The sequence below is a fragment of the Salvelinus fontinalis genome, chromosome 37 (genome assembly GCF_029448725.1).
Source record: "Salvelinus fontinalis isolate EN_2023a chromosome 37, ASM2944872v1, whole genome shotgun sequence".
Classification (NCBI taxonomy): Eukaryota; Metazoa; Chordata; class Actinopteri; order Salmoniformes; family Salmonidae; genus Salvelinus; species Salvelinus fontinalis.
This window is the reverse complement of record NC_074701.1, coordinates 26,842,073-26,914,161: the sequence shown is the minus strand read 5'-3', so window position 1 is coordinate 26,914,161 and position 72,089 is coordinate 26,842,073.

The window sequence follows — 72,089 nt, the reverse complement described above, 5'->3', positions numbered from 1 at the left end:
GTAACTATTATGTTGTTCATCCATCCTCAGAGTTCTCCTATCACAGTCATTAAACCCTGTAACTATTTTAAAGTCACCATTGGCCTCATGGTGAAATCCATGAGCTATTTTGTTCCTCTCCGGCAACTGAGTTGGGAAGGACGCCTGTATCTTTGTAGTGACTAGGTATATTGATACACCATCCAAAGTGTAATTAATAAGTTCACCTGTTCACTAATTTCACCATGCTCAAAAGGATATTTAATGTGAGTCATTCAAATGTGTTAACCCTTGCAAGACTGCTGGCCCAGAGCATGTGCAGACCAGATAGCTGATGTGTTTTCGGGCATTTCTCTCTTGCTCAGGCCATTATCCCCACCTGCTTCAAGATAAAACTATCATCCCCGTGCCCAAGAAACGGAAAGTAACTGAACTGAATTACTGCCGACCGGTAGCACTCACTTCCTTCATCGTGAAGTCAAAGACCACATCACCTCCTCCCTCCCCGATACACTATCCAATTCACCTTCCACCTGAAAGATCCACAGACAAGGCAATCGCACACTGCCGTCACCCACCTAGACAAAAGGAATGCATATGTTAGGATGCTGTTAATTGACTACAGTTCGGCCTTCAGTACCATAGCGCCTTATAAGCTCACCACAATGCTCACGGCCCTGGGACTGAACTGCTCCCTATGCAACTGGGTCTTGGACTTCCTGATGGGCCACCCCCAGGTGGTGAAGGTAGGCAACATCCCCTCCTTCACACTGGTCCTCAACACGGGGGCCCCACAAGGGTGTGTCCTCAGTCCCCACCTGTACTCCCTGTATACCCACAACTGCGCAGCATTACACAGTTCCAAATCCATCATCAAGTTCACTGACGACATGACAGTAGTAGGTCTGGTTACCAACAACGATGAGATTGCCTACCTCCTCTCTGTAGGCTCTCTACTGGCATGGTGCCAGGCAAACAACCTCTCCCTCAACTTCAGCAAAACAATGGAGCTGATTGTGGACTTCAAGAGGAACCAGGCTCAGCACGCCCCCATCCTCATCAACGAGGCCACTGTGGAGACAAATCAAAACGTCAAGTTCTTTGGTGTACACATCTCCGAGTAGCTGAACTGATCAAACCACACAGACACCGTAGTGAAGAAGGCACAACAGGGACTCTTCAACCTAATGATGACAATCGAGAGTTTGCTGTCGGGCTGTATTACAGAGGGTGGTATGCTCAGCAGAACAAACAATTGGGTGCACATTGCATGCACTCCAGGACACCTACAACACCAGGTGTTGCAGGAAGGCCAAGAAAATCATCAGAGACCTCAGCCACCCAAGCCACGGCCTGTTCTCTCCGCTTCAATCACTCAGACGCAGGCAGAATAGGAGCATCATGACAAAAACTGACAGACTGGCCAATAGCTTCTAGCCTCAGACCATCAGGTTGCTGAGTAGCCACCACTAGTCCGCTACCTGCTCCCCCCCCCTGAAGTCAACAATCAACTCCTTCGTTTTGCTGATGTTGAGGGAGAGGTTGTTGTGACACCCAAATGCCAGTTCACTTACCTCCTCTATATAGGCTGACTCGTCGTTGTTGGTTATCAGGCCTACAACTGTGGTGTCATCAGCAAACTTGATGATGGAGTTGGTGTCGTGCAAAGCCACGCAGACATGGGTAAACATGTTAAGCGGAGCAGCACAGGGGAACCCAAGAGCAGACTCAGACGTGGAAACAGATGAATGAAACAAGGTATTTATTGTAACACAGGGAAATATGGAGTGCAGATCCGGGGAAGCTTGGATGAGTTGTAGGAGACCAGATGTGGAGGCTGAAGTTGGAGTGTGCTGGGTTGGGACAGGCAAATTGGCATGGGTCTAGTGTGCTTGGCACGCTGGCCTTGATGTGGGCCATGACCAGCCTCTTGACACACTTCATAATGACAGAGGTGAGCGCAATGGGGCGATGGTGGTCTTCTTAAAGCAGGTGGGGACTACAGCTTAAGACAGGGACAGGTTGAAGATGTCCCTTTCTGAGGGTATTGTCGGATGGGGCCACAGTGTCTCCCGACCCTTCCTGTCTCAGCCTCCAGTATTTATGCTGCAATAGTTTATGTGTCGGGGGCTAGGGTCAGTCTGTTATATCTGGAGTATTTCTCCTGTCTTATCCGGTTGCCTGTGTGAATTTAAGTATGCTCTCTCTCTCTCTCTCTCTCTCTCTCTCTCTCTACTCTTGCTGTCCCTAGTCCACCTGGTCGTGCTGCTGCTCCAGTTTCAAATGTTCTGCCTATGGCTATGGAACCCTGACCTGTTCACCGGACATGCTACCTTAACTCTCTAGAGACAGCAGGAGTGGTAGAGATTCTCTGAATGATCGGCTATGAAAAGCCAACGGATATTTACTCCTGAGGTGCTGACCTGTTGCACCCTCTACAACCACTGTAATTATTATTATTTGACCCTGCTGGTCATCTATGAACATTTGAACATCTTGGCCTTGTTCTGTTACAATCTCCATACGGCACAGCCAGAAGAGGACTGGCCACCCCTCATAGCCTGGTTCCTCTCTAGGTTTCTTCCTAGGTTCCGGCCTTTCTAGGGAGTTTTTCCTAGCCACCGTGCTTCTACACCTGCATTGCTTGCTGTTTGGGGTTTTAGGCTGGGTTTCTGTACAGTACTTTGTGACATCAGCTCATGTAAGAAGGGCTTCATAAATAAATATGATTGATGTCCGAGAAGATGCCCGCCAGCTGGTCAGTACACACTCCGAGGACGTGGCCAGGGATTCCATCTTGGCCGGTGGCTTTGTGAGTATTCACTCTTTTAGAGTTTTCCTCACGTCAACCTCGGAGAGCGAAAGCACCTGGTTGTCCGGAGCAGCAAGAGTCTTCCGGATGGCATGGTAATATTTGGGGCGGCAGGTAGCCTAGTGGTTAGATCGTTGGACTAATAACCACAAGGTTGCAAGATTGAATCCCTGAGCTGACAAGGTAAAAATCTGTTGCTCTGCCCCTGAACAAGGCAGTTAACCAACTGTTCCTAGGCTGTCATTGTAAATTTGTTCTTAACTGACCTGCCTAGTTAAATACTGTTTTATTATTTTTTTATCTGCCTCTTAGCGGGCATATATTGTCTTAAGCTCGTCTGGGAGGGAGGATAATGTGGGTGCTGGATTTGCCTTGATAGTCTGTAGTCCTTGCCACATGCGACGTGAGTCTGAGTTGTCGAACATCAATTCAAGTTTGAGTCTGTATTGTCTTCTTGCATTCCTAATGGACATTGAATGCTGCAGAACGGGCTCTCAGCATTGTACAGATATGTCCGTTCTAGGGTTTTTGGTTTGTGTATTTCCAGATTGTTATTGTGGGTACAACATCATCAACACATTTCCTAATGAAACCTCTGACTGAAGATGTATGTTCTTCAATGTTGATGGATGAGTCCTGGGTGGATGAATCTTTGAACATATTCTAATCAGTGTTCTCAAAACAATCCTGCAGCATTGAGTCTGCCTCCTCTGTCCAGCGCCTCACTATTCGCTGTGTTGGGGGTTCCCTCTTGAGCTGCTGCTTGTAGGCGGGGAGTAGAAACAATGATCTGATTGGCCGGAGAGGGGGCGGGGGTGTATACATGGTCAAGCACGTGGGATCCTCTTGTGGGGCAGGATATGTGTTGGGGATATTTTGGAAAAATGTGTTTTAAACAGGCTTGGTTAAAGTCACCCGTGACATTAAAGACTGCTTTGGGGTGAGTGGATTCTTGCTGGTTAATAATCTTTCCACAGTTTGCAGAGTGTCGCCTTGGTGTTTGCTTGTGGCGTTATGTACACAGCTGTGATAATAGCACACATGAATTCCCCCAGCATATAGTGGGGTCTGCATTTTAGCATCAGAAACTTCAGGTCGGGTGAACAGGAGCTTGTGATGTTTTCAACTTTGGTACACCAGGAATTGTTTATGAGGAAACATAACCCCTCTCCCCCAACCCAAAATATGGAGAAGCCATATACTCTAATATTCTAGTTGAATATTAGAATCAAGTGAATTATCCGTAAGCCACGCTTCAGTAAAAACAAAGACACAGCATTCCCTGATATCCCTTTGTGATTGAGTTCACAAAGTTTATTTTCCAGTGATTGGACAATAGCCATCAGGATACTAGGAAGAGGAGGCCGTGCATCTCATCCTTTCAGCCTAGTTTGGAGTCCTCCTTTCCTATGTCTTCTTCGTCGCTGGCGTTGCCTTCGTTCATCTCGGCCAGGAGCTACAGGTAGGCCCGCTGTGCGGGTAACAAAGTAGCTGATGTAAGATTCCAGATCTGGGAGGCTGAGAGAGAAGTGTGTAGCTTCCGATTCATGATCCAGAAGTGTTTATCGGCAGTAGGAAATTATTGCACGAATATTCTGAGCAAACTAATTAATAATGAACGCAAAAATAGTTGACAGGAACCGACAAGAAGCGTGCCCTCCTCATCGCCGCCATCTTATGTTTTTGCACAGTATGACATAAGCTTAAAAATAATTTGTGAAGACTTTATGTACAGTACCTTGCAAAAGTATTCATCCCCTTTGGCGTTTTTCCTATTTTGTTACATTACAACCTGTAATTTAAACATATTTTTATTTGGATTCCATGTAATGGACATACACAAAATAGTCCAAATTGATGAAGTGAAATGAAAAAAAATACAAAAAAATAAATAAAAAAATGTAAAAGTGGTGCATGCATATGTATTCACCCCCTTTGCTATGAAGCCCCTAAATAAGATCTGGTGCAATCAGTTACCTTCAGAAGTCACATAATTAGTTAAATAAAATTCAATGTGTGCAATCTAAGTGTCACATGATCTGTCACATGATCTCAGTATATATACACCTGTTCTGAAAGGCCCCAGAGTCTGCAACACCACTAAGCAAGAGGCACCACTAAGCAATTGGCACCATGAATACCAAGGAGCTCTACAAACAGGTCAGGGACAAAGTTGTGGAGAAGTTCAGAGGTTTGGTTTATAAAAAAATATCAGAGAATTTGAACATCCCACGGAGCACCATTAAATCCATTATTAAAATGTTTTAAGAATATGGCACCACAACAAACTTGCCAGAGAGGGCCGCCCAGCAAAACTCACAGACCAGGCAAGGAGGGCATTAATCAGAGAGGCAAAAAAGACACCAAAGATAACCCTGAAGGAGCTGCAAAGCTCCACAGCGGAGATTGGAGTATCTGTCCATAGGACCACTTTAAGCCGTGCACTCCACAGAGCTTTGCTTTACAGAAGAGTGTCCAGAAAAAAGACATCATAAAAATAAATAAATGAGCAAACACATTTGGTGTTCGCCAAAAGGCATGTGGGAGACACCCCAAACACCCCAAATAGGTACTCTGGTCAGATGAGACAAAAATGTAGCTTTTTGGCCATCAAGGAAAACATTACGTCTTGCGCAAACCCAACACCTCTAATCACCCTGAGAACACCATCCCCACAGTGAAGCATGGTGGTGGCAGCATCATGCTGTGGGATGTTTTTTATCGTCAGGGACTGGGAAACTGGTCAGAATTTAAGGAATGATGGATGGAGCTAAATACAGGGAAATTCTTGAGGGAAACCTGTTTCAGTCTTCCAGAGATTTGCGACTGGGACAGAGGTTCACTTTCTAGCAGTACAATGATCCTAAGCATACTGCTAAAGCAACACTCGAGTGGTTAAGGGGAAACATTTAAATGTCTTGGAATGGCCCAGTCAAAGCCCAGACCTCAGTCCAATTGAGAATCTGTGGTATGACTTAAAGATTGCTGTACACCAGTGAAACCCATCCAACTTGAAGGAGCTGGAGCAGTTTTGCCTTGAAGAATGGGCCAAAAATCCCAGTGGCTAGATGTGCCAAGCTTATAGAAACATACCCCAAGAGACTTGCAGCTGTAATTGCTGCAAAAGGTGGCTCTTCAAAGTATTGACTAGTTATGCACACTCAAGTTGTTTTCTGTTTTTTTTTGTCTTATTTCTTGTTTGTTTCACAATAAAACATATTTAGCATCTTCAAAGTGGTAGGCATGTTGTGTAAATCAATCGATACCACCCCCCCCCAAAAAAATCATTTTTAGTTCCAGGTTGTAATGCAGCAAAATTGGAAAAATGCCAAGGGGGTGAATACTTTCGCAAGCCACTGTATGTTACATGAAATAAGTTTGTGGGACTCCTTTATACAGCAGCGGTACTTCAATTTGAAATAATAAATGCTTATCTGGTTGCACATTTATTCATTATTTCCTATGTTTTTATTTTCAGACAATGAGGTAGTATTTTTGTATTCACTATAGGCAAAAAATAAGAACTTTAATATCAGTTGAATGGCATGTCATTTTTAAAAGCATTACTATCATATTAAGTACTGTACGTACAGTATATGGTCAGTGAAAACTCTAAGTTTATACTTGTGCAAAGTCTGCTATTTCCAGAGGGGAATGACAGCCTAAAACAAAGATGAACCTGTCTATTTTTAGCTTTATTTGAAGGTCTTTTCCTCCCTTCATCTGTACTTCACCTTTGTCCTCTTCTTTTCATTTGAATTCCTTCAGGATAATAAGTGCTGCGAACTTCAGTGGTATGAACATTTTATAAATCAGGCCCTATGTGCACCATAGCTGTCATGGATCCCTAGACGTGGTTGTTTAAGGTGTATTAAAAACCCAGATGATATATTCCTGCGCCTGTCTCCTGATCCTTTATACCAACGTGACAGAATAATCAACCATTAAGGGAGACAGCAGGAACGGCCCATCCAACGACGCTGCGACAGGTCCGTACGGCGCCGCCGCAACTTCAGCAGTATTAGATGTGTATTAAAAACCCAGACGTATTCTTGCGCCTGTCTCCAAATCCTTTATACCAGCGTGACAATAGCAAGCCTATCAGAATGAGGGTGAATCACTGTTACCTTTCTGTGTTTTCTGCAATGCCTGACAATGTAAATCTGCTATGCTAAAGTAATCACAATGACATTTTTTGCCTATGTCTTGATGCCTTTGTCGATAACATAAAATAAAGTAATGAGAGACATGGACTCTGTGCACAGTACAGTATTTGCAGCACTACGATGTCCTCAGTCAATACGATTCTACGGAAACTTCACAAGGTCAGCAACAAGGCCCAGGGAAGCAAACCAACTATGTATCTCAGTCTATTGATTTGTGTCTATCCTGTTGTAATGGGGGCAATTTAGTCACAAGACCAGGAGAATTCCAGCTGAAATGGAAGCTATAAACAGTCACAAAAAAGTTTAAAAAAAACATACTTTCCATTGAATACCTCATATTGTACTGTAACACTTAAGCTGTTCTCCTTTACTTAACAAATCTTCACCTGGACACAATTCAACTAGATGTAATTTCTATAGGGGCAGAGTAGCTAAGTAGCTTGGATGAACAAGGTGCCCAGAGTAAACTGCCTGCTACTCAGGCCCAGAAGCTAAGATATGCATATTATTATATTATATTATATTTGGATAGAAAACACACTGAAGTTTCTAAAACTGTTTGAATGATTTCTGTGAGTAACAGAACTCATATGGCAGGCAAAAAACTGAGAAAAAATCAAACCAGGAAGTGGGAAATCTGAGGTTTGTAGTTTTTCAACTCTTTGTCTATCCAAGATAGAGTGGAAATTTGGTCCGATTGCACTTCCCAAGGCTTCCACTACATATCAACAGTCTTTAGAACCTTGTTTCAGGCTTCTACTGTAAAGGAGGAGAAAATAAGAGCTGATTGAGTAAGGGGTCTGCCAGAAGGCCATGAGCTCATTCAGGCGCGCTCCCATGAGAGGTAGCTGCGTTCCATTGCATTTCTAAAGACAAAGGAATTCTCCGGTTGAAACATTATTGAAGATTTATGTTAAAAACATCCTAAAGATTGATTCTATACATGGTTTGACATTTTTCTACAAACTGTAATGGAATTTGACTTTTCGGCTGGCCTGTGCGTCGTGAATTTGGATTTGTGAACTGAAGGCGCGAACAAAAAGGAGGTATTTGGACAAATTATGGACTTTATCGAACAAAACAAATATTTCTTGTGGAACTGGGATTCTGGGAGTGCATTCTGATGATCATCAAAGGTAAGTGAATATATATAATGCTATTTTTTACTTCTGTTGACTCCACAGCATGGCGGGTACCTGTATGGCTTGTTTTTGTGTCTGAGCGCCGTACTCAGATTATCGCATGGTGTGCTTTTTCCGTAAAGTTTTTTTGAAATCTGACACAGCGGTTGCATTAAGGAGAAGTTTATCTAAAGTTCCATGTATAACAATTGTATCTTTTATCAATGTTTATGAGTATTTCTGTAAATTGATGTGGCTCTCTGCAAAATCACCGGATGTTTTGGAGGCAAAACATTACTGAACATAAGGCGCCAATGTAAACTAAGATTTTTGGATATAAATATGAACTTTATTGAACAAAACATACATGTATTGTGTAACATGAAGTCCTATGAGCGTCATCTGATGAAGATCATCAAAGGTTAGTGATTAATTTTATCTCTATTTCTGCTTTTTGTGACTCCTCTCTTTGGCTGGAAAAATGGCTGTGTTTTTCTGTGACTAGGTACTGAACTAACATAATCAGATGGTGTGCTTTCGTCGTAAAGCCTTTTTGAAATCGGACACTGTGGTGGGATTAACAACAATTTTATCTTTAATGGTTATAGACTTGTATATTTGAGGAATTTTAATTATGAGATTTCTGTTTTTTGAATTTGGCGCCCTGCACTTTCCCTGGCTGTTGTCATATCGATCCCATTAACGGGATCTCAGCCGTAAGAAGCAAAGTATTCAAATGTATTTTAGTTGATGCCATAAAATTATAAGCAATGTGAAAGCAAATGTTAGGCTATGAGTTATAGTTGACTAAAGTTGTGTTCCTCTGTAGCTCAATTTGTAGAGCATGGTGCTTGCACAGTCAGGGTTGTAGATTTGATTCATGGGCCACCCATACGTAAAATGTATTCACGCATGACTGTAAATCACTTTGGATAAATTCTGCTAAATGGCATTATATACAGTGCGTTAGGAAAGTATACAGACCCCTTGACTTTTTCAACATTTTGTTACGTTACAGCCTTTTTCTAAAAATAAATTAAACATCTTCGTCCTTATCAATCTACACACAATACTCCATAATGACAAAGTGAAAACAGGTTGTTTGATTAAAAAACAATATTTACATAAGTATTCAGACCCTTTGCTATGAGACTCGAAATTGAGCTCAGATGCATCCAATTTCCATTGATCATCCTTGAGATGTTTCTACAACTTGAATGGAGTCCACCTGTGGTACATTCAATTGATTGGACATGATCTGGAAAGGCACACACCTGTCTATATAAGGTCCCACAGTTGACAGTGCATGTCAGAGCAAAAACCAAGCCATGAGGTCGAAAGGAATTGTCCGTAGAACTCCGAGACAGGATTGCATCGAGGCACAGATCTAGGGAAGGGTACAAAAAAGATTTGCAGCATTGAATGTCCCCATTAACACAGTGGCCTCCATCATTCTTAAATGGAAGAAGTTTGGAACCCCCAAGACTCTTCCTAGAGCTGGCTGTCCGGCCAAACTGAGCAATCGGGAGAGAAGGGCCTTGGTCAGGGAGGTGACGAACAACCCGATGGTCACTCTGACAGAGCTTGAGAGTTCCTCTGTGGATATGGAACAACTTTCCAGAAGAACAACCGTCTCTGCAGCACTACACCAATCAGGCCTTTATGGTAGAGTGGCCAGAGAGAAGCCACTTCTCAGTAAAAGCCCCATGACAGCCCGCTGGAGTTTGCCAAAAGGCACATAAAGACTCCCAGACCATGAGAATCAAGATTCTCTTGTCTTATGAAACTAAGTTTGGCCTGAATGCCAAGCGTCACGTCTGGAGGAAACCTGGCATCATGCTTTACCGTAGGGATGGTGGTGGCATCATGCTGTGGGGAGGTTTTTCAGCGGCAGGGACATCGAGATTAGTCAGGATCGAGGGAAAGATGAACGGAGCAAAGTACAGAGATCCCTGATGAAAATCTGCTCCAGAGCGCTCAGCACCTCAGACTGGGGCGAAGGTTTACCTTCCAACAAGACAACGACCCTAAGCACAAGCCAAGATAACGCAGGAGTGGCTTTAGGACAGGTCTATGAATATCCATGAGTGGCCCAGACAGATCCTTGAACCCGATCGGTCATCTCTGGAGAGACCTGAAAATTGCTCTGCAACAATGTTTCACATCCAACCTGACAGAGCTTGAGAGGATCTGCAGGGAAGAATGGGAGAAACTCCCCAAATAAAGGTGTTGCAAGCTTGTAGCATCATATCCAAGAAGACTCAAAGCTGTAGTCACTGCCATAGGTGTTTCAACAAAGTACTGAGGAAAGGGTCTGAATACTTATGTAAATGTGATCTTTCAGTTTCTTTTTTAAAGAAATTTGTTAAAGTTTCTTAAGACCTGTTTTTGTTTTGTCATTATGGGGTATTGTGTGTAGATTGAGTGATAAAAAAATATATACAGTGGGGAGAACAAGTATTTGAAACACTGCCGATTTTGCAGGTTTTCCTACTTACAAAGCATGTAGAGGTCTGTAATTTTTTATCATAGGTACACTTCAACTGTAAGAGACGGAATCTAAAACAAAAATCCAGAAAATCACATTATGATTTTTAAATAATTAATTTGCATTATATTGCATGACATAAGTATTTGATCACCTACCAACCAGTAAGAATTCCGGCTCTCACAGACCTGTTAGTTTTTCTTTAAGAAGCCCTCCTGTTCTCCACTCATTACCTGTATTAACTGCACCTGTTTGAACTCGTTACCTGTATAAAAGACACCTGTCCACACACTCATTCAAACAGACTCCAAAATCTCCACAATGGCCAATACCAGAGAGCTGTGTAAGGACATCAGGGATAAAATTGTAGACCTGCACAAGGCTGGGATGGGCTACAGGACAATAAGCAAGCAGCTTGGTGAGAAGGCAACAACTGTTGGCACAATTATTAGAAAATGGAAGAAGTTCAAGATGACGGTCAATCACCCTCAGTCTGGGGCGCCATGCAAGATCTCACCTTATGGGGCATCAATGATCATGAGGAAGGTGAAGAACTACACGGCAGGACCTGGTCAATGACCTGAAGAGAGCTGGGACCACAGTCTCAAAGAAAACCATTAGTAACACAGTACGCCGTCATGGATTAAAATCCTGCAGCGCACGCAAGGTCCCCCTGCTCAAGCCAGCGCATGTCCAGGCCCGTCTGAAGTTTGCCGATGACCATCTGGATGATCCAGAGGAGGAATGGGAGAAGGTCATGTGGTCTGATGAGACAAAAATAGAGCTTTTTTGGTCTAAACTCCACTCGCCGTGTTTGGAAGAAGAAGAAGGATGAGTATAACCCCACCATCCCAACCATCCCACCATCCCAACTGTGAAGCATGGAGGTGGAAACATCATTCTTTGGGGATGCTTTTCTGCAAAGGGGACAGGACGACTGCACCGTATTGAGGGGAAGATGGATGGGGCCGTGTATCGTGAGATCTTGGCCAACAACCTCCTGTTTCATTTGCTGTATTGGACTTTTGAATTTCGCGCTCTGCCTTTTCAGTGGAATGTGGGAGGAGTTCCGCTGACGGAACAGAGCAGTACAGGTTAAAAGTTGCGAGCTTGCACCGCGGGACTTAGAGGTACCCAGTGTCACGGCTTCATTGCTCCAGACCACCGCAAGGGGGAGGTAGAGCACTCATTATGCATTTGGATCCCAGGGTTTTTATATGACCAATCACATCGAGTGGTTCTATTGACGAATTTGACGCGAGCCACCTGTCCCTGGTGACTTTCTTCAGCAAAGATGGCTGACAAAACATCATGGTGGAAGATGTTAGTAAATGTAGAGACAAACGATTGCGCATATTTTTTTCTCATAAAGTTAATTTACAAAAATCACTATTTAGCAAGTTAGCTGTCTATCTAACATTAGCCAGCTAGCTAGCTAGTGTTATGACATAAGTATGAATTTGTAATTTGTGTGGTTTAATGGTTTAGGGACTCCTGAGGAAACCAGCAAACCAGGCTGTTGTCTTGTGAAACAGTGGATGTAAAGAATCTAGCTAGCTAAAGCATTTACTGCAAATTGAATGTAAAATTGTGTTAGCTTGCCTTGCTTATATTTACCATGTAATACTGCTGAAGTAACATAGCTAACTAACTATTTATTTGCTTATTGTGTAGTGGAGGATAAAAAAACTGTATGCCTATGGATGTGAGGCTTGTGGTGTGAGCTACCGTATGTAGCCGATCTGTGTATGGACCCTAAAACTTTTGGTTAGAATAGAATCTATCGGGGCCTCCCGGTGGCGCAGTGGTCTAGGGCACTGCATCGCAGTGCTAACTGCGCCACCAGAGTCTCTGGGTTCGCCCCCAGGCTCTGTCGCAGCCGGCCGCAACCGGGAGGTCCGTGGGGCGACGCACAATTGGGCTAGCGTTAGGGGGGTTTGGCCGGTAGGGATTTCCTTGTCTCATCGCGCTCCAGCGACTCCTGTGGCGGGCTGGGAGCAGTGCGCGCTAACCAAGGGGGCCAGGTGCAAGGTGTTTCCTCCGGCACATTGGTGCGGCTGGCTTCCGGGTTGGAGGCGCGCTGTGTTAAAGAAGCAGTACGGCTTGGTTGGGTTGTGCTTCGGAGGACGCATGGCTTTCGACCTTCGTCTCTCCCGAGCCCGTACGGGAGTTGTAGCGATGAGACAAGATAGTAATTACTAGCGATTGGATACCACGAAAATTGGGGGGAAAAGGGGATAAAAAAAAATTAAATAAAAAAAAAGAATAGAATCTATCTATGAACCTCATCTATCATAGTTGTTGTATCGACTTCAACTCTGAATGGCATTAACCTTTACTTAACACCCATCCCGGATCCGGGAGCATCCTCATCAGTAAAAGCTGACTAGCATAGCCTAGCATAGCGCCACAAGTAAATAATAGCATATAAATATCATGAAATCACAAGTCCAATACAGCAAATGAAAGATAAACCTCTTGTGAATCCAGCCATCATTTCCGATTTTTAAAATGTTTTACAGCGAAAACACAATATGTATTTCTATTAGCTAACCACAATAGCCAAAAACTCAACCGCACATTTTCACCATGTTTCTACCGCATAGGTAGCTATCACAAAACCGACCAAATAAAGATATAATTAGTCACTAACCAAGAAACATCTTCATCAGATGACAGTCTTATAACATGTTATACAATAAATGTATGTTTTGTTCGAAAATGTGCATATTTGAGGTATAAATCATAGTTTTACATTGCAGCTACCATCAAAAATATCACCAAAGCAGCCAGAATAATTACAGAGAGCAACGTGAAATACCTAAATACTCATCATTAAACATTTATGAAAAATACATGGTGTACAGCAAATGAAAGATAAACATCTTGTGAATCCAGCCATCATTTCTGATTTTTTAAGTGTTTTACAGCGAAAACACAATATAGCATTATATTAGCTTACCACAATAGCCAAACACACAACCGCATTTATTCACCACATAGATAGCATTCGCAAAAACCAGCAAAAGATATACAATTAATCACTAACCTTGACCAACTTCATCAGATGACAGTTTTATAACATCAGGTTATACAATACACTTATGTTTTGTTCGAAAATGTGCATATTTAGAGCTGCAAACCGTGGTTATACATTGTGAATATGTAGCATCGATTCACCAGAATGTCCGGAGCTATTTTGGACACTCACCTAATCTGACCAAAGAACTCATCATAAACTTTACTAAAAAAGACTTGTTGTATGGCAAATGAAAGATACACTGGTTCTTAATGCAACGGCCGTGTTAGATTTAAAAAAATAACTTTACCATAACAAACAGCTTGCGTTATTGAGAGACATCGCCCGCCAAAACGGCGGAGAATAGAAATAACATTTTCCACAGAAATACAAAATAACATCATAAATTGTTCTTACTTTTGCTAATCTTCCATCAGAATCTTGTACAAGGAGTCCTATTTCCAGAATAAATCATTGTTTGGTTTTAGAATGTGCTTTTCTCCTGTCAAATTTGTGCCACAATGCTAGCCAATGTTGATGACGTTCCCAGTTTCTCTCGACGCAAAGAACGGAAAACTCCAAAAGTCCCAATAAACGTTGAATAATCTGATAAAACTCGGTTGAAAAAACATACTTTCCGACGTTATTATCACATGTATCAAATAAAATCAGAGCCGGAGATATTAGCCGTGTATACCAAAAGCTTATCAGAAGACAATATGAGGCTGCTTCGCACGCCTAGGTAGAGAAAGGAAATTCCTGACCTGCCACTCCAAAAGCTCTTGTTCGACCTCAGATCAAGCTAGACACCCCATTCCACCTTCCACCTTCCACTGCCTGTTGACATCTAGTGGAAGGCATATGAAGTGCATGCATATCGATAAATATTAGGCAATTGAATAGGCAGGCCCTGAAACAGAGCCTCGTTTCAGATTTTTCACTCCCTGTCTGGAAGTTTGCTGCAAAATGAGTTCTGTTTTACTCACAGATATAATTCAAACAGTTTTAGAAACTTGAGAGTGTTTTCTATCCAATAGTAATAATAATATGCATATTGTATGATCTAGAATAGAGTACGAGGCCGTTTAAATTGGGCACGATTTTTTCCAAAGTGAAAATAGCTCTCCCCTATTGACAAGAAGTTTTAATGAAGCCTATGTATTGAGTAGAATATAATAACTTTATTGTGCCAAGGATGCAAGTCCTATACATGTACTGTAGTTATTACCATGCATAAGATCACCACATTGTAGCCTGTACATTGAATATGTTCATTGATCATGTACTCTTCCTTGGAAAATAAAGGTGCGGTTAAGGTATGAATCTGTGAAACATTATTTTTCAGTCATATCCAATACCAGGTGTATCAAACTCCATTATTTGAATGATGCTGTGTCTGCAAGTATGTATTAGAATTATACACCTCAACAGTGTTTTCCACTCCTGCTCCTGTGACATCAATGATTACACATTACAAAACTATGCAACATTTATATATACAGAAATACACCTCTGTATATCTAACTCCCTTCATCTGCATTACTCTGAGGACACAGGATAGATGTAGATACTAGATATAATGTAGATAGATGTAGATATAATGAGATACTTAATTTCAAACAGTGGGGAATGTGAAATGTTTTATTGAAAGTTCATTATCCAGTTGTTATAAATACATAATACATGCATTATACATATTATAATTGTAATATTATATTATAAATTCAGTTCAATCTGTACTTCAATGCACATATGGTGTGTATTATAAAGAAAGAGGAGGTGGGGAAAGAGGAGCAGGGAAGACAGCATATGATTAATGAATTACAGTGCTACCCTAATATTCTCTCAGTTCATCACAATTACATAGTGTCTCTAGCGGTGCCTCCTAACCAGCCTTGGGCTCCCAGTCAGCCCGAAGGTTATCTTAAGAGCGGGTGAGGTGGCGATGACGGGACTGGCTTCCTCTCTCACATCAAAACATACCTGCAGACGAGAGACAGATGGAGGTGAAATGCAAAACTGACCTTGGATCATTAACTCTGGGATGACTACATCTCTATCTGTATTTCAATGTAAAGCATCTCTTTAATAATACTTCCTGTACAATATAAGTATAATGTCCCTTATAACAAATCATGATAACATTGGATGGATAGATATATGTGCATGTGTAGCATGTGACAATAGCAGGATCACAGCAAGGATAGCGTCACACATGAATACATAAATACCACTTGAAGCTTGATGATGACTTGATCATTTGAATCAGCTGTGTAGTGCTAAGGCAAAAACAAAAATGTGCACCCCTTTGAGTCCCCAGGACCAGGACTGAGAACCGCTGCTCTTCATTGGGACCTCTTAATCTGCAGACAGGCTTTCACAGCTCTCTGTATCTGATGACAGGAAACCTACACAAAAGTACCTGCTCTATTCAGAATAGACCACTCACTCACTTTGACAGCTGGGCCTGCTATCCTTTCACCCTCCTCCACAAAATACAAATGTTTTCTATTATCAAGAGTGGCACTGGGGCTAAAACAATATCCTATATAGTGTGGGAGGACTGCACCTACAAAGGCTGGAGACTCATAACTAATCGAAGAGCATGCATGTATACGTCCTGACCAAAAGATGAGGAGTCAGTGGTAGGGTTCACTTGACGTTGCACCACAGCAAGATTCTCAGTAGACAGGGGGCATGGGATGTCAGGAAAAATTACCCCATTGTCAGTGTTTCCAGATGCTCAGAAGAAACAAATCTGTTTTAGTGATGATCAATTTGGCAGCAACAGGGGCTTGATAGTCCAGTGAAAATGGCTGACTGTTTATGTGGTGTAAATCTTAAAATTAGCAGCTGACATCTTAAGTTTTTTTAAATTAATGCAATTAATGCATGAGACGGGTTCCATGTACAACAAGACAGAAAGAGTGGAAGAGGGAAAAAGAACACAGAACACTTTAATTACCTCTGGTTATGGACACTTTTGCCAGCAATAAAGCTTCCACGGCCTGTTCCTCGGACAGTGAACATACATCTGGCAATATCTACATTTTCAACCCCTTGATCAGCTCGCACTCTGAAAGTACAGAATATAGCTTATTTTTTGTAGATATGAAAACAATAACTGAGATATGACTGTTCAATCTAAAGGAGCAGATGTCATTTTCAGGATACATCAATACAGCACAGAAAGCTTAACACCAGACTGGTATTTTGGTTGTTCATTAGGTGATGGGAAATATGCAATATGCATACAAAATAATATACTTACCTTCCTTGAAAATCCATCTATTCCGCCAAAGATGACAATGTATCTTGAATAAAAGCATTGGAATTAAAGTGTAATATTTAACCTATTAATCTGCTTCATTATTTATGTGTCCAATTTCATACATCATTGAACATTTGTCTACGAATAAGTAAGAATACAAAAGTTAAAAGAACTTCTTAGATTTGATGGAGACATTATACATCTTAGTACCTTATCAATTTATGATTTGTATCAATGTGGATGAGAGACATGGGAGCAGGAACAGAGTATTTTTGACGAGCAATGCACAAAGCTGTATCATTCTGGCAATGAGACCTGCACCATCTACATGCTGCAAAGACTCCCTAACTCTTCGCCATTGTACACGATGGCCCATTGCTTGGAGACTTTGACCATTCTAAAGCCCGCATGGGGTATCCTTGCCTTAATGGCCCTGACTTGCTGGTCTAACTCTTCATCTGACATATCAGAATAGCATTCCCTGACAGACATTTTGTGTTCTTTCATCCTTCTGTAAAAAAAGCTAACCGATACACTGTCATGAAATATGATTATATATCGATTATGAAACAAATAGGACATGGCCTGCTTATGAGTTGCCATGAAAGAAAGTTAGATGAATTCAACTGAAAATGTCGCGAACGGGCGTTCGTAGCTAAAGGTTTTTGGTTAGCCTGAGAATAATAATTGCATGATTTATCATTCTACGGTATGCATGTATCTATGTAATATAGTAGAATGTTATGAACTGACACTGAATTGTAGAAGCTAACTACTAGCTATGTAGAAGTTGGATGGAAGAAAGCCCAGTGCTGCTTACCTGAGATGCCATCATCACACAGTCCTTTGTAGGTGTCCGCTATGACTTCCTTTGTATCGGAAAGAAATGCTGCGGTTGTATCCAAATTGACACTCAAAAAATTGTTTTGTTTTAAAATACATTTTTTGTTCTATAAATATTCTTGGGGAAGAAAATGCATAAAGTTTTGCGCTCTATTCCGAAATACTTGATAGCAAAAACATTTTTTGTTATCAGAACAGTTCTTTTTGATTGAAAATAAAAAAGTTTGGCTCTCGACAAAAAGACATCCATTTGTTTCAAGTTGGGGAGGGGGGCTAATAGCTGAACAATAGACTATTCAACCTTTACTTAAGAATAGTCTAATAGCCGAGCTATGTGTAAAAAAACTCGTCCTATCACAGACCAGATTTTCCCTAACGACCAAGGGAGAGTAAGAGCATTGATTATGCTTTTGGGTCCCAATGCACTAATGTGTCTCTAACTGACAATGAATGGGCAATATAAACCAAATTAAAAACTGATAATTGTGCAAAACTTCAAATGAAACAAGCAGTGACCAGGTTTTGAACCCTCAACCTTCTTGCCCGAAGTCCAGCGTGCTATCGACTGTGCACCAAAAGCATGCTCAAGCTGCGGAGTCGATAGAGCGCGTCCTCGCGGTAGCTTGCTACTCAATGTAATAAAGTACTTTTCAAAATCAAAGGATATTTTGGAACTTCTGAACGTAAGGCGCCAATGTAAAGTCAGATTTTTGGATATAAATATCAACTTTTACCGAACAAAACATACATGTATTGTGTAACATGAAGTCCTGTGAGTGCCATCTGATGAAGATCATCAAAGGTTAGTGATTTATTTTATCTCTATTTCTGATTTTTGTGAGTCCTCTCTTTGGCTGGAAAAATGGCTGTGTTTTTCTGTGACTTGGCTCTGACCTAAAATAATCGTTTGTGGTGCTTTCGTCGTAAAGCCTATTTGAAATTGGACACTGTGGCTGGATTTACAACAAGTTTATCTTTAATGGTGTTAATAGACTTGTATGTTTGAGGAATTTTAATTATGAGATTTCTGTTATTTGAATTTGGCGCCCTGCATTTTCACTGGCTGTTGAAGAGGTAAACGCTACCGTCTCACGTACCCTCTTGTACCCTCTTGTGGGACGGTAGCGTCTCACCTTGTCAACAGCCAGTGAAACTGCAGGGTGCCAAATTCAAAACAACAGAAATCCCATAATTAAAATTTCTCAAACATACATGTATTTTACACCATTTTAAAGATACACTTGTTGTAAATCTTCATCAGAATGCCCTCCCAGGAATCCCAGTTCCACAATAAATGTTTGTTTTGTTCGATATAGTCCATCATTTATGTCCAAATACCTTCATTTTGTTTGTGCGTTCAGTCCAGTAATCCACATTCATGACGCGCAGGTCAGACGGAAGTCAAACAATTCCATTACAGTTCGTAGAAACATGTCAAACGATGTATAGAATCAATCTTTAGGATGCTTTTAACATAACTCTTCAATAATGTTTCAACCGGAGAATTCCTTTGTCTTCAGAAATGCGATGGAAAGCAGGTCGCTCTCACGTGACCGCGCATGTTCAGCTCGTGCCAGACACCTGACTCAAAGAGCTCTCCTTCCCTCATTCTTCACTGTAGAAGCATCAAACAAGGTTCTAAAGACTGTTTACATCTAGTGGAAGCCTTAGGAAGTGCAAAATGACCAATATCCCAGTGTATATTGGATAGGCAAACCTACAAACCTCAGATTTCCCACTTCCTGGTTGGATTTTTTCTAATGTTTTTGCCTGCCATATGAGTTCTGTTATACTCACATACATAATTCAAACAGTTTTAGAAACGTCAGAGTGTTTTCTATCCAGATCTACTAATAATATGCATATCTTAGCCTCTGAGCCTGAGTTGCAGGCAGTTTACTCTGGGCACCTTTTCATCCAAGCTACTCAATACTGCCACCCAGCCATAAGACGTTAAATATATTGTGATAGCATGAAGCTTTAAATATAGGGTGAAACAGAGTGATTGTCTATCATCATGAATAAAGACAAGGAGAGGCATACTGGGGCCAGTGGCCCAGTAGCCTAGAAGAGAAGAGTTTATCATACAACCTTTCTGACAGTTTATATTTTTAACTCAAAAAAAAGGTGACGAACCACAAACCGATCCAACCAAGACATCCATTCAGATCAAATCAAGCAGCTTCTTCTGTGAGTGATAGCCTGAGGTGGTGGTCTGAGGAGGTTGCCTGAGTACAAAACACTCTGAACAAATACAAATTAACACAGAGATATATTACATCCAGCGGTGAAAGTAGATTTAATTTCTTACTGGTACGGACCATTTTTCATAGAATTACATATACTGTAGAATCCCAAGTCATTTACATAGGATGTCTGTGGGCCAAATAGTAAAGATCTATCATTTAACTTTTTTAAATGCATTACCTTTTAATGTAGCTTGTGGCATAAACTTAAACATTTGATTGTCAAACAACTACTTCAAAGGTCATAAAATGATTCCAGCATTCAAACAGTGCAATGCGCACCAGCAATTTGATGAATGGAAATAAAACATCTGTTACGAAACACCAAAAAGTGTAATGTCAGGACTTCAAAAGTGGTGAGTGAAGGAGTCAGGCGCAGAGAGCAGGGTAGTTCCAAAAGACGTGGATTTTTAATATTCCAAATAACCAGATAGACGGTCACGCCACACACACAAGGGCGCGTAAAGTCCCAGTCCAACAAACAGAACGAAACTGAGCAGGAACAGACACCACAAGAATGAACGAACACCACAAACAGAAAAACAAGCCCGCACAAAAGCCAGCGGGCCAACTGGGTTTAAATAGCCCACAACCAAACCTAAACACGAAACAGGTGCAACAAATCAGACACAACTAAATGAAACAGAAAAGGGGATCGGTGGCAGTTAGTAGGCCGGCGACAACGAGCGCAGAGCGCCGCCTGAACAGGAAGAGGCACCAGCTTCGGCGGGATTCGTGACATGTAATGACATTCAGCGATTGTCATTAGGCATGCGTAGCCTGAATTGATGCGCCACTGCTGTCCGTCGCATTTTGGAACGTATATCACCCGTTTTCAAGCCCATTCTCTACATTTTCTTGCGACTGACATTTTATTTATCCCTTATTTTACCAGGTAAGTTGACTGAGAACACATTCTCATTCACAGCAAGTATTCTGCTGACATGTGGTAATGATAAATACGTTTTCTTGGCATTTTTGTTTTTATTAATGTGTTGGCTCATGTATGGCGTACGCACACTATTTATTTTGCTGGTACGCCGTACTGGACAGTGCCAGCTTAATTTCACCCCTGATTACATCCATATACAGTAGATGACATCAAATGTCTCTTCAGTGAACAAGGATGGATGCCACATAATTATTCTAACACACATTCATGTTGGAAGTTACTGTAAGAGAGTTCAAGAGACCACTTATTTTTCTGTTTGGCCATTTGCCATTTAACCCCAGGTCAAAGGAGCACATACTGTGGGTGGTGGCAGGGCCTACACCTCTGTCTGATTCCCCCTTCTACAAGCTACCACTTTATGACAATCACTCTGAAACTATCCCTATGTAAACATCAGTGTACTAATTAAAGATTAACTGAGGGTAAAAAAACAAATATGCCAGCATCAGCAGTAGACAAAGAGGTGTATTGATATTGAGCCCATATTGTTTACCCATAGATCTCATTGCCTCAGATTCTTCCTAGATCGTCCCCTAGAAAGAAACAGGCCTGTTAATTAAGACTTAAAGATGCATACCGGAATCTTAAGCACATCAAATTCACAACATACCATACCAATTCCAAGAAAAATGAATGGATGACGTAGTACACAATTGGATATCGTGGTACACAAAATACAGGGACCCGTTTTGGCTCATGAGCACCACTTTTAAACAAGGCTGGATTAACATATCATAGACCCAGGGGCTTTTGTTTTCTAAATTGAGATGTTTGCCACCGGCATACACACAATACCCCATAACGTCAAAGTGGAATTATGTTTTGCAAAATGTTTACAACTTAATTATGAAATGAAAAGCTGAACTCTCTTGAGTCAATAACTATTTAACCCTTTTGTTATGGCAAGCTTAAATATGTTATTGAGTAAATATTTGCTTTACAAGTCACATAATATGTTGATGGACTCACTCTGTGTGCAATAATAGTGTTTAACATGATTTTTGAATGACTGCCTCATCTGTGTACCCGCACATACAATTAGCCTTAAGGTCCCTCAGTCGAGCAGTGAATTTCAAACACAGATTCAACCACAAAGACCAGGGAGTTTTCCTTACTAAGAAGACAGTGAATGTTCTAAATGGCAGAGTTACAGTTTTGACTTACATTTGCTTGAAAATCTATGGAAAGACCTGAAAATGGTTGCCTAGCAATGCCCAACAACCAATTTGACAGAGCTTGAAGAATTTAGAAAATAATAGAAGGTAAATGTTGCACAATCAGGTGTGGAAAGCTCTTAGAAACATACCCAGAAAGACTGTGGTGTGAATACTTACGTAAGTTAGATATTTCTGTATGTCAAAAAACATATTTTCACATTTTCATTATGGGGTATTATGTGTAGATGGGTGAGAATTATTATTTTTTTTAATCCATTTTGAATTCAGGCTGTAACACAACAAAATGTGGAATAAATTAAGAGTTATGAGGATTTCTGAAGGCACTGGTAATTTAACTACATTTTGCAGTAGCTTGGTGGTAGTTGAACTAAATTCAAATCTAGGTAGTGTTTTCAGTAGTTAACTTTTTTGCCGTGTAGCTAACAATTGGAACTACACACTACTTTTTTTATATCAAAATTAAATATGGTTGACCAAGGAAAATCATGTCCTTTCTTTTTTTTTGTCAGACCTGCCTAATTCTCACCTGAAGCATTTTTGTGTTTGATAGACTAAATTGCACATTCTGTTTAAATACGACCCCAAAGTGATCTGTTTTTGCAATTCGTAGTCATTGACATTACAGATTTACATACAATGCATTCAGAGAGAATTCAGACCCCTTGACTTTCTCCACATTTTGTTATGTTACAGCCTTATTCTAATATCAAATAAATTATTTATCCCCATTTTCAATCTACACACAATACCCCATAATGACAAAACAAAAACAGGTTTTAGACATTTTTGCAAAAAAAAAAAAAAAAAAAACTAAATATCACATTTACATAAGTATTCAGACCCTTTACTAAGTACTTTGTTGAAGCACCTTTGGTAGCGATTACAGCCTTGAGTCTTCTTGGGTAAGACGCTACAAGCTTGGCACACTTGTATTTGGGGAGTTTCTCCCATCCCTCTGTGCAGATCCCCTCAAGCTCTGTCAGGTTGATTGGGGAGCATTGTTGCATAGCTATTGTCAGGTCTCTCCAGAGATGTTCGATCGGGTTCAAGTCCGGGCTCTTGCTGGGCAAGAGACTTGTCCTAAAGCTGCTCCTGCGTTGTCTTGGCTGTATGCTTAGGGTCATTGTCTGTTGGAAGGTGAACCTTCGCCCCAGTCTGAGGTCCTGAGAGCTCTGGAGCAGGGTTTCATCAAGGATCACTCTGTACTTTGCTACGTTCATCAACTCCCTCGACCTTTGACTAGAATCCCAGTCCCTGCCGCTGAAAAACATCCTCACAGCATGATGCTGCCACCACTGTGCTTCACCTTAGGTTTTCTCCAGAAGTAACACTTGGCATTCAAGCCAAATAGTTCAATCTTGGTTTCATCAGACCAGAGAATCTTGTTGCTCATGGTCTGAGAGTCCTTTAAGTGCCTTTTAGTAAAGTCCAAGCGGGCTGTCATGTGCCTTTTACTGAGGAGTGGCTTCCGTCTGGCCACTCTACCATAAAGGCCTGATTGGTGGTGTGCTGCAGGGATGGTTGTCCTTCTGGAAGGTTCTCCCATCGCCATAGTGGAACTCTGGAGATCTGTCATTGGGTTCTTGGTCACCCCCCTAACCAAGGCCCTTCTCCCCCGATTGCTCAGTTTGACCGGGCGGCAAACTATAGGAAGAGTCTTGGTGGTTCCAAACTTCTTCCATTTTAGAATGATGGAGGCCACTGTGTTCTTGGGGACCTTCAATGCTGCAGAAATGTTTTGGTACCCTTTCCCAGATCTGTGCCTCGACACTTATATAGACAGGTGTGTGCCTTTCCAAATCATGTTCAATCAATTGAATTTACCACAGGTGGAATCAAGTTGTAGAAACATCTCAAGGATGATCAATGGAAACAGGATGCACCTGAGCTCAATTTCGAGTCTCATACCAAAGGGTCTGAATGCTTATGTAAATGAGGTATTTCTGTTTTTGCTTTGTCATTTTGGGGTATTATATGCGGATTGAAGAGATTATTATTTTGAATCCATTTTTGAATAAGGCTGTTTTACAATAAGTAGTTTGAATGTAGTGAACTACTTTTTCAAAGTAACTTTTGTCAATTAAACAGTTTTTTTAATGGTAGCTTTAATGTAGCTTAACTTATTCCATTGTGAAGTAATTGGTAGCTTTGCAAACTATACTGAACAAAAAGATAAATGTAACATACAACAGTTTAAAAGATTTTACTGCGTTACAGTTCATAGATGGAAATCATTAAATTGAAATAAATTCATTAGGCCCTAATCTATGGATTTCACATGACTGTGCAGGGACGCAGCCATGTGCCTGGAAGGGAATAGGCCCATCCCCTTGGGAGCCATGCCTATCCACTGGGGAGCCAGGTCCAGCCAATCACAATTATGTTTTTTACCCCACGAAAGGGCTTTATTACAGACAGAAATACTCCTCAACACACCCCCTCCCCGTCAGTTGACCCCGCAGGTGAAAAGGCGGATGTGTGGAGGTCCTGGGCTGGTGTGGTTACACGTGGCCTGAGGTTGTGAGGCTGGTAGGATGTACTGCCAATTTCATTAAATTGGCATTGGAGGCAGCTTATGGTATAGAAATGAACAGCTCTGGTGGACATTACTGCAGTCAGCATGACAATTTCACTCTCTCTCAAAACTTCTGCTTCTTGATATGCCACACCTGTCAGGAGGTTGGATTGTCTTGGCAAAGGAGAAATGCCAGCCACCGCCCGGTACTTTGCCCGGCACCTTAGACACTGACACTAGCACCTCAGAGACTGCTGCCCCATGTATATAGAGACATTAAACACTGGTTACTTTAACATGGTTTACATACTGTTTTACCCACTTTATATGTATATACTGTATTCTAGTCATGGCTCATCCTATATAACTACTGCTGTACACACCTTTTTGATTGAAATACTCTATACACACATAAGTTTATATATATATTCTGGAATCTGACATTGCTTGTTCTGATATTTCTTAATTTCTTGTTTTTTACTATTTGAATGATGTGTTTATTGTTACTGTATTGCTAGATATTTCTGCACTGTTGGAGCTAGTAACATAATGATTTCGCTGCACCTGCGATAACATCTGCAAATCTGTGTACGTGACCATTAAACTTTGATTAGATTTTGTTTTGAAATAGCAATTGTCTGCAATTCTATTACAAGAACTGGATGGACATTTCATTGATTTCACCACTCGGTCAACGTTAGAGGAGCAAATCTATAGACCTGATAAAAGAGTTGATAAAGACCTAATGGTGAAATCATTATACTTTCTTTGTTTAGTCCATTGCAAATCTATGGTCTTACTTGAAAACTCTTGGCATCTATCACATCTATCAAATGCATCATCATGATTAGAGGCTGTAGTGAACTGTGGCTCTCAGGGTAGCACACTGTATTCATATTATGTTCACATAATCAGTGGCCTTAAAATCAATTTTCAGGGGGTACTAATGTTTTTGGGAAAATATATGTCCCAAGGAAGAACACAATGAACTTTGCCCAATTTTACCAAAACAAAAAAGCTATTTTTTTTTAACTAGCCAACTAACTAACTTTAGTTACGAACAAATTCTTATTTACAATGACAGTCTACCAGGGAACAGTGGGTTAACTGCCTTGTTCAGGGGCAGAATGACAGATTCATACCTTGTCAGCTCATGGATTCGATCCAGCAACCTTTACAGTTACTAGCCCAACGCTCTAACCACTAGGCTACCTGCCGCCCCCATGACTCAGTTACGTGGTTGAAGTGGAATTTCTTAGCAAAACACCAATTCTGTGACATCCATGCAAGGCAACAATAATTGTTGCAGTTTTCTGATGTAATAATGCAGACAGATGATTCATTATTCAGTCAAGAAACGATGCCTTTTGGAAACGATGCCATTTTGGAATAAATGACATGGCCAGTGTAGGAAATGCTACAGTGCCATTTGACCACAGCGCCAATCTTTTTGCAGCGTCAAAGTATCTCTAAATATGCGCTGAGCTGTTCCTAATACATCCATTCAAATCAGAAGCCAACACTGCTTTTCATCTTCAGAAACACTAATTAATTTGTATCTGTATGAAGCTGTGGCAGACTATGTGACGGTTTGTTTTGGATGGCTTGGTCTCTTCTTGTCTGCAGAGTGTGGGGCTTTACTTGATCAGCATTCCTGCTGCTATCTCATTAACTCTAGAGCTGCAGGGGCTGCTGATCCACCCCACAGGACCATGGGTAACAGCAGGCCTGCAGAAGTGATTTCCATCTCCCTGCCCTGCTCTGTTCCTGCTGGCCAAGGCTCTGCTGCTGCATGTGGCTTCTGCTCAGGCTCCAACCCAACGTGTGGCTACATTAACCCTCAGGCAATGAGCCTCGCCACATGTTAACATTGGCATATGTAATGTGTAGGATTATATGGGCAGTTGTATTTTTTATTCAGGGTTTAGTTCCTTACAATGTAGGTTTGAGCATGTCCACCACACCATTATGAGTACATTAGTCATAGCTGAATAGAGAGCCGACAGCTAGAAAAAATCCACAGAAAAATACATTTTATGGGCGTATGTAATTCTGTTTTTTCCCTGTTTGCCACATTCTGTGCTTCATTTGCAATGTTATGTTATTGAACAAGTTGACATTGTACCACCCCCAATTTCAGCCCGTTTGCCTCTGTTTTGTCTGGGGAATACAACCCTGTCCCTGGGATTTCATGCAGTACCCCCACGCTTGCTGTGATAGGTGGATAAACTTTTCAGTCACAGTGGTATCCTAGCTACAGCCTACAGAGCCTCATCAACCACACCTCTGAACAACTATGTTTGTTTGCACCAGCACCTCATTGTTTGACTCTGCACTTGGTTTCTTTCTTTGCTCAATTGATCCAATCTATAGCTAGCTAAAAAAAATATTCACGCTAGCTTTACTAGCCTAGCTAGATGGCTAGCTAGCTAACATTAGCTAGCTAGGTTGATGCAATCATGCAGGCAGCAGCTAACGTTAATAATTTAGACTCACTGAATGAATGTGTTTGGCAGAGGATAAAGAAGAACAAACGGTCTGCTGCTCCAACTCAAGACCAACGGATACTGAAGTTCCTGAAAAGGTTAGTCAGTCAGTTTGTTAGTCCAGTAATGTCGGTATATTATTTTATTTCCACTGCTAGTGATTATTTACAAATGTTTTTGGCGCAAATGTCAACCTACAAATCCCGCCACAGAGCAGTCTACACAGACAATATGAACACATTTGTCCAACCATAACAGATGGATGGGTAATGCAGAAAGAGAGAATTGATGGCAACAACATAAATTTAATAAATCTAAGAATCTAGCACCACCATACATTTTATAAATGCAGAGACAGGCAGCCATCATGGCGTCAGTCTTTTTCGACTAGCTAGTATTGCATAGTGACACCTACTGATATGAACTGGTTATGCAGTTTTGGTTAGAATTAGGTGCAATGGAATGACTGACATTCAATAAAATCTACTTCATGCAAAGGGGGATATTATTTTCAATTAAAATGTTGAAAGTACACTGAACAGAAATATAAACGCAATATGTAAAGTGTTGGTACCATGTTTCATGAGCTGAAATAAAAGATCCCAGCAATGTTCCATATGCACAATAAGCTTATTTCTCTCAGATTTTAGTAAGAATTTCTCTTTTGCCAAGATAATCCATCCACCTGACAGTTGTGGCATATCAAGAAGCTGATTAAACAGCATGATTATTACACAGGTGCACCTTGTACTGGAGACAATAAAAAGCCACTATAGAATGTACATTTTTGCCACAGATGTTTCAAGTTTTGAGAGAGCCTGCAATTGGCATGCTGATGTCAAGAATGTCCACCAGAGCTGTTGCTAGAGAATTGAATGTTAATTTCTCTAATTTCTCCGGCTCCAACATAATTTTTGAGAATTTGGCAGTATGTCCAACTAGCCTCACAACCACAGACCACGTGTATGACGTTGTGCGGGCGAGCGGTGTGCTGAATGTTAATGTTGTGAACAGAGTGCCCCATGGTGGCGTTGGGGTTATGGTATGGGCAGGCATAAGCTACGGACAATGAACACAATTGCATTTTTCGATGGCAATTTGCATGCACAGAGATACCATGATGAGATCTTGATGCCCATTGTCGCACCATTCATCCGCCGCCATCACCTCATGTTTCATGTTCATGTTTCATGCACAGCCCCATGTCGCAAGGATCTGTACACCATTTCTGGAAGCTGAAAAGGTCCCAGTTCTTCCATGGCCTGCATACTCATCAGACATGTCACCTATTCAACATGTTTGGAATGCTCTGGATCAACATGTATGACATCGTGTTCCAGTTCCCGCCAATATCCAACAACTTCGCACAGCCATTGGAGAGGAGTGGGGCAACATTTCACAGGACACACTCAACAGCCTGTTCAATTCTTTGTGAAGGAGATGTTTCGCACTGCATGAGGCAGATGGTGGTCACACCAGATACTGACTGGTTTTCTGATCCACGCCCCTACCTTTTTTATTGAGGTACACTATACTGTATATATAAAAGTATGTGGACACCCCTTCAAATTAGTGGATTCGGCTATTTCAGCCTCAATCGTTGCTGACAGGTGTATAAAATCGAGCACAAAGCCATGCAATCTCCATAGACAAACATTGGCAGTAGAACGACCTAACTGAAGAGCTCAGTGACTTTCAACGTGGCACCATCATAGAATACCACTTTTCCAACAAGTCAGTTCTTAATATTTCTGCCATGCTAGAGCTTCCCCGGTCAAATGTAAGTGCTGTTATTGTGAAGTGGAAACTTCTAGGAGCAACAACGGTTAAGCCGCAAAGTAGTAGGCCATTTTGGTAGGCCGCGTAGTGCGTAAAAATCATCTGTCCTCGGTTGCAACGCTCACTACCGAGTTCAAAACTGCCTCTGGAAGCAACTGTTCGTTGGGAGCTTCATGAAATCGGTTTCCATAGACGAGTAGCGGCACACAAGCCTAAGATCACCATGCTCAATGCCAAGCATCGGCTAGTTAAAGCTCGCCGCCATTGGTCTCTGGAGCAGTGGAAACTCGTTCTCTGAAGTGATGAATCACGCTTTACCATCTGGCAGTCTGAGGTTGTTTTTCATGGTTCCGGGTAGACCCCTTAGTTCCAGTGAAGGGAAATCTTAATGCTACAACATACAAAGACATTCTAGACAATTCTGTGCTTCCAACTTTGTGGCAACAGTATGTGGAAGGCCGTTTTCTGTTTCAGCATGACAATGCCCCGTACACAAAGCTAGGTACATAAAGAAATGGTTTGTCAAGATCAGTGTGGAAGAACTTGACTGGCCTGCACAGAGCCATGACCTCAACCTGATCCAACACTTTTGAATTGGAACACCAATTGCGAGCCAAGCCTAATAGCCCAACATCAGTGCCACCTCACTAATGCTCTTGTGGCTGAATGGAAGTCCCCGCATCAATGTTCCAACATCTAGTGGAAAGCCTTCCTAGAAGAGTGGAGGCTTTTATAGCAGCAAAGGGGGGACCAACTCCATATTAAGGCCTATGATTTTGGAATGAGATTTTTGACGAGCAGGTGTCCACATACTATTGGTCATCCAGTGTATCTGTGACCAACAGATGCATATCTGTATTCCCAATCATGTGAAATTCATAGATTAGAGAGAAATTATTTCCTAATATGAACTGTAATTGTTGCATGTCGCATTTATATTTTGGTTCAGGATAGTTCATTTAATGATTGAATATATGGATTTTACAGAAAATCATTTACTACAGTGAGTGCCAGGAAACCAACCTCTGGTGGGCCAGATGAAGACCAGGACAACTACACATGGTTAGTGGTTGTATGACTTACACATAAAAAACGTTACAAAGTCTACTGTGTATAGTGTTAAATGTAACCCGGCCTTGTTATAAAGTCTTCTATGTATAGTGTTAAATATAACCCTGCTTTGTTATAAACTCAAATCAAATCAAATTTTATTTGTCACATGCGCCGAATACAACAGGTGTGGACCTTACCATGAAATGCTTACTTACAAGCCCTTAATCAACCATGCAGTTCAAGAAATAGAGTTAAGAAACATTTTACTAAGTAAACTAAAGTAAAACATTTAATTAAAAGGTAAATAGTCCAGGTGGCCGACTTTGAACATTTCTTCAATTGCAGTTGCAAAATCCATCAAGCGCTATGATGAAACTGGCTCTCATGAGGACCGCCACAGGAAAGGAAGACCCAGAGTTACCTCTGCTGCAGAGGATAAGTTCATAGCAACATTGTGTGTATAGAGTGAAATGTATATTTAAAGACATTGTAACCATTCTTTGCATAACGTTCGGCCCTTCTATAGCACTTTACTAAACTACAGACTATGTTGTCCATTGAAGTTGTCTTTGGCTCTTTTGGTATCACATTCAAAACGAAAAATAACAAGGTTTGTGGTGGTTTGATCCACCTTAGTCCAGGAGTGTTTCCAATTCACATGACCCGACAAGAAAAAAAATTGACCTGTAGTCATAACACAGAAGAAAAGGGAAGCTATCTGTAATAATAATATTTTGTCATTGCCTACGAATAGGACAAGAGATTTACCTAACCAGGCCATGCGATCAGGAAATCTCCAGGCCTTACACATTTTGACAAACCACTTTTGAACCTGTGGTGCCACCTGTGGTGTGTGAGTGTGTGCAGACCTGTGTCTGAGTGTGCACAACCTTCAGGTTAAGCAGATTGCCCTGTCTTATAAAACCCTTTCCAGGTCATTACAGTTGATATTTAGGAGGTGGACAGAGCCCATATGTGGTCATTACAGTAATATCCTCCAGATCGAGCCTGTATATTTTCTTTAACCACCAGCCAGCAGCAGGGTAAAGCGAGGGAGCTGGCAGGGAGCCACTCTCACAGAGAGTGAGTCCAGCAAACTTATTATGTGGCTTGTTAAGCACATTTACACTCCTGAACTTATTTGCCATAACAAAGGGGTTGAATTCTTACAGTATTGACTCAGGACATTTCAGCTTTTTAATTCATTTGTAAACATTTCGAAAAACACAATTCCACTTTGGAATTGGAGTATGGAGTATTGCGTGTAGGCCAGAGACAAAAAATCTCAATGTAATCAATTTTCAATTCAGGCTGTAACATAACACAATGTGGAAAAAGTCAAGGGGTATGAATACCTTCTGTTGGCACTGTAGATTAATAACCTTATTTATTTGTCCTTTTTTTTACCTTACATTTACATTTTACATTTAAGTCATTTAGCAGACGCTCTTATCCAGAGCGACTTACAAATTGGTGCATTCACCTTATGACATCCAGTGGAACAGCCACTTTACAATAGTGCATCAGATCTTTTAAGGGAGGGGGGGGGGGGGGGGGGGGGGCAGAAGGATTGCTTTATCCTAGGTATTCCTTGAAGAGGTGGGGTTTCAGGTGTCTCCGGAAGGTGGTGATTGACTCCGCTGTCCTGGCGTCGTGAGGGAGTTTGTTCCACCATTGGGGGGCCAGAGCAGCGAACAGTTTTGACTGGGCTGAGCGGGAACTGTACTTCCTCAGTGGTAGGGAGGCGAGCAGGCCAGAGGTGGATGAACGCAGTGCCCTTGTTTGGGTGTAGGGCCTGATCAGAGCCTGAAGGTACTGAGGTGCCGTTCCCCTCACAGCTCCGTAGGCAAGCACCATGGTCTTGTAGCGGATGCGAGCTTCAACTGGAAGCCAGTGGAGAGAGCGGAGGAGCGGGGTGACGTGAGAGAACTTGGGAAGGTTGAACACCAGACGGGCTGCGGCGTTCTGGATGAGTTGTAGGGGTTTAATGGCACAGGCAGGGAGCCCAGCCAGCAGCGAGTTGCAGTAATCCAGACGGGAGATGACAAGTGCCTGGATTAGGACCTGCGCCGCTTCCTGTGTGAGGCAGGGTCGTACTCTGCGGATGTTGTAGAGCATGAACCTACAGGAACGGGCCACCGCCTTGATGTTGGTGGAGAACGACAGGGTGTTGTCCAGGATCACGCCAAGGTTCTTAGCGCTCTGGGAGGAGGACACAATGGAGTTGTCAACCGTGATGGCGAGATCATGGAACGGACAGTCCTTCCCCGGGAGGAAGAGCAGCTCCGTCTTGCCGAGGTTCAGCTTGAGGTGGTGATCCGTCATCCACACTGATATGTCTGCCAGACATGCAGAGATGCGATTCGCCACCTGGTCATCAGAAGGGGGAAAGGAGAAGATTAATTGTGTGTCGTCTGCATAGCAATGATAGGAGAGACCATGTGAGGTTATGACAGAGCCAAGTGACTTGGTGTATAGCGAGAATAGGAGAGGGCCTAGAACAGAGCCCTGGGGGACACCAGTGGTGAGAGCGCGTGGTGAGGAGACAGATTCTCGCCACGCCACCTGGTAGGAGCGACCTGTCAGGTAGGACGCAATCCAAGCGTGGGCCGTGCCGGAGATGCCCAACTCGGAGAGGGTGGAGAGGAGGATCTGATGGTTCACAGTATCGAAGGCAGCCGATAGGTCTAGAAGGATGAGAGCAGAGGAGAGAGAGTTAGCTTTAGCAGTGCGGAGCGCCTCCGTGATACAGAGAAGAGCAGTCTCAGTTGAGTGACTAGTCTTGAAACCTGACTGATTTGGATCAAGAAGGTCATTCTGAGAGAGATAGCAGGAGAGCTGGCCAAGGACGGCACGTTCAAGAGTTTTGGAGAGAAAAGAAAGAAGGGATACTGGTCTGTAGTTGTTGACATCGGAGGGATCGAGTGTAGGTTTTTTCAGAAGGGGTGCAACTCTCGCTCTCTTGAAGACGGAAGGGACGTAGCCAGCGGTCAAGGATGAGTTGATGAGCGAGGTGAGGTAAGGTAGAAGGTCTCCGGAAATGGTCTGGAGAAGAGAGGAGGGGATAGGGTCAAGCGGGCAGGTTGTTGGGCGGCCGGCCGTCACAAGACGCGAGATTTCATCTGGAGAGAGAGGGGAGAAAGAGGTCAAAGCACAGGGTTGGGCAGTGTGAGCAGAACCAGCGGTGTCGTTTGACTTAGCGAACGAGGATCGGATGTCGTCGACCTTCTTTTCAAAATGGTTGACGAAGTCGTCTGCAGAGAGGGAGGAGGGGGGGGGAGGGGGAGGAGGATTCAGGAGGGAGGAGAAGGTGGCAAAGAGCTTCCTAGGGTTAGAGGCAGATGCTTGGAATTTAGAGTGGTAGAAAGTGGCTTTAGCAGCAGAGACAGAAGAGGAAAATGTAGAGAGGAGGGAGTGAAAGGATGCCAGGTCCGCAGGGAGGCGAGTTTTCCTCCATTTCCGCTCGGCTGCCCGGAGCCCTGTTCTGTGAGCTCGCAATGAGTCGTCGAGCCACGGAGCGGGAGGGGAGGACCGAGCCGGCCTGGAGGATAGGGGACATAGAGAGTCAAAGGATGCAGAAAGGGAGGAGAGGAGGGTTGAGGAGGCAGAATCAGGAGATAGGTTGGAGAAGGTTTGGGCAGAGGGAAGAGATGATAGGATGGAAGAGGAGAGAGTAGCGGGGGAGAGAGAGCGGAGGTTGGGACGGCGCGATACCATCCGAGTAGGGGCAGTGTGGGAAGTGTTGGATGAGAGCGAGAGGGAGAAGGATACAAGGTAGTGGTCGGAGACTTGGAGGGGAGTTGCAATGAGGTTAGTGGAAGAACAGCATCTAGTAAAGATGAGGTCAAGCGTATTGCCTGCCTTGTGAGTAGGGGGGGAAGGTGAGAGGGTGAGGTCAAAAGAGGAGAGGAGTGGAAAGAAGGAGGCAGAGAGGAATGAGTCAAAGGTAGACATGGGGAGGTTAAAGTCACCCAGAACTGTGAGAGGTGAGCCGTCCTCAGGAAAGGAGCTTATCAAGGCATCAAGCTCATTGATGAACTCTCCAAGGGAACCTGGAGGGCGATAAATGATAAGGATGTTAAGCTTGAAAGGGCTGGTAACTGTGACAGCATGGAATTCAAAGGAGGCGATAGACAGATGGGTAAGGGGAGAAAGAGAGAATGACCACTTGGGAGAGATGAGGATCCCGGTGCCACCACCCCGCTGACCAGAAGGTCTCGGGGTGTGCGAGAACACGTGGGCAGACGAAGAGAGAGCAGTAGGAGTAGCAGTGTTATCTGTGGTGAGCCATGTTTCCGTCAGTGCCAGGAAGTCGAGGGACTGGAGGGACGCATAGGCTGAGATGAGCTCTGCCTTGTTGGCCGCAGATCGGCAGTTCCAGAGGCTACCGGAGACCTGGAACTCCACGTGGGTCGTGCGGGCTGGGACCACCAGGTTAGGGTGGGCGCGGCCACGCGGTGCGAAGCGTTTGTATGGTCTGTGCAGAGAGGAGAGAACAGGGATAGACAGACACATGGTTGACAGGCTACAGAAGAGGCTACGCTAATGCAAAGGAGATTAGAATGACAAGTGGGCTACACGTCTCGAATGTTCAGAAAGTTAAGCTTACGTTGCAAAAAATAAGAATAAAATACAAGATCTTATTGACTAAAATGATATAGTACTGCTGGCTGGTGAAGTAGCCTGGCTAGCAGTGGCTACGTTGTTGAAAGTGAAGCTGGCTAGGTAACCTCGACAATTTCACTAAATTTCTCTAAACTACACAATTATCATGGATACAAGGACAGGAAAGACAACTAGCTAACACTACGCTAATCAAGTCGTTCCTATTGTAATGTAAGTTTCTACAGTGCTGCTATTCGGTAGAAGTTGGCTAGCTAGCAGTGTTGGCTAGGTAGGAGGACGGCAGCGCGGGAGGCGAAAAATAGCTGGCTAGCTAACCGATAATTACTCAAAGCTACACAATTATCTTAGATAGAAAGATAGCAAAGAAAACTATGTAGCTAGCTAACACTACACAAGTCAAGTCGTTCCGTTGTAATGTAATCGTTTCTACAGTGCTGCTAATCGGTGGCTAGCTGGCTAGCTAGCAGGGTTGACTACGTTACGTTAGGGCGAGAATACCTGGCTAGCGAACCTCAGCGAACCTTGATAACTACACAATTATCACCGATACAAAGACGGCTATGTAGCCAGCTAAGTAGCTAGCTAAGATCGAACAAATACAAATCAAAGATAGCAAAGACAACTGTGTAGTCAGCCAACACTACACTGATCAAGTCGTTCCGTTGTAATGCACTCGTTTCTACAATGCTGCTATTCGGTGGCAAGCTGGCTAGCTAGCAGTGTTTGGCTACGTTGCGTTATGTTAGGGCGAAAATAGCTGGCTGGCGAACCTCAATAACTACACAATTATGTTTGATGCAAAGACGGCTATGTAGCTAGCTAAGATCAAACAAATCAAACCGTTGTACTGTAGTGAAAATGAAAATCAGACCGTTGTACTATAATGAAAAGTTTATACTACTATTCGGTAGACGGTGGACGTTTGCTAGCTACTGGGCAGATAGCAGTGTGGACTACGATAGACGACGGAATACGATAATTACGCAATTATCTTTTATACACAGACGGCTAAGTAGCTAGCTAAGAAGAAATTGCTAAGGTTAGACAAATTAAACCGTTGTACTATAATGAAATGTAATGAAAATGAAATGAAAATTTATACTACCTGCAGAGCGAATGCAAATGCGACCGCTCGCTCCAAACCGGATGTAATCACCTTCTAACACTGTATATGTTAAGGTATATGTATATTGTTATATTCAATCACTCATTTTTCAGAGACCTTTTATTGTCATTAGGGATGGTATACTCTTGGGAGTTTGTTAAGCTAGTGGAAGGTAGAGTGAAACCACTGAAGAAAACATACATCAGTAATGAGTATGTTCTTGAAAGTAGATCAATTCCCATGTTTCAGATTTTCTTTTAGTATACATACTGTATATGTTCCATTCTTCAATAACTAGACTTTCAGTTTCCAGCTTCCCTCTCCCTTTTTATCACATTGCCTCTTTTCTTCTCCCGCCCACCCCTCTCTCTCGCTCTCTCCACCTTCCATTGAGAAAGGGCTGTAATTAATTTCTCTTCCGACATCAAAATGGTTTAGAATTAGAGTGCTCATCCCTGGAGATCCCAGAGGTGCTGCCACAAAGTCATAAACCCCATCAGAGGGTCGTCACTAGTTACCACAGCCACAAAGTCATAAACCCCATCAGAGGGTCGTCACTAGTTACCACAGCCACAAAGTCATAAACCCCATCAGAGGGTCGTCACTAGTTACCACAGCCACAAAGTCATAAACCCCATCAGATGGTCGTCACTGGTTCCCACAGCCACAAAGTCATAAACCCCATCAGAGGTTCGTCACTAGTTACCACAGCCACAAAGTCATAAACCCCATCAGGGTCGTCACTAGTTCCCACAGCCACAAAGTCATAAATCCCATCAGAGGGTCATCACTGGTTCCCACAGCCACAAAGGCATAAACCCCATCAGAGGGTTGTCACTAGTTCCCACAGCCACAAAGTCATAAACGCCATCAGAGGGTCGTCACTAGTTCTCACAACCACACAGTCATAAACCACGCCTATTTCTACAAGTGATCTTCTTAAAATGTGACCTCACCTTAACCATGCTGCTAACCTCAAGTACATTTTTGTTTCATGAATTTGTACTATATTTAGCCAATTTTGACTTTGTGGCCCTGCTATCTAGTGGAAACCGGGTCAGAAGAGATGAAAAAAATAAATAATTGCACACACAATCTCTCTATCACAGTTGTAAGTCAACAGAAGATTATGTAACTTGTTTATTGACATAGAAAGTGTAGTTACTGTACTTCCTATTTCAGACATCTTGGAAGAGAATGGTGGTTAGATTCTAATGAGCCTGTTGTTCATAAACAATATTTTCTGGGTCACGTGAGACGCTGCAAGTAAAAGAATCTCATACTTTGTAAATGTAATCAATAAGCAATGATGAACTTCATAGATGGAAAGGAACTGTTTGTAGTCAGTGTTGTCAGATGCAGCGTTATATACATCACATGTAAATGTAATAAATAATGAAGAATGAGTAACTATTAAATATGTATTTTTCATGACAACACGTCTGGGAAAGAGGTCATCATTTGGTTGTTATCTGTTTAAAGCAACGGCAGATCACAACAATGTAAAGACATTTTCTAATATTTATTAACAGCATAGTAAATCGGCAGCTCTCACTGATGTCAACATACAGTATTTAATGCTTAACCTGTCAATGGGTAATTTTAAAAAGGTATCCCCCCACAGACTTACTGTGAGCACTCAGAGAGGCAGCTCTGTACTTTGCATGACAATTACAACATATTCTTTATCGTCTGTGGTACATGCAGGGGTAAAGAGGATGTACTCTAGAATGCATTTCCAACGTTCTATGAGAGCAGCATACGTATTGTCAGGACCTGATATACCAGGCATGCAGAAGAGATGTAACCGGAGATTTAATGAAACCATTCCTTTAGAACCGAAGGATAAATATTAATATACCCTAATGTGAAATAGTGCATCTCACCTTCCACTGATTGCAATTCTCAGAAAGCAAAAGGTACTATAATTGGTTTTGTGTGAATAATGTATAAAGCATTGACTGTGCTTAAGAAAACATTCAAACCAAGAAAGCACATGAAGTGGCAGTTATGTAAGGGGGCTAGGTGCAACTACTTACTGTAGTGTGCTTTCTGCTAGAGAGTGTGAAACACTGGAATGCTGCTACAGTAGCATCATAAAAAATAGTCCACAAGGTCAACCTATAATATCTTAATCTATGCACAAATTAAACTGTTCTATATATTTTTTTATGACTTTAGACACAGTATTACATTAAACGTTTGAATATGTTTTCAGAAAAATTGTTTGTATCTTTGTTGATTCTCACGTCCCACCCTCAAGAAACTAAGAGGATTAAGTAAGTAAGGCGATAAATGGTTCCAGTTTCAGATAGTAATGACATCACACAGACTCCCTGGTCTGACCTTCATCTCTCCAAATACCTAAATGGTCCGACTTCTAAAGCAGGCAGGCAAACGTTGTGGGGAAAGGTCTGACGCAAGTCGGTCACAGATTAAGACTGAGGAGTTACTTCACTTCCTGGTTCACAGGAGGAAGGCTGACTCTACAGGCTAGAGGTTATCTCTAAGTCCTGTAACTTTGAGGCGGATGACAACTGGAAAAGACACAGCCTACTACACAGCCTGATACTGTCCCATCCACTCCTCTCTGACAGAAGAAACCTATCACCTAGAGAATCACTTAGAGAGGTGTGTATTTCCTCTCCACTTACTAACCCATATCGTAAGGGAACATAACCTGCCTAGCTGGTGGCAACAGCTGTTGGGCATAGAGTAGTGACAGTAGCAAGATTGCCAAAATTGCCTATTAGTTGTCCAGAAATCAGGCCTGAAATTGGAATGATGCAGAAATTGACTTAGTACTTGATGTGATTTCACACATGCCATCAGGGAAAGTAGCCATCCAGCCAGTGTGTGTTTTTGCCTGTCTTCAAGGTGAATTTGTTATTTTCGATTTTGGTCAAGATGAGCTATTTGATGTAGCCTACTGTTCAGTGCTTGTAACACTCGTGTGAGCAATTGGGCCATAATATTGGTCAAGTGAATTTGAACACCAAGGCTTGTAGTCTTCCCATATTCACAATTGTTGTTTTTTATAAAACGTGCTTCTGAGCTTTAGTTTTAGTGCACATATAGGATGTAAGGATGAACATATATCTGAATCTCTAATGGTAATAGCAAAGTCCTAATGGTCACCAAGCCATTCAGATGACCATTAACAAACTCATTGCGAGAGATATCATCATGAAAAGAGGGGAGAGAGAAATAGCGGGAGTTTTCAGTGCTGATTAACTTGATGATAGCCTCATTAATTCTTTGGTCCATTCACACACCAGCCCATTCCAAGTCTGCGGGGGGATGATTGTTGAAGCATATTGCATTTGGCTCTGTCAAAACCATGCCTAGGCCCTGGAGAGAGAGTCAACCCAGCGCTGACCCCGTTTAGCACAGCGGGGGAGTGCAGTGACAGTATGGATGTTATATGCCACCCCCCCCCACTCCCCCAAACCCCCAGCAATGCTTGGAGCTGGCTGAAACAGTCAGCTACCATCCTTTTCCCCATCCACAATGTGCCAACTTCGTATGTCACTTTATAGGGACAGTGGGCAGGTCCTTGTTGAGCATCACTTCTTGTGCGTGGCGACCCTGTCAAAGTTCAAAGGCCATCTAGAGCTGGTCCATTGTGTCACAAGATTACACATTTCCCATCTGTTTTTCTGTTTGTGATAACATAATGATTATCAGACACAGTTACCTTGAACTTTGCTTCAGAATATGAGATGACATCTGTCATATTCATTCATGACCACCGTATGTCAAATAGAATTAGCATATAACATATGCTAGATGTACAAGCTCTATGACATGGTTGGAGGAGTTCTAGATCCTACCGTGTGTACAGGAACATCAAGTAGACAGTTATTTCAACACCACCCAGCGACATAATTTCAGTGATAAGGTTGTAAATAGAAATCTCTTCAACATTCGTATTCAGGTATCTCAGGTAGCATCACCATCGCAAAGGGAAAGAGGGGTTGGAAGTAAGACAGGAGCAATTGGGCCCTATGCTGATTATTATTTGTCCATTCGGGATTTAATGTACAGCTTGTGGCACGCTTCTCATTTGTGTGTGTGTGTGTGTCTTTGTATCTATGTGTGTACAGTTGACAACTCCTGGGAGGAATTCTCAACTGTCACTCAACCACTATCAACCTCTCTGATGGGTGACAAAATGACAAGTGTTTGGAAGAAGAGGGTGGATGGGGGGGCAGAGGATGTTGTAGGAGAGCACAGATGAACCATCAGCTGGAACGGGAGACTTGTCACTTAGCCCTGTGTAGGCAACACCTACTAAGACACTTTATGTTGGTGTTTCCTTTATTTTGGTAGTTACATGTAGACCTATATGTGTATACTGTCCACCTTGCCAACATTAGAATGAATCATTCATCAGAATCTAAAGGGTATTCACACATCAATGTCACAATTCAGACTACAGTTGTACTATTGTGGTCTAAAGCGAAACGTCACGTGATTAATAGGATAGTTACAAATAAGTTTTTACCAAATTAAGTTTTATTGCTTTGACCAATGAGGCAGCTAACTCCATGTCCACAACAAGGCTTGGTCTCCTGCGTGCACTGTTCAATAATATACTTTAACAATAGCATATATATTTGGTTTCTTCCAAGGAATACAATACAAAATAGGTTCAGCTTCTATATTCACTTTGATATGTAAAATAATTTGTTCTAAGTTACAGTTGTACACTTGACACTTGTTGAGTAAGCAAACACACATTTTAAATTCAACCTAGCTCTTTCAATTCCTGCAGCGTAATCTTCTCTATGCACAAAGACTAATCCTGTCCTCATTGTAGGAAGTGCACCGAACATTCTTGTCCTTATTCAAGAAGTTTGCTCTTGTTTATGTCTGAGCGTTGTTTTATTTATTTTCTAGGAGTACTGCATGTCTAATATATCCTACATACTCCATTCATAATAGTTGCTATGATTGTTGCAATCACCTTTCCTTTCCTCACACACTGCAAGGTAGATGGGCTGCTCTGCAAATATACCAACTACACAGTAGTCTTGAATCTATCTACATTGTGCAGGTATTCTTCCCTAATTGTAAGGTGAACAGAATGGGACACAGGATTCACAGTGAGTTATGTCTTGTGAAGTACAGTATATTATCTCTGTGTGTGATTTGTGAAACTGTCTCTATGATTTGTGTGCTTTTTGTGTGGTTCCCTGGCTCTTCCCTCAGCCTTATCAAATTGATATGCGTAAATGTTTTCCTACCCTTGTGGAGATGCCTCGGTCCCTCCGGGGAGCCCGTGTGTGTCTGTGAAAGAGAGAGACAGAGAGAGAGAGAGACAGAGAGAGAGACAGTGAGAGTTCCAAGCCCTCCAATCACTGCTCTGTGTGTGCCCGTGAGTGAGTGAGTGAGTGAGTGAGTGAGTGAGTGAGTGAGTGAGTGTGTGTGTGTGTGTGTGTGTGTGTGTGTGTGTGCGTGCGTGCGTGTGTGTGTGTGTTGTGAAGGGGGCTGACGTACTCTCTTCTCCCTGAGGGATAGCAGCAGCAGCAGTGATGCGTAGAGGTCACGCGTGTCCAGGGCTTCTCCCCTCCTCGCTCTCCTTCTGGCAGACATCCCAGGAAGCTGGCACTCAACCCACGTCACAGCTGGATGGGGTCCCATGACCTTTGACCCTACATAATACTGTCCGAATCCAAAAGATGACAGAACACAGACAGGCCTCCAGGAGAGAGAGGATCACTGGCTTTAATCCACATGCAGCAGTTCCTGTTATTATGGCGTCAGGATCACTGCACTTGTTTGTTTTTCATCTCTATTTATATAATCACAACATTATACGTAAGCAAAACAATATGATTAGTGAATTGGGAATCATATGAAGAAGTTTTGGAAACCGCTGAACTGACATTGAGGACATGAGGCCATAAAGAATTTATGCATTTTATCAAGTAAAAGAGTGCCATTGTCTTTTCCATGGTATACTGTAACTGCCAAGCATTAGAAACCTGGATGAGTACTGTTAACATCTTGCTCATGTTAACAGAGGGTGTACAGTATACAACAACCCCCATGAAGTTGTGACATTTTAGCAGAATTCCTGTGGAATATGTTCCATCTGTCTGCCATCTGTTTTTAATCTGGTAATTGTTACTTTTAGGATGGCCTGTATTACAAACGTTCTCATGTAATGGCAGGAGACTATTAAGAACCACTGAGAAAGCTTGGTGTGGCAGTATGAAAGCTCTAGCCCATTCCAAGTTCAGAACTGTCCCGGGAGTTCAAGTGTTAGTTATAATTATAGTACAGATGTAAGATCTTAATATGAGCCAGTTTGATACAGCAGGAAATTAATCCTGCAGCAACAACAAATGTGAAATATTATGTAGGGTTTGATACATTTTTCGTAAAATAAAATTCCGTCTGAAATCTGAAAGTGGAAATTACTTAACTTTACTTAATTATTAACTTCAGAAGCCGTTTTAATACTTCATATTCACAACACGTTTAAAATGTCCTGAATTTCAGTAAGGTTCTCCTGCAACAAGGTGATCAAATTAAGATCCTACATATGTACTCCTTTCTATGATGTCAACTGCTGATGTTCAACACCAGGGTCCTCTCAAACATATCTGAACATGGTGTAGGTTATGCATATTGTGGTACTGGGCATTCATTTATGAATGGAAGGCCACATACTGTATTTTTTTAAATTATGGATCCCTATTAATTCCTGCCAAGGCAGCAGCTAATCTTCGTGGGGTCCAGCCAATATTAAGCAGTTATATACAAATCAAAACATTACATTACACAACAGATTTCACAACACATTAAGTGTGTGCCCTCAGGCCCCTACTCTACTACTACATATCTACAACTCAAAAATAACTTTAAAAAATGTGTATGTGTGTGTGTAGTGCGTATGTTATCATCACTGCGTGTGTATGCATGTGTCTGTGCCTGTGTCTTTTCACAGTTCCCGCTGTTCCATAAGGTGTATTTTTATCTGTTTTTTAAATTCTGATTTTACTGCTAGCATGAGTTACTTGATGTCAGTGGTGGAAAAAGTACACAATTGTCGTACTTGAGTAAAAGTAAGATACCTTAATAGAAAATGACTCAATAAAAGTGAAACTCACCCAGTAAAATACTGCTTGTCTAAAATTATTTTGTTTTAAATATACTTAAGTATCAAATTAAATGTAATTGCTAAAATATACATCAGTATCAAAAGTAAAGGTATAAATAACTTCAAAGTCCTTATTTTAAGAAAACCAGACAGCACAATTTGTTTTATTTTATTTACAGACAGCCAGGGGCACACCCAAACATAATTTCTCACATAATTTACAAACAAAGCATTTGTGTTTAATGAGTCCGCCAGATCAGAGGCAGTAGAGATGACCAGGGATGTTCTCTTGATAAGTGTGTGAATTGGACCATTTTACTGTCCTGCTAAGCATAAAAAATGTAACAAGAACTTTTGGGTGTCAGGGAAAATGTCTGTAGTAAAAAGTACATTATTTTATTCAGGAATGTAGTGAAATAAAAGTTTTCTAAAATATACAGTACCAGTCAAAAGTTTGGACACACCTGCTCATTCAAGGGCTTTTCTTTGTTTTTACCATTATCTACAGTGTAGAATAATAGTGAAGACATCGAAAATATATAATAACACATGGAATCATATAGTAACCAAAAAAGTGATAAACAAATCAAAATATATTTCATATTTGAGATTCTTCAAAGTAGCCACCATTTGCCTTGATGACAGCTTTGCACACCCTCAGCATTCTCTCAACCAGCACACTCTTGGCATTCTCTTAACCTGGAATGCATTTCAATTAACAGGTGTGCCTTGTTAAAAGTTAATTTGTGGAATTTCTTTCCTTCTTAATTGTTTGAGCCAATAAGTTGTGTTGTGACAAGGTATGGGTGGTATACAGAAGATAGCCCTATTCGGTAAAAGACCAAGTCCATATTATGGCAAGAACAGCTAAAATAAGCAAAGAGAAATGACAGTCCATCATTACTTTAACACAAGAATATCAATCAATATGGAGCATTTCAAGAATTTTTAAAGTTTCTTCAAGTGCAGTTGCAAAAACCATCAAGCGCTTTGATGAAACTGGCTCTCAAGAGGACCGCCACAGGAAAGGAAGATCCAAAGTTCATTAGAGTTTACTGCACCTCAGATTGCAGTCCAAATAAATGCTTCACAGAGTTCAAGAGACACATCTCAACATCGACTGTTCAGAGGAGACTGTGTGAATCAGGCCTTCATGGTTGAATTGCTCCAAAGAAACCACTACTAAAGGACACCAATAACAAGAAGAGACTTGCTTGGGCTAAGAAACACGAGCAATCAACAGATCTGTCCTTTGGTCTGATGAGTCCAAATTTGAGATTTTTGGTTCCAACCGTTGTGTTTTTGTGAGACACAGATTAGGTGAACGGATGATCTCTGCATGTGTGGTTCCCACCGTGAAGCATGGAGGAGGAGGTGTGATGGTGTGGAGGTGCTTTGCTGGTTACACTGTCAGTGATTTATTTAGAATTCAAGGCACACTTAACCAGCATGGCTACCACAGCATTCTGCAGCAATACGCCATCTCATGTTGTTTGTGTTTAGTGGGACTATCATTTGTTTTTCAACAGGACAATGACCCAAAACACACCTCAAGTCTGGGTAAGGGCTTTTTTCACCAAGGAGAGGGATGGGGTGCTGCATCAGATTACCCGACCTCAACCCAATTGAGATGGTTTGGGATGAGTTGGACCGCAGAGTGAAGGAAGATCAGCCATCAAGTGCTCAGCATACTTTGAAGAATCTAAAATCTATAATATATTTTGATTTGTTTAATATTTTTTAGGTTATCATATGTGTTATTTCATACAATGCAGAAATAGTCAAAATAAATAAAAACCCTTGAATGAGTAGATGTGTCCAAACTTTTGACTGGTACTGTAAATGGTAAAGTAAATTACAGATACCCCCCAAAAAACAACTTAAAAGTGTTTTTTTTAAGTACGTTACACCACTGCTTGATGTGGAATAGAGTTCCATGTAGTCATGGCTCTATGTAGTACTGTGCGCCTCCCATAGTCTGTTCTGGACTTTAGGACTGTGAAGAAACCTCTGGTGGCATGTCTTGTGGGGTATGCATGGGTGTCTGAGCTGTGTGCTAGTAGTTTAAACCGACAGCTCGGTGCATTCTCACAAATAAAAGTAGTGATGAAGTCAATCCCTCCTCTACTTTGAGGCAGGAGAGATTGACATGCATATTATTAATGTTAACTCTCCATGTACATTTAAGGCCAGCCGTGCTGCTCTGTTCTGGGCCAATTGTAATTTTTTCCCTCTTTGTGGCACCTGACCACACGAATGAACAGTAGTCCAGGTGCGACAAAACTAGGACCTGTAGGACCTGCCTTGTTGATAGTGCTGTTAAGAAAGCAGAGCAACACTTTATTATGGACAGACCTCTCTCCATCTTAGTTACTGTTGCATCAATTTGTTTTGACCATGACAGTTTACCATCCAGGGTTACTGCAAGCAGTTTAGTCACTTTAACTTGCTCAAGTTGCACATTATTCATTACAATATTTAGTTGAGGTTTAGAGTTTACTGAATGACTTGTCCCAAATACAATGCTTTTCATTTTTGAAATATTTAGCACTAACTTATTCTTGCCATCCATTTTAAAACTGACTGCAGCTCTTTGTTAAGTGTTGCAGTGATTTCACTTTCTGTGGTAGCTGACCCTGACACACAGGCTTTAGTCGGAGCCAGTGGCAGTTCATTAGTAAAGATTGAAAAACTAAGGGGCTTTGAGAGCTGCCCTGGGGAATGCCTGACTCTACTTGGATTATGTTGGAGAGTCTTCCATTAAAGAATACCCTCTGTGTTCTGTTAGACAAGTAACTCTCGATCCCCAATATAGCAAGGAATGTTTTAGTAATAAGGCACGAGGGGGTGTGGTATATGGTCAATATACCACAGCTAAGGGCTGTTCTTAATTAAGTGTGATGCAACGTGAAGTGCCTGGATACAGCCCTTAGCCGTGGTATATTGGCCATATACCACAAACCCGAGGTGCCTTATTGCTATTATAAACTGGTTTCCAACGTAATTAGTAAAAATAAATGTTTTGCCATACGCGTGGTATACGGTCTTATATACCACGGCTTTCAGACAATCAGCATTCAGATATCAAACCACCTAGTTTATACAGAGCCATAACACATACATTTTTTCAGCAGCATATTGTGATCAATAATGTCAAAAGCTGCAAAACAGGTCCCACAATCTTTTTATTTTACATTTCTCTCAGCCAATTATCAGTCATTTGTGTAAGTGGCGTACATGTTGAATGCCCCTCCCTATAAGCGTGCTGAAAATCTGTTGCTAATTTGTTTACTTTGAAAATGTATTATATCTGGTCAAACACAATTTTTATTTACAAAAGTTTACTAAGGGTTGGTAATAGGTTGATTGGTTGGCTGTTTGAGCCAGTAAGGGTGCTTGCTATTCTTGGCCAGCGGAATGACTTTTCCTTCCCTCCAGGCCTGAGGGCACACACTTTGCTGTAGGCTTAGATTGAAGAGATGGCAAATAGGAGTGGCAATATCGTCTGCTTGGGTTAGGGTTATATCGTCTGACCAAACCAAAAAGAGACATAAAAAAGTCTCTCTAAGGTCAGGGCATAACACTGCTACCATCCTCAGTAATGTTTCATCCAAGTTGTCAGACGCTGGTGGCTTGTCATTGTTGATAGACAACAAACATTTTTTCACCTCTTCCACACTCACTTTACGGAATTCAAAATGACAATGCTTGTCTTTCATAATTTGGTCAGTTATACATGTCATAATTTGTCGTTGACATGTCATGCCCAAATCTGCTAATCTTGCCAATGGAAAAAAAGCATTAAGGTAGTTGGCAATATCAATGGGTTTTATGATGAATGAGCCATCTGATTCAATGAACGATGGAGCCGGGTTTGCCTTTTTGCCCATTTTTTCTTTTTAAAGTGCTCCAAAATTCTTTACTATCATCCTTTATATCATATATCTTTGTTTCATTAGGCAGTTTATTTTTATTCAGTTTAGTCACATGACTTCTAAATGTACAGTATGTTTGCCAATCAGTTGTGCAGCCAGACTTATTTGCCATTCCTTTGTGCTCATCTATCTCAACCATACATTTTTTTCAATTCCTCCTTAATCCACAAGGATTAACAGTTTTTACAGTAATTTTCTTAATGGATGCATGCTTATTAGTATCTGGAGTAAGCTATTTCATAAATGTGTCAAGTGCAGCATCTGGTTGCTCGTCATTACACACCACAGACCAGCAAACATAGGAATCACTATAAAATGTATTGTATGACTTCTTATACACTATACTAAGCCCAGCTTTAGGAACTTTGGTTTTCATAGATATGGCTACTATATTATGATCACTACATCCGATGGATTTGGATACTACTCTAGAGCAGATTTCTGCAGCAGTAGTAAGATGTGATCAATACACGTGCATGATTTCATTCCTGTGCTCTTTGTAAGTAGTTTCAAGCGTTTTATTGAGTGGGCCGCTTGATGAAAGCCAGTCAATATTTTTTCTATTTTTTATTTAACATTTATTAGTAGGCAAGTCAGTTAAGAACAAATTCTTATTTACAATGACAGCCTACCCCAGCCAAAACCTAACCCAGACGATGCTGGGCCAATTGTGTGCCGCCATATGGGACTCTCAATCACGGCCAGTTGTAATACAGCCTGAAATCGAACCAGGGTCTGTAGTGACGCCTCTAGCACTGAGATGCAGTACATGCAGTACGACCGCTGCACCACTCAGGAGCCCAAATTTAAGTCATCCAGAAAATATACCTCTGTTGATATCACATACATTATCAAGCATTTTACACATATTATCCAGATACTGAATGTTAGCACTTGGTGGTCTACAGCAGCTTCCCACCAGAATAGGCTTTAGGTGAGGCAGGTGAACCTGTAGCCATATTGCTTCAACAGCATTTGACATGAGATCCTCTTTAAGCTTTACAGGAATTTGACTCAGAACATCAACTGCAACACCTCCAGTATTGTATTCCTGTCTCTTTTGAAGATGTTGAAACCATGTATTGCTACCACTGTATCATCAAAGGTATTATCCAAGTGAGTTTCAGAGATAGTAAGTATATGATTGTTGTGTTACTAGCAACTTATCGATGTCATGAACCTTGTTTCTTAGGCTGCATATGATAATGTGGGCTATTTTTAGCACTTTCTGGGATTCTTGATTGTATTTATTGCTTTACTTGGAGGCTTATCAGAGGTAGACATGACAGTGATGTTTATGTATCAGCTCATAGTGCAGGGTATAATGGGATATGCTTAAGAAAATAAATGGCTTTAACTTATAAAGAAATGAGGAATGGGAAAGGATACCTGTAGTTGTATGGATTGTATCTGTAAATGTGAAGAGTGTCTTGATGTGCTTGGTATAGAGTTGATATACAGTTCAGTATAGGTGAAAATTAGTAAAAAAATGCTCCGGGGAATGATTCAAACTCTTTCAAAGTCCAAGATGCTGGACTACACTCATTCACCCTGAAAGACCTGATCCTGTTGAATGTCTGTACAGACAGACCTCCCCACACTCATCTACAGCCATTCATTATTCATTCCACAAGGGGGCACACTTCAAAACAGCACAGGTAAAACTGAATAATACATAAAACAAATTTGGAAAATATGATTCATAACGAATTCAGTATGAAGTTGTCTGATGAAGGCAGGTAAAAGACAAAGTATACCCAGATACCAAATCTGGCGCCCTGTGGAGAGGCTGAATGGGCAGAGGGCAGAAAGTGTTGCATGATAAACAGAGGGGGTCTGTGTCAATGGGGTGTACGTGTGTTCATGGTTGGGAGTGGAGCCTGTGAAATGCTGGTTTCCTGCATCTTCTGTACAGAGCTGAGTTAGACTGTATTCAGATGAGGTACTGAATGCAAAGCTAGTCAAATTGGATCAAAGATGCACCCCACAGACAACCCATCAATATTCTCATCACATCACCCCGTCTACCAATTTTCAGACTGCCAGCCAAAAGCTCCCCTGTGAACAACCATCAAGCTAAGGGTAAGGTCTCTCTCTCTCCTTGCCTGACACGCACATATGCATGTTGATACACACACACAAATCCCGTTTTGTGGAGTTTAACAAAGTGTTCCAGGAGGTGTGCCAACATGGTTAAATGAATTCATGATGTACATATACTTAGTCACTGTTTAACTAGAGGCAAAAGGTGCGTAACCAGTTTTGCTATACATATACAACCATGAATTAGTTGCCCCAAAACTACCCCCTGGGCTGTTATGGATTTTTTAAGGAAATAAACAACAAAACATGTACCTCTTTGTAGCAAACCTTGGTTTAAATACTATATTTAGGGTATGTCAATTACTTTCAAAGTAATTTGGAAGTAAGTGGTTTAATAATTGAATGTATTTGGAAATACACTTGGAAAGTACAGTATAGGCATATATCTGAAAATACTCAAATACACAGTATTTATACAAATACTTGAATACTCAAATCAAATGTATTTATATAGCCCTTCTTACATCTGCTGATATCTCAAAGTGCTGTACAGAAACCCAGCCTAAAACCCCAAACAGCAAGCAATACAGGTGTAGAAGCACGGTGGCTAGGAAAAACTCCCTAGAAAGGCCAAAACCTAGGAAGAAACCTAGAGAGGAACCAGGCTATGAGGGGTGGCCAGTCCTCTTCTGGCTGTGCCGGGTGGAGATTATAACAGAACATGGCCAAGATGTTCAAATGTTCATAAATGACCAGCATGTTCAAATAATAATAATCACAGTAGTTGTTGAGGGTGCAGCAAGTCAGGACCTCAGGAGTAAGTTATCAGTTGGCTTTTCATAGCTGATCATTAAGAGTATCTCTACCGCTCCTGCTGTCTCTAGAGAGTTGAAAACAGCAGGTCTGGGACAGGTAGCACGTCCGGTGAACAGATCAGGGTTCCATAGTCGCAGGCAGAACAGTTGAAACTGGAGCAGCAGCACGGCCAGGTGGACTGGGGACAGCAAACAGTCATCATGCCAGGTAGTCCTGAGGCATGGTCCTAGGGCTCAGGTCCTCCGAGAGAGAAAGAATGAAAGAAAGAAAGAAAGAGAAAGACAGAGAGAATTAGAGAGAGCATACTTAAATTCACACAGGACACCGGATAAGACAGGAGAAGTACTACAGATATAACAAACTGACCCTAGCCCCCCGACACAAACTACTGCAGCATAAATACTAGAGGCTGATACAGGAGGGGTCAGGAGACACTGTGGCACACCATCCGATGATACCCCCGGACAGGGCCAAACAGGAAGGATATAACCCCACCCACTTTGCCAAAGCACAGCCCCCACACCCCTAAAGGGATATCTTCAACCACCAACTTACCATCCTGAGACCAGGCCGAGTATAGCCCACAAAGATCTCCGCCGCGGCACAACCCAAAGGGGGGCGCCAACCCAGACAGGAAGATCACGTCAGTGACTCAACTTACTCAAGTGACGCACCCCGCCTAGGGACGGCATGAAAGAGCACCAATAAGCCAGTGACTCAGCCCCTCTAATAGGGTTAGAGGCAGAGAATCCCAGTGGAGAGAGGGCAACCGGCCAGGCAGAGACAGCAAGGGCGGTTCGTTGCTCCAGAGCCTTTCCGTTCACCTTCACACTCCTGCGCCAGACTACACTCAATCATATGACACACTGAAGAGATGAGTCTTCAGTAAAGACTTAAAAGTTGAGACCGAGTCTACGTCTCTCACATGGGTAGGCAGACCATTCCATAAAAATGGAGCTCTATAGGAGAAAGCCCTGCCTCCAGCTGTTTGCTTAGAAATTCTAGGGACAGTAAGGAGGCCTGCGTCTTGTGACCGTAGCGTACGTGTAGGTATGTACGGCAGGACCAAATCGGAAAGAAAGGTAGGAGCAAGCCCATGTAATGCTTTGTAGGTTAGCAGTAAAACCTTGAAATCAGCCCATGCCTTGCATTTGATCCCATGCATTTGGACCAGTTCGGTTTGGTATTTGAAGTAACGTATTAGGAAAATACTCAAATACACAGAAAATACATTTTTAAATAAAAAATAGTCAAATACACAGAAAATACATATTTAAATAACAAATACTCAAATAAACAGAAAATACATATTTAAATAACAAATAGTCAAATGCACATGTATTTGAGCCCAGATGTGGTGAACCCAGGTCTGCTTTGGTGCCATGTTGTTGATTGGTTTGAGAATATGATGTGATTTGTGTGTGCCACAAGTTTTATTCTAACATTCCTCACTCCCGTTTTTTCTACATTTCAGTTCAGTCTTTCCTGTGGGTGGTCTACTGAAGTCCTTCACCTGACGTTGGGAGCTGTGAGGAAGATGTAGTCCTCGGTGACTGCAGAGAAGACTGCCACAGCGATCACTGATGACTTTGGGATAGTGTAGGCTCTATGTGGGAATGTTACAGAGAAATATTTCACCCAATAACCCCTGAGTTCAGAGTCAGACAGAACTTCAGGAAGGCCCCAACATGCTAATTTCCCTTGACACTGATGCTATTGACCTGTATAGGGTTAGTCACTACTCAGTGGTTTCAATATAACAGGAAATGACTGTCATCTCGAATAGCATATAGTAATAATCTGTGGTCATTTCAGTTCTATTCAAAGGTTGGCAGTACATGTAAAAGGCTATAGTATGTCAATTTAAATGAGTCCTTTCAGAAGAGCGGGTGCTCTCCTATCCTCCTTAGCAACATTTGTTCAATAAATGCTACATTAATCCCTACAACACCAGATTTAGTGAACGAGCTCAACCCAGGATCACAGATAAAAATGACATTTTTTTGCGTGTAGTACACACTTTTGTACACAGTCCATTTCAATCACAGATCAAGACAGTGGGTTACTTAACCCTTTAACCTAACTCCTAAACCTAACCCTTTATCTATTTAGCTAGCATGTTAACTATCCCTAATCTTAACCCCGAACCCCTAAATCTAAACCTAACCTTAACCCCTAACCCTAGCCTTAACACCTAGCCTAGCTAACGTTAGCCACCTAGCTAGCCTAGCTAATGTTAGCCACAACAAATTGGAATTTGTGTAATATACACGAATGCGTTATGAAGAAAGAAAATTGTGTAATACACACAAAATGCTTTGTGATGAAAATCATGTAATACACATGGGCCTTTCACGAATTTCGAATAAGTAATTTGTGTCTATTTCACAATAAGTTGTGATAGTGTGTTGAGGAGCTAGCTACTTGTCTCAATGTCAACTTAAAACTCAACAAAAGACATTTTCTTACTTAAAAAGAAATGTGACCGGACCTAGTTGTCCAATGTGTGCATAGGCCTGAGGAAGAGTATATATATATATTTACTGTTGATAATGGGGATTCAAAAGCAAAATGGCTAATAGCCCGAGGACACACAGCAGAGGGGGCAACATTAAAGTATCCATGGGAGGAAAGCCCCCTCAGCCATTCCCTGCATAGCTTTTGAACATAGTGTATGTCTGTAAATCAACCAGGATACCTATCATTAAGCTTCAGAGAATTGAGAAGCTAACACTGGATTCCATATACAGTGCCTTCAGAAATAATTCATACCCCTTCATGTATTCCATTTTCTTTGTTACAGCCTGATTTCAAAATGGATTCAATTTTTTTTTAAAGCTCACCAATCTACACTCAGACCCCATAATGAAAAGGTCAAATATGTTTTTAGAAATCTTTGCAAATATATTGAAAATAGAAATATCTAATTTACAGAAGTATTCATACCCCTGAGTAAATACATGTTAGAGTCAGCTTTGTTAGAGTCAGTCTTCCTGGGAAAGTCTAAGAGCTTTGCACACCTGGATTGTACAATATTTGCACAGTAGTTTTGACTTAAATCAACTTGGAGCCTTCAAAATCTTCAAGCTCTGTCAAGTTGGTTGTTGATCATTGCTACACAGACATTTTCAAGTCTTGCCATAGATTTTCAAGTCGATTTAAGTCAAAAGTCCTGTATAACTATGCCACTCGGGAACATTCAATGTCATCTTGGTAAGAAACTCCAGTGTATATTTGTCTCCCAGTGTCTGTTAGAAAGCAGACTGAAGCAGGTTTTTCTATAGAATATAGACAACCATTTTCAAGTCTTGCCATAGATTTTCAAGCAGATTTAAGTCAAAACTGTAACTCGGCCACTCAGGAAAATTCACTGTTAACATCCATCACTGTCATTTTGTGTGTACGTGTATACTTGTTTCATGTACAATACCATTTTTACCCTAATTGTTTTTCAATGGCAATTTAATGTATATCGACTGTTTATGAGTGTTAAAGGGATAGTTCGGGATTTTGGCAATGAGTCCCTTTATCTACTTCCCCAGAATCAGATGAACTTGTGGATACCATTTTTTATGTCTGAAATGAAATTGCTAATTTGCGTTAGTGCAATTACAAACAAGCCTTAGCGCAATGACTGGAAGTCTATGACAACAGCTAGCATGCTAGCTGTTCCTGTAGACTTCCAGTTATTGAGCAAATGCTGGTTAGCACTGGCTCGCAAAATTATCTCTAACTTTCTTTATACTGGACGCAGATACATAAAAAGTGTATCAATGAGTTCATCTGGCTCTGGGGAAGTAGTAGAACTATCCCTTTAATGAATGTTTGAAGTGCAAATACTATGAACACATTCTAAAGATGGAATAATACTTTTTGTTGGATTTGCATCTGAGAATTGACAAGCAATAAAAGGATAATAGAAAGAAGTAAAGAGAGGACACCAGTGGGAATAACAAATCTGTAAAAAAAAACATTCATATTCGATAAGCAGTTGGGGGCCATACTGAACGTTTGTCCTTTTTTTTGTTACTATCCTAAAGTAAAGGTGCAGAGATACAACAAGAAAGGGCTGGCATGAAGGCTTACCATGACAACAAGAACAACATAGACAATGTCAGCTAGAATAGCTTGTTATGTTTGTAATGCTCTGTTGATTTGAATGGGAAGCAGAGCTCTCGCAAAGCCATCAACAGAGAGCATTCGCTATTCTTTTGTGCTTGAAAAGAAGTTTCTTCGGTGTGGTTTTTGAATAGCACTCAGCCGTTTTGGCTAAGCTCCACTAGCTAGAAGATAAGAAAAGAGGATCAATGCAGGTGAAATGGAAGGATAGAAAATGTTTTCTATTTCTTCAGATGCAAGACGTTGAGTCAATGATTTAAAGGCCTTAAGGATAACGGCCTTTATGAGGCCTTCCTATCATTGACTCAGCGTCTTGCATCCAAAGAAATAGAAAACATTTTATGAGAGCTGAATGGCACCTCGCGGAGGAGGGAACAATTGCCCATGACTTAGCCAAGACTGAAAACTCCTAAAGATATTCATCATCCAGAAAGAACAAACGCTGGTAAACAGTGTACTGCAGGCTACGATGGAGAGAGTGATGCAAACTCCACTTATAAGTGTGCAGATTAGTCATGGATGGTATAAAATCCAAGGACCTTTCTTTGCTTGCTTTCCACATTGAACCCTTTCAGAATGTATAACTTGAATGTCTCTCGCTGTTTGCTTTATGGCCTGTTATTGTTGGCTAGAAGGGATATAAAGTGCTCTATTGTATGGTTATCAATGTGAACGAGCCTAACTGTACACTTACTGTATACACTGTCTGAATGAACATAGGCTCAGAGAGAGGATCATGGAGAGTTCAAGAATGTACAGACACACCTGGGACTACTCACATGCACCAGGAATTATTCTCGAGAGATACTCAATAGAAGACTTGGTACTCTACAATGGACATTCAGGATGTCCCTTTGGGTATGTAATGCTTTCATGTTGTCAAGGCAGCATATTTGAAGGCAGGTCTATGAAATAACAACGCAGGAATCACGGAAGCGTATAGCCAACAACAGCATGACCAGCTTTATTTCCTACCTTTTCTTTCATTGTGGAAACTAGGCCCCACTCCTCTGTACCTGAATGTCCCTGCAAGGGCTCTGGAGTGGAGAGGCAATTTTTTTGTCCCCATATTGCTGTGCTGCCCTGTGCCTGCTTGATTGACAAGTCAATGTGAGAGTGGCATATAGGCCCAGTCTCGCCCCCGGACGAGCTGCCAATCAGAGCTGTGGAGCAAGAGAACCCGTCTGGTGTTGCTGGGCATTGAGCTGCCTGTTGTCTCCCCACATCACCATTACAGTATGCCTTGACTTTCCTCACTGGAGAAATACATACAGTACATGTCCAGCAGAAAAGCCTGCATTTGTTATTGTCTAATTCTGTCATTGATCTGTATGGCTGACCGTTTAAAACAACACATTTCACTGCACCTATCTGTTGTATGTGACAATATGACAACATTATTCTTTATTCGTGAAGCATCTATGAAGGGGTTATAAAGACTTTAGGAAGATTTCCAAAAACCTTTCTAAGATATGTTCTGTTTAATGTTTAACTGAAGACTGCTAGTTCAAAAGAGACAGTCCCTCATAACGGTAAGACAGTGAAGGAGAGCTGCAGTTAGTCAGGGTTGCCAGGTACACTCGTGAGTGGAATCTGAGATCTCAGTAATTACTGACGCTCAATTGCCTTATTGAAATCCATTACATCAGAAGGATGGCATGAAAGTTTTGAGAATTACAATGATGGGACATTTTGGGGCATTCATCAGGACTCAGTGAATATCTGAAGGGCAGGTTTAGACAGTACACCTTGGAAATGGCTGCTCTCCCATTTCAGCCTGTCTAGACTGTCCCCTCGCATTAATGCCAACATCTTTACAGAGGGCGCCAGAAAGGGAGCTGCATTGGGATTAAATATTAACACTGTTTTCAGGAATTGGTCAATGTTGCAGGGGGAGGTGGAGGGCAAAATGACTTGTCTTCCTTTTTTAAGTATGGGAAGTTTGAAAGTGGCTCTATTTATGTAAACTGCTATTCATATTTCTGGGGACTTTGTGCAGAAGGATTTTCCTGCATTGCCCAGAGATTTCAAAGATCAAAGTGGGCAAATGTGTTTGCTTATTAAATGTGTTTATTAAGCAAAGTAAGCAAAGCATACTGACTTCGGGTGCTTCAACATCATGGTTTGCTTTTTCACCACCGCAATCGAAATGTTATAGAATATTGTCAATATTGACAAACATTCCAGGATTCTTTCTGATAAAAAATGGGGTTTAAGGGGTGGGTGTGCCAGTGGTGTGGCCATGGGTGTGGCCAATGGTGTGGTCATTGATCTAGCATTTTAGAGGCCCTCCTGTTGGCCACAGTGTAGCTGTTTTAAAGCACAATTCCTGTAATTCTACACATTTTGCCATGGCTTATGCTATCCGCGCGACAGGCCATGACAAAAATACTCCTGAATACATAATTGGGGAATTTTAGATTATTCCTGAGTGTCTAGCTTTTATCTTGGTGATTGTTTGTTCTCAAATATGATCTTATTTAAAAATATATACTGTAGGTCCATTATCTTTTCTACATACTTTTTTATCTGGTTTCAGTAACTTTTTGAAAGGAATAATGTGTGTGAACACATGTGCATACTTATGTGCTTGCTTGGGTGTATTTGTGTATACTTGTGGTACAGAAGTTCCTAACTGTCATGGCTGTTGAAGGAAGTGGACCAATGTGCAGCGTGGTGAGCGTACATTTTCTTTTATTATAAAAAATGACGCCAACAAAACATCAAACGAGAAAACAACCGTGAAGCTAAAGGCTATAGTGCCAACAAACAAAGACAACTTCCCATAAAGACAGGTGGAAAAAGGGATACCTAAGTATGGTTCTCAATCAACGATAGGAAGCTGTCCCTGATTGAGAACCCTACCCGGCCAAAACATAGAAATACAAAAAATCAAATATAGAATACCCACCCCAACTCACACCCTGACCAAACCAAAATAGAGACATAAGCAGGATCTCTAAGGTCAGGGCGTGACACTAACCCTACATGACTCCTTGCTAGGGTGGATTAGGTGAGCGCATCCTGAATCTGACGACATGAGCTTTCTGTACCATGGCTTATGGCCAAGTAACATCTCTAAGAGGGAAAGGAAATGCTTCAAGGAATGGCATATCAGAATATGGAACTTTGACTCATCCAGATAAGGAAGAGTTAGTTCAATAAGTTTCAAAGATTCCCCCAACAAACTAGGATAAAAATCAAATAAGCCCTTATAGTAAGGTGTGAAGATATAGGACCCTGCAGCCTATTTAATTGGTGAGGGGGAAAAAACTGTTGAATTGTTGTTGTTGAATTTGTTGAATTGTTGAATTTGAAGTGATGATGAAGACTGGATCCAGAGGTTGTATTTACAACCTGAGAGTAATGAAGCAAAATTCTGAACTTGATTTTTTTTTCAACTAAATTAATATTAAAAAGCCCTTTTTACATCAGCAGTTGTCACAAAGTGCTTTACAGATACTCAGCGGAAAACTCCAAAGAGCAAGTAGATGCAGAAGCACAGTGGCTAGGACAAACTCAGTAGAACAGTGGTTCCCAAACTTTTATAGTCCCGTACCCCTTCAAACATTCAACCTCCAGCTGCGTACCCCCTCTAGCACCAGGGTCAGCGCACTCTCAAATGTTGTTTTTGCCATCATTGTAAGCCTGCCACACACACTATACAATATATTTATTAAACATAAGAATGAGTGTACGTTTTTGTCACAACCCGGCTCATGGGAAGTGACAAAGAGCTCTTATAGGACCAGGGCACAAATAATAATATAATAATCAATAATTTTGCTCTTCATTTAGCCATCTTACATATAAAACCTTATTTTTTCATCAAAAATGGTGAATAACTCACCACATGTTAATGAGAAGGGTGTGCTTGAAAGGATTCACATAACTGCAATGTTGGGTTTTATTGGAGAGAGTCTCAGTCTTAAATAATTTTCCACACACAGTCTGTGTCTGTATTTAGTTTTAATGCTAGTGAGGGCTGAGAATCCATTCTCACATAGGTATGTGGTTGCAAAGGGCATCAGTGTCTTAACAGCGCAATTTGCCAAGACAAGAAACTCTGAGCACGGCCCTATCCAGAAATCTGGCAGTGGCTTTTGATTAAATTACATTTCCACAGAACTGCTTGTTGCAATTTCGATGAGGCTCTCTTGTTCAGATATCATTAAGTGGACTGGAGGCAGGGCATGAAAGGGATAACGAATCCAGTTGTTTGTGTCATCCGTTTCGGGAAAGTACCTGCGTGGTTGCGCACCCAGCTCACTCAGGTGCTTCGCTATATCACATTTGTCATTCTCCGTAAGCTTGAGTTCATTTGCACACAAAAAAGAGAGTAACTTCTTAATCAATTTTGTCCCGCACATTGAATATAGTTGCAGAGAGTCCCTGTAATCCTAGATTCAGATCATTCAGGTGGGAAAAAACATCACCCAGATAGGCCAGTCGTGTGAGAAACTCGTCATCATACAAGCTGTCAGACAAGTGAAAATTATGGTCAGCAAAGAAAACTTTAAGCTCGTCTCTCAATTAAAAAAAACGTGTCAAAAATGTGCCCCTTGATAACCAGCGCACTTCTGTATGTTGTAAAAGCGTTACATGGTTGCTGCCCATATCAGTGCATGATGCAGAAAATACATAAGAGTTCAGGTGCCTTGCTTTAACTTCTTATGGCTGCAAGGGGCAGTATTGGGTAGCCAGATAAAAGATGCCCATTTCAAACGGCCTCGTACTCAATTCTTGCTCGTACAATATGCATATTATTATTACTATTGGATAGAAAACACTCTCTAGTTTCTAAAACCGTTTGAATTATTTCTCTGAGTGAAACAGAACTCATTCTGCAGCACATCTCCTGACCAGGAAGTGGAATGTCAGAAATCTATGCTCTGTTCAACTTCATGCCTATACATGGGCATAAAACGTAAGAGTCTGCGTACACTTCATAGACCTTCCCCTGGTTGTCAAGAGGCTGTGAGAGAAGAAATTTTGTGTTCATCTTGGTCTGAGGTGGAATTAAAGCTCTTTGTATGACATGACCGTCCATTTCCTGTTCCTGGAACGCGTGAAAGGGGACATGGATTTGCCTTCTGTTTAGCGGTCGTTATGGATGACTAACATCTCCGGTTTAGATTTTATTTGATACATGTGACCATATCATCGTAAAGTATGTTTTTTCAATATAGTTTAATCAGATTATTGAAATTTTTTGGGGAGTTTTGCCGTGTTCCGTTCTCTGACTTTGTTGACGTTGGAGTGATCCGTGCCACTTGGCAAGTGCCCATGCTAAATGAAGAGGGAAATTTGCCATTCCAGATCCAAACAACGACTGTTCTGGACAAAGGACACCTTGTCCAACATTCTGACGGAAGATCACCAAAAGTAAGAAACATTTTATGATGCTATTTCTATTATCTGTCGCGCATGTGAACTGGTCGTCGGCGCCCAAGTGTTTCTGGCTATTGTGGCTACGCTAATATAACGCTACATTTTGTTTTCGCCGTAAAACATCTAATAAATCGGAAATATTGTCTGGAATCACAAGATGCCTGTCTTTCAATTGCTGTACACTATGTATTTTTCAGAAATGTTTTATGATGAGTAATTAGGTATTTGACGTTGGTGTCTGTAAATATTATGGCTGCTTTCGGTGCAATTTTTGATTGTAGCTGAAATGTAAACTATGACTTATACCTGAAATATGCACATTTTTCGAACAAAACATATGCTATACAATAAATATGTTATCAGACTGTCATCTGATGAAGTTGTTTCTTGGTTAGTGGATATTTATATCTTTATTTGGTCGAATTTGTGATAGCTACTGATGGAGTAATAAACTGTTATAGTAAAAAAAGTGGTGTCTTTTGCTAACGTGGTTAGCTAATAGATTTACATATTTTGTCTTCCATTCATTTTAAAAATCAGACATGTTGGCTGGATTCACAAGATCTGTACCTTTCATATGCTGTATTGGACTTGTTAATGTGTGAAAGTTAAATATTAAAAAAAAAAAATCTTTTGAATTTCGCGCCCTGCACTTTGAGCTGGCTGTTGTCATAAATGTACCGACGTCGGGCTTGCACGCCAAACAGGTTAACAAAGTTAATCATTTTCACTGTAGTGTCCAAAACATCTTTCAAGCTGTCAGGCATTCCCTTGGCAGCAAGAGCCTCTCGGTGGATGCTGCAGTGTACCCAAGTGACATCAGGAGCAACTGCTTGCACGCGCGTTGCCACTCCACTATGTCTCCCTGTCATGGCTTTTGCGCTATCAGTACAGATACCAACACATCTTGACCACCAAAGTCCATGTGATGTCACAAAGCTGTCCAGTACTTCAAAAATATCCTTGCCTGTTGTCCTGGTTTCCAGTGTTTTGCAGAAGAGGATGTCTTCCTTAATTGACCCCCCATAAACGTAACGGACATATACCAGGAGCTGTGCCAGGACCGCCACGTCTGTTGACTCATCCAGCTGTAATGCTGTTACGCACGCCTCAGGTAGGAGGGAACTCAACACCCTACTACTCTCAACTCCCCGTTGAGGGAAAGAGGTATGGGATTGCAGGTGACAAAGGCAGAGAATTTAACCGTTAACAGGGAATTTATTCCTTCACGTGGTAATTTTGGGAAAAAGGGTCTGGACGGAACCAAAGCAAAGAAAGTTAAAGATAGAGAGCCCCCTTTCCTACCTACCCACCCACAACTTATTTAACTAGCACCGACTGGCACACTAACCAAAATACAGGGGATGGTCCGCCCAGGTCTTCCCTAGTGTGCATAGACAGAGTACATACTACGGGTATATGTATGCCCGCAGGCCTCTTGACAAAGCACTCCCAAGGTGCCTTCCCCTTCCCCCCTGGGAACAAAAACAGAATAATTACAGCCGTAAATAAACAATTTCAATAATAAAAACTGTTGTTTTGACATACACGTCTGCAGGACCTGCTACAAAATACTTCACAAAACCTGTCTCTGAGCAACAAACAACACAGGACATATCAATAAGCTCTCTCCCTGAGCAAAGGAACACTGGCTTTTATACAGCTGGAGGAGGAGTCCGCAATTGAAGACAGCTGTATCCCTTAACGAGAGGACGGGGTCAGCTCCAATCTGCCATGGGGCCGACCAATCAGCTGCTTGGGGGAATCCAGGAAGCTATTTCCTGAAATACATACACATACATACAAACCCACAACAACACAGAAACTGGGGCGCGTAACACGCCCACCCAAAAACCTGCAAACTCCCAGTTTGCAACAACAAAACCCAACACGCATCCCCAGCTACTAAAAACATGGCAGCGCATCGGCGATCACATTTGTCGAACCCTTCACATATTGGATCTGTACATTGTATCCTTGTACAATCAGAGCCCACCGCATAAGGCGGTGGTTCTGATTGTACATTTGCTTCAAAAACACCAAAGGATTATGGTCCGTGAAGACCAGTACAGGCAAGGCACTGGAGCCCACATATACTTCAGAATAGAATAGAATAGAATTCACTGGCTTGTATGCGAAGCATTCAAAACATCTCCTGCCATGTCCCTGACGCGTCGTGAAACAGTGCAGGTGTAGTACTGCTGGTAAATAGCAGTACTACCAGTAGAGCTGGTATATCGGTCTATGGACACGGGCCTTACTTTTTTTTAACCATTTGTCAATTTTTAAGCAAACGGAATGAGCAGCAGCTACGTTTGGCTACATACGGACCGTTAGTGGAATTCCTGCAAGAGATTATGGGTTAATATGATTGGATGTTAATTATTTGCCTAGGCTACCTGTATTTGACATTGTGTTGTTATTTCGCTGAACACTAGATTTTATTTTTGGCAGTGAACAAGGCTACTCAGGTGAGAAAAAAACATTACCCAAATGTATAGCCCTGTTGGAAAATCTAAATGTACTGTTTGAAAATGTGAATCCCATTTTTATTTGGCGTACTCCCGACGGCATTGCGTTTACCCCTGACTCCAGGACAAAGGAAAAGTGCTTCAAACACAGGACAAAACGTCCATAAACTCATATGTCAGGGTATATAGCAGAGCTAAAGTTGACCTGGACAAGCAGCTCGCCCTCAATGAGGAGAAAGGGTATCCTAAAAGTAATGGGTTTGCAAACGAAGGGGGAAGAGCCGTTAATTTGCATACTAGGCCTAATATTCTGTTTTTTGAGTTCCAAATACCGATTGTCTGCAGATACTTTATAAAATCATTGGACACGTACGTTTTGCATAGCCCGGTGCCCAGGTGGGTGGAGATTTCACTTAAAGGGATACTTTGGTAGTTTAGCAATGAGGCCCATTATCGACTTCCCCAGAGTCAGATGAACTCTTTGATATAAGTTGTGTCTCTGTGTGCAGTTTTAAGAAAGTTGCTGACTATCACTAGCTCAATTGCTAACTAGCTTTAGCACAATGACTAGAAGTCTATGGATACCTGCTAGCATACTAGCAGATACCCATTGACCTCTAGTCATTGTGCTAACGCTAGTTAGCATTGGCTCACAAACAACCTCTAACTTCCTTCATACTGGATACAGAGACATACAAATGGTATCCATGAGTTCATCTGACTCTGGGGAAGTAGATAGAGGGCCACATTGCAACGGGCCATGTACAACAAACTCACACTCTCTGAAGTTGGTGAATCCTCACTGCAGGAATAATAAATAGGGAGGAGAGCGCCGCAATCTGGTCCACGCTCATTTTTGCAATGTGTTAAAAAAAAAAATTGGGGGTCCAGTTAAAATGTATTTCGAACTCACATTCCACAATCTGACATAATGGTAGGCTACTTTAAATGCCTCATATGAGATATTTGCAATGTTTTCATGGATCGAGGTACATTTTTATGCCCTACTGAACAAAGAGCTGTTTGGGAGCCACATGAACAGCTCTTTTAGGTGAACAGGGTCAAATGATACTGGCTCACTGAAAAGGCTCTGAATGCCCATCACTACTTCACATGAGTTATAGGCACATCGTCACACACATAAGGTAGGCTAATGTTGTTCTCTACCGTAGGTTATGAAAGGTTTTGATTTTATATACCAGATTACACTTTGACTCTTGACACTTTTATTTTCATACAGCAGTAGTGATGGGTCGATCGCAAACAAACAACTCTCTTTGAACAGATATTTTTGGTGAACGTCGGGAACCGTATTGCATCTATTAAAGAGCCGTTCATTTGGCTCCCCAATTTGCATACTGCTATTTCTGGTTTTTGAGCTCCAGACAACCATCATCTGTAGATAAGTTATTAAAACATTCTCTGGTAATTCCTCACTGCAGCAACAATAGGTAGTAGGGAGAGAGCCTCATTCTTGTCAACACATGTTTTCAGTGTGTTCACACTAACAATGACACTGTGGTAAAGAAGGATCAACAGCGCCTCTACAACCTCAGGCTGTTGAATAAATTTGGCATGGCCCCTAAGATCCCCATGAACTTTTACAGATGCACCTTTGAGAGCATTCTGTCGGGCTGCATGACTGCCTGGTAAAGCAACTGCAGCCCTCTCAACCGAATGGCTCTCCAGAGGGTGGTGTGGTCAGCCCAACACTTCACCGGTGCCTGCCCTCCAGGACATTTAAAGCACTTGGTGTCAAAGAAAGGCCAAGAAGATCTTCAAGGACTTCAGATACCCGAGTCACAGTCTGTTCACTCTGCTACCATCTAGCAGACAGAGTTGGTATTGTATTTGACACCTTTTAAGGTTTAGTCACGTTGATTGACAGTTACAGTGTTTAATGTAGCTGTACTGGAAACGTAGTTTACTTTACATATCAAATTGGTTACTTACACAGATTTGTAGGTGTTATAGCAGGGGCACATACATGCTTATGCTACTAACAGTGAAGTAGAATGTCTCACACAAAAAATACAAATAGACAAATATTCAAAAATCAGGAGACTGTTACATTATATTTTGCACTGTTAATGAATCAACATGATGATGAACTTGTAGGGAAGTCAACTCAATATTAGGAAAGTGTTCCTGTTGTTTGGTATTACACCTAAGCCAAACACATTTAAACTCAGTTTTTCACCATTCCTGACATTTAATCCAAGTAAACATTTACATACAAAAGTTTACATACACTCAATTAGTATTTGGTAGCATTGCCTTTAAATTGTTTAACTGGGGTCAAATGTTTCCGGTAGCCTTCTACAAGCTTCCCATAATAAATTGGGTACATTTTGGCCCATTCCTCCTGACAGAGCTAGTGTAACTGAGTCAGGTTTGTAGGCCTCCTTGCTCGCACATGCTTTTTCAGTTCTGCCTACACATTTTCTATAGGATTGAGGTCAGCGCATTGAGATGGCCACTCCAATACCTTGACTTTGTTGTCCTTAACTTAAGCCATATTGCCACAACTTTGGAAGTATGCTTGGGGTCATTGTCCATTTGGAAGACCCATTTGCGACCAAGCTTTAACTTCCTGACTGATGTCTTGAGATGTTGAATCAATATATCCACATAATTTTCCTACCTCATGATGCCATCTATTTTGTGAAGTGCACCAGGCCCTCCTGCAGCAAAGCACCCCCAGAACATGATGCAGCCACCTCCGTGCTTCACGGTTAGGATGGTGTTCTTCGGCTTGCAAGCGTTCCCCTATTTCCTCCAAACATAACGATGGTCATTATGGCCAAACTGTTCTATTTTTGTTTAATCAGACAAGAGGACATTTCTCCAAAAACTATGATATTCGTTCCCATGTGCAGTTGCAAACCCTAGTCTGGCTTTTTTATGGTGGTTTTGGAGCAGTGGCTTCTTCCTTGCCGAGTGGCCTTTCAGGTTATGTCAATATAGGACTTGTTTTACTGTGGATATAGATACCTTTGTACTTGTTTCCTCCAGCACAGGGTCCTTTGCTGTTGTTCTGGGATTGATTTGCACTTCTCACACCAAAGTACGTTCATCTCTAAGATACAGAACGCATCTCCTTCCTGAGCGGTATGACTTCTGCGTGGTCCCATGGTGTTTATAGTTGCGTACTATTGGTTGTACAGATGAACGTGGTACCTTCAGGTGTTTGGAAATTGCTTCCAAGGATGAACCAGACTTATGGAGTTCTACAAAAAAAAATCTGAGGTCTTGGCTGATTTCTTTTGATTTTCATATGATGTCAAGCAAAGAGTCACTGATTTTGAAGGTATGCCTTGAAATACATCCACAGGTACACTTCCAATTGACTCAAATTATGTCAATTAGCCTATCAGAAGCTTCTAAAGCTATGATATAATTTTCTGGAATTTTCCAAGCTGTTTAAAGGCACAGTCAACTTAGTGTATGTACACTTCTGATAGGCTAATTAGTGTATGTAAACCACTGGAATTGTGATACAGTGAATTATAAGTGAAATAATCTGTCTGGAAAAATTACTTGTGTCATGCACAAAGTAGATGTCCTAACCGACTTGCCAAAACTATAGTTGGTTAACAAGAAATTTGTGGAGTGGTTGAAAAACAAGTTTTAATGACTCCAACCTAAGTGTATGTAAACTTCTGACTTCAACTGTATATAGATTATTGATTTCTTGTTTTTATTTTTGAATATTTGGCAATTTGTATTGTATGTGCATGACATTCTACTGCACTGTTGGAGCTGGTAACAAAAGCATATCTCTGCACCTGCTATAACACCTGAAAATCTGTGTACACGACCAATAAACTTTAATTTGATATGAATAAAGAAATATATACACTACCGTTCAAAAGTTTGAGGTCACTTAGAAATGTCCTTGTTTTCCATGAAAACATACATGAAATTAGTTGCAAAATGAATAGGAAATATAGTTAAGACGTTGACAATGTTATAAATAAGGATTTTTGATTGAAATAACAATTGTGTCATTCAAACTTTGCTTTCGTCAAAAAATCCTCCATTTGCAGCAATTACAGACTTGTAGACCTTTGGCATTCTAGTCGTCAATTTATTGAGGTAATCTGAAGAGATTTCGCCCCATGCTTCCTGAAGCACCTCCCACAAATTGGATTGGTTTGATGGGCACTTCTTACGTACCATACGGCCAAGCTGCTCCCACAACAGCTCAATAGGGTTGAGATCTGGTGACTGTGCTGGCCATTCCATTAAAGACAGAATACCAGCTGACTGCTTCTTCCTTAAATAGTTCTTGCATAGTTTGGAGCTGTGCCATTGTCCTGTTGTAGGAGGAAATTGGCTTAAATAAAGTGCCGTCCACAGGGAATGGCATGGCGTTGCAAAATGGAGTGATAGCCTTCCTTCTTCAAGATCCCTTTTAACCTGTACAAATATCCTACTTTACCACCACCAAAGCACCCCCAGACCATCACATTGCCTCCACCATGCTTGACAGATGTCATCAAGTACTCCTCCAGCATCTTTTCATTTTTTCTGCTTCTCACGAATGTTCTTCTTTGTGATCCGAACACCTCAAACTTAGATTTGTCTGTCCATAACACATTTTTCCAATCTTCCTCTGTCCAGTGTCTGTGTTATTTTGACCATCTTAGTCTTTTCTTTTTATTGGCCAGTCTGAGATATGGCTTTTTCTTTGCAACTTTGCTTAGAAGGCCAGCACCCCAGAGTCGCCTCTTTACTGTTAACTTGAGACGGGTGTACAAACGGTGTACTGCGGTATTGACTTATTTAACCATGACTGTTGAGTGAGTGTTTCAGTGCATCAGTGTATCATTTCTAATTCATATTTCTCATACAAATCTTTATCTGTAATCTGAGTAAAGCAGAACTGGTACACTTATAAGAAAATATGAAACTCAAGAAATGTAGAACTGTAGAATGGTTTGGGACATTTGAACCTGTTGCACACTCTATTTACTTTTCTCTTGTTTTTTTGCTCCTTTGGCGCGTCTAATCAAACGAACAGGCAAATAGCCAATGCTACAAGCGGATTCAGCACGAAGGACATTGATCGGAATCACCACAATTTGACAGTTAGGTCTAAAAGATAAAAGTAGTAGAAGCAATTTTTTTTACTAAATTATCACGGAAAAATGACAAGCACTTTATTGTAATAACTTGATATTCCTAAAAAAACAGTCACTGACACCTTTCACTCAATGTGCATTGCACAGAGGTCTAATGAGTCCAAACTTTTCACAGAAGCTGCATGGACAAAGATAATGTCCAATATAAATATAAAATTGCAATGTCTGTTGACTGTTTTACTGCTCGTTATATTTGAATAAAACATTGATTATAGGCTACTAATTAGGCTACCATGAGACTCCGCTGGCAAAATCGATGCCATAACCATTTCCGTAACCAGTTGTGCTGCATGAAATTGGCACATTCGCACACGTTTTTGAAGAACACAGCTCAAATATTTCCACCCCTCCCATTTCAGTGCAAGCAAACTGATATAAGACATGTCAATTAAAAACCCTGGCGCCAGGGTTGGAAAATAGCAGAGCATTGGTTTTTACAAGTCTGTATTGCCAGAAAGTGTACGTTTGACACTAGCGCCGCCTTAACGCCAGACGGAAATAGAGCCCTGAGGGTGCTATGGCAACCACAGCAGCACATCAGTGTGTGTTGCATGAGCGAGAGAGGGAGAGAACGGAAGAGAGAGAGAGAAGAGTGTTGTTAATTGACTACCTATGAGGATTCTTTCACTGATCAATAGAAGCGATCAGTCATCACCAAATGCCAGGAGTCTCTGTGATGTTAATTAATCAACTACTGTGGGAGTCTAGCCCTCATCAAACCCCTATTACAATCCAGCCTCGTCCTCATGTCACTGGCTGTGTCCAAAATCTGGCTTGCCTAACAGTTATTTACTGTATACTGTGTGCTAATAGTACTACTAGTATATATAGTACCTACAGAAAGTATTCACACCCTTTAACCTTTTCCACATTTTTTTGTGTTACAGCCTGAATTTTAAAATGATTAAATTGACATTTTGTGTCATTTTAGACATTTTTACAAATTAATTCAAAATGAAAGGCTGAAATATCTTGAGTCAATAAGTTTTCAACCTCTTTGTTATGGCAAGCCTAAATAAGTTCAGGAGAAAGAAATTGCTTAAATTAACAAGTCACATAATAAGTTATAGTGTTGTCACAATACCAACATTTTACTAACGATCTTGTTTGTCCCCGTTTTTGAAGTCATGCGCATGTGCTCCCGAAAAAAACCTGTCACTGATATTCACACTTCTAGTCAGTATAACACATATTGAATTAACTTCACACTTTTCACTGTATAATAGAATATTGCATAGAATGGCTGATTTGCTCATTCTTGCAAAGGCCTACCTGTGATTTGGCTGGAGGAATGGGAGGAAGGATTATACAGTGCTTTCAGACTATTAAAGTACCTTTGGCAGCGATTACAGCCTTGAGTCTTCTTGGGTATGACGCTACAAGCTTGGCACACCTGTAGTTGGGGAGTTTCTGTCACGAATCCCGCCGAAGATGGTGCCTCTTCCTGTTCGGGCGGCTCTCGGCGGTCGTCGTCACCGGCCTACTAGCTGCCACCGATTCCCTTCTTTTTGTTTCTGTTAGTTTGGGCTGATTGGGTGCACCTGTTTTGAGTTTAGTTTTGTGGGTAGGGTATTTAAGGGCAGTAGGCCCGCTGGCATTTGTGCGGGCTTGTTCTCTGTTATTTGGTTTTGGATTTTATGTGGATTCTATATTTTCCGGACAGTTTAGTCCTGTGTGTTTTGGACTGGTATTTTCATGCGCCCGTGTGTTTGGGCATGATCGTTTTCCCTGTCGACAGGAAATAAAATCCACGTTCTGAAATACCTGCTCTCTGCGCTTGACTTCTCCACCCAGTACTCCTAGCAGCTCTGACAGTTTCTCCCATTCTTCTCTGCAGATCTTCTCAAGCTCTGTCAGGTTGGATGGGGAGCCTCGCTGCACAGCTATTTTCAGGTCTCTCCAGAGATGTTCGATCGGGTTCAAGTCCGGGCTCTGGCTGGGCCACTCAAGGACATTCAGATACTTTTCCCGAAGCCGTTTTTGCGTTGTCTTGGATGTGTGCTTAGGGTTGTTGTACTGTTAGAATGTGAACCTTCACCCCAGTCTGAGGTCCTGAGCGCTCTGGAGCAGGTTTTCATCAGCGATCTCTCTGTACTTTGCTCCGTTCATCTTTCCCTCGATCCTGACTAGACTCCCAGTCCCTGTCGCTGAAAAACATCCCCACTGCATGATACTGCCACTACCATGTTTCACCTTAGGGATAGTGCCAGGTTTCCTGCAGACGTGATGCTTGGCTTTCAGGCAAAGAGTTCAATGTTGGTTTCATCATACCAGAGAATCTTGTTTCTCATGGTCTGAGAGTTTTTAGGTGCCTTTTGGCAAATTCCAAGCGGGCTGTCTTTTACTGAGTTGTGGATTCCTTCTGTCTACTCTACCATAAAGGCCTCATTGGATTGGTGGAGTGCTGCAGAGATGGTTGTCCTTCTGGAAGGTTCTCCCATCTCTACATAGGAACTCTGGAGCTCTATCACCTCCCTGACCAAGGCCTTTCTCCCCCGATTGCTCAGTTTGGCCAGGCAGCCAGCTCTCAAAAGAATCTTGGTGGTTCCAAACTTTTCCACTTAAGAATAATGGAGGTCACTGTATTCTTGGGGACATTCAATACTGCAGACTTTTTTGATACCCTTCCCCAGATCTGTGCCTCAACACAATCCTGTCTCACAACTCCTTCAACCTTATTTATTTAACAAGGCAAGTCAGTTAAGAACAAATTCTTATTTACAATGATGGCCTACCCCGGCAAAACCCTAACCCGGACGATGCTGGGCCAATTGTGTGCCGCCCTATGGGACTCACAATCACGGCTGGTTATGATACAGCCTGGAATCAAATCAGGGTCTGTAGTGACGCCTCTAGCACTGAGATGCAGTGCCTTAGACCGCTGCACCACCCGGGGGCCCTCATGGCTTGGTTTTTGCTCTGACATGCACTGTCAACTGTGGGACCTTTCATGTATATCATTTTACAAACTATGTTGTTTTAATCAAATCCCGCGTCGCCAATTATTGGTTTGATAACAAACAACGTTGTTCAGTCATTTTATCTAGATAGCTAACAACCTGCTAACTTGACAGTAGGTCTAGGTACATTTGATTTGGCACAGGATGAAAGCAAAAGGGTCTGCTACTCATAAGATGTGCTTCAAAAGGTAGGATTCATATAGACCTAATGGAAGCCTAAACTATATCAAACATCTCTTTCTGGTGTTCCTTAAATTCTGCTTGGTGACTAACATTTTAAATGTTAGGAGCATTGCGTGCATTCATTCGTGGGAGAGAGAGAGAGAGGTTCGTGTGTGTGCGTTTATGAGAGAGGGAGACAAAGACAGTCAGTGAAGTGTGTGTTTGTGTGTCTGTTTCAACTGAAGAGTGAAGAAGGTTTGATGCAGTGTTTTCCCCCAATGACATGCAGATCTTATGCATGTACAGCGCATTTGGAAAGTTTTCAGAACGCTTGACTTTTTCCACATTTTGTTACTTTACAGCCTTATTCTAAAATGGATTTAAGTAAACATTTCCTCATCAATCTACACACAATACCCCATAGTAACAAAATGCTAAAAGGAAATAAAAACACAAATACCTTATTTACATAAGTATTCAGACCCTTTGCTATGAGACTTGAAATTGAGCTCAGGTGCATCCTGTTTCCATTGATCATCCTGAGATGTTTCTACAAATTGATTGGAGTCCACCTGTGATAAATTCAATTGATTGGACATGATTTGGAAAGGCACACACCTGTCTATATACTAAAATGAGCGCGAAATCACGCAGGATGAATAAAAAGTAGCTCCAGTAATATGGGTGCTATTTTTCTAACAGTTTGCGCTAGAGCCAAGCCATCTTCTTTGCTGTAACGCTGTAAGCATGGAAGTTGCTCAGAGGCTGAGTGACAGTGAATTTGCAATTGCAAAGTCCACTCAGACTGGCCTGCTTTCTTGGTTTAAATAGGTGATTAAATAATAGCTTTTGGTTTTAACAGGTAATTAAATTCTACAATCGATCAACTTTGCTCGCTCTGCTCCAATCTATCGAATGTACATGTAACAACAGAAGATTCAGCAGGGTCTGCATCCTCGCTAGCCATCACATCAACATTATATTTTTTAAACTGATGGAGAAATGGATGCGCAGGAAGAGCAGATGGAAGCAGGTGAGTGATGGCTGGAAGGGAACGTGACTGGCTGATCATAGCTGCCATACCTAAGTTGCGGGTGAAAGTGAAGTTGACATTATTGGACTGGCACACAAGAGTCTACTTTCTGTAGCTTAAAACATTTAACAGAATTTATAAATATAACTAACTTCAAAAACATTGTATAACAGGCACTAGCTGGTTTCTTTTGATTGATAGGGATGAACATTTGGTAGTATCATTTGAAACGGTACTATTGTATTCTAAAATGTTGTCATAAGAATCATGACGTTTTGGTACCGTAATATTACCATACAGCAGCAACACTAATAAGTTGCATGGACTCATTGTGTGTGCAATATATTATGATTATAATATGATTTTTGAATGACTACCTAATCTCTGTACCCAACATATACAATTATCTCTATGGTCCATCAATTGAGCTGTGAATTTCAAACACAGATTTAACCACAAAGACCAGAGAGGCTTTCCAATGCCTCTCAAAGAGGTGCACCTATAGGTAGAAGGGTCAAATAAAATAAAAACAGACATTGAATATCCCTTTGAGCATGGTGAAGTTGTTAATTACACTTTGGATGGTGTATCAATACACCCAGTCACTACTCAGATACATGCGTCCTTCCTAACTAATTTGCCGGAGAGGAAGGAAACCACTCAGGGATTTCACCATGAGGCCAATGGTGACTTTAAACAGTTACAAAGTGTAATAGCTGTGATAGGAGAAAACTGAGGACGGATCAACAACATTGTAGTTACTCAACAATACTAACCTAAATGACAGAGTGAAAAGAATGAAGCCTGTACAGAATAAAAATATTCCAAAACATGCATCCGGTTTGCAATAAGGCACTAAAGCAATGAAATTAACTTTATGTCCTGAATACGAAGCGTTATGTGTTGGGCAAATCCAGTACATCACTGAGTACCACTCTTCATATTTTCAAGCATGGTGGTTTTTGCATCATGTTATGGGCAGGTTTGTCATCGGCAAGGCCTAGGGACTTTTTTAAGATAAAAATAAATTCAATAAAGCTCAGCACAGGCAAAATCCTAGTGGAAAACCTGCTTCAGTCTGCCTTTCAGTAGGAGAATAACTGTAACGGCTCTCTTTCGGTGAGTGAGTTGACCAAGGCGCAGCGGGTTGTGAATACATAATGAACTTTATTTAACAAGACGAAACTAAACACACGAAGAACACTTGAATAATTTTACAAAACGAACTAGACAGACCTAAACTATGAACTTACATGAAACGA